Raw genomic sequence first — 72089 nt, 5'->3', positions numbered from 1 at the left:
TTCTCCGCACATCATTTCCGATGGTTAAACTCTTTGAAGTCCCAGATCATGCCACCGCCAATGCGTACTCTTCCTCCGGTGTCCAACATAGTGGAGGATCTTCTTCCGTATCTGAAACTGCCTTCCTTTTCCTTTTCCCTTTTCCTTTCTCTCTTCCTTTCCGACTGCCTCCCGCTTGTGTTTTAGGAAAAGTTTTTGGTAGTGGTTGTGTGGTTGTTTGTTGCATGGAAGTGAAAACACCGAAAATGTTTTGTTGAAGATTTAGGTTTTACTACATGTAAGGGGATGTAGGAAATTGCATTAGGGGTGAGTTGGAGTTGAACATGTTCATATAACTTTCGTATTGTACGAACCCCATTGGAATGGATGTGTTTGTGTTTAGAGATAGGGTGTTAGGCTTTTGCTCCATATTGGTTCAAAGGAAAAGTGGTTTTTTTTAAGTTGAAAATAGAATGAATATGAGAGAAGATTGTGTGGTTAAAATTATGTTTGTATGTGTATTTATATTTAAAATAAAAAATAAGTTTATTTTATTTTATTTTAGATATTGACCGTTCGTCAACGGTCAAAAAGTGACCGTTCTACGCGTTATGAATCGTTATAGGGGCAACGAAGGGTAAAGAAATGGCTCGTAACGGACAAAAACGAAATGGAGGGGGCGGTGTTTAGCCGTGACCACGGCGTTAAGCCCGTGCCACGTCAAACTACGGATCATGGTGATAGCCTTGGAAATGTAGGTTTCACATTGAAAGATGAAAATAAAGAAGTGAGACTCTATAGGTGGTGTGGTGTGTTTGGGGAACCATAAACAGCAATGTACACTACCAAAATTTCCAAAAATAGCAGTGTGCTTTACCAAAATTCTTGATTACAATACAGCAATGTACACTACCAAAATTAAGGCATGAATTATCCAAGTTTTTTGTTTACTCTATATTGGAATGAAGGAAATCAATAGAAATTACTTAATATTAATGAAAAAAATACATGTTAGGAAGGAACAAAAAAGAAAGGGTGATCTCGGTTTCTTCTAATTATAAAACTTTGTTTCAATTAAATTTTGCATTTTAATTAGGTCATCCAATCAATCAATTTACAAAACATAGCATATCATATTTAAGTAAGAATTCCACCCATCGATTTGATTAAAACAAGTGCATATATAGGAAATTTATATAGAAAACAAAAGTATTCCAGAGAAGGTTAGGGAGGATAATGCATGAATCTCAACAAAAATAAAACCAATAGTATTAGCATATATATATATATATATATATATATATATATATATATATATATATATATATATATATATATATATATATATATATATATATATATATATATATATATATATATATATATATATATATATATATATTATGATGATGATATTGAAGTTCTACAATTAAGAAATTATCCAAAATATATATTAAAAAGTTTAACCATCATTGTGCAAGCAACAAGTTTAACATATCAAAATTGTATCACAAATCTAGGAAAGTGATTATAAGCTTTACTTGTTTGCTTGGATAAACTCCCAGTATTCTTTCTTCATTTTGACCCCGGATACACTCCTGCATAATATCTCAATTCCATTGTTAGAGTGAAAAGAGTTTCTAAAATAGGAAATTAAGAAGGAAAAGAATTAAAAGATTTGGCAACCTGATCATTTCTTTATGCTTGAAGAACTGGACACATGGCGTACCCATGATGTTTGCTGCCTCAGCAACTTCTTGATCTTCTTCTATATCAATCTCAACATAATGGACATTCTCCTCAAATTCATCTATCACCTGTTTCATTTTCATTCATTAACCAATTATTAATGGATTTTAGCCAAAGTTTCTTTCTTTCAAGTTAAAAAGATGAAATAACATTAATTAATGAATGAATGACCTTGCTGAGGATCGGCTTCAATGTCCTACATGGACCACATGAGGGTGCTGTGTATAACACACAAATCAGCCGTGGACTTTCATGATACAATTTACGCACTGCATACTGTTATTTAAAAAAATAATAATAAGAAAAAATATATTGTGAAAATAAGGGTATAAATGTCAAATACCTGTCCCTTGTGCTTTGTAAGTGTAATGTCAAATCCTTCTTTTTCATCACTTGTTGTGACCTCTTTTTCAGCTTCTTCACCATGGTGCTGCAAGTAAATTGCAAGCTTATGACACATTTTATGCATATATATAATAGGAATATGAAAAAAAAAAAAAAAAAAAAAAAGGTGAAATAAATACCTGATGAAATTCAACAAGAAGATTATTGGTGACAAGATATCTCTCCACTGACAGAGCAGCAATGCACCCTGATCCAGCTGCAGTTATGGCTTGCCTCCATTCATGATCCTATATATATAAAAAATATATATATATTGGATATAAATCGTAAAGTATAAAAAAGGATAAGGTTGAATTGGTCATTATCAAATTAAATTACCTGAACATCTCCTGCAACAAACACTCCTTCAGTTGAAGTCTTTGCAGTGCCTTCTTCAACCAAAATATATCCAGTGTCATCAAGTTTGACTTGACCTTCCAGCAATTGACTGTTTGGAGAATGACCAATTCCATAAAACAATCCTTTGACCTCTAATACTGATTCCACTCCTGTATCAAGTCTTTTGGTCAAAACACCAGACATCTGCCCTTTACTATTGCTCACAACATCAACTGTTTCTGTGTTGTAATGCACCGTGATATTTGGATTATCAAAAACTCTGAAACATTCGCCATAATCAACCTGTTATACAAAGAAGAAAGAATCCCAGTCTTTTAACTACTTCCATGAAGACATGGATATGATATGATCATATATTTTCTAACCTGTCCTGCATAGCTCGTGATGCCTTTAATTGATCCCTGCGCACAAGTAAATGTACATGTCTTGCATATTTAGTCAAATATATTGCTTCCTCAGTTGCTGTATCACCTCCTCCAACAACAGCAAGAACTTGACCCTTAAAAATTGGTGAAGCTCCATCACAGATTGCACAGGCACTAATTCCCCTACTCCAGAACTCATCTTCACGAGGTAATTTAAGCCTTTTGGCAGTCGCCCCTGTGGCCACTATGATACTATTACACTTTACTATGCGATCACTACTTTGTACAGTGAAAGGACTGGTGTTCACATCAACAAATTCAACATCTTCTTGAAAAAGCTCTGCTCCCCAACGCTCAGCTTGACTACGCATCCTATCCATCAAGTCTGGACCAGTGATTCCTTCTGGAAACCCTGGAAAGTTCTCGACTTCTGTGGTGGTCATCAATTGTCCACCAGGAACACCGCCTATTTGATATCCCTCAAACATAACAGGCTTCAAATTGGCACGACCTGCGTAGATTGCTGCTGTGTAACCAGCAGGTCCTGAACCAATAATCACCAAATTTTCAACACCTGAAAGCATTCCATGGAATACTGGTTAGACTCTCAACGTTTCCCTCAGATCAATGCAAACCACATCCTCTTTCTACTTCGCTTTGTTGATTTTGAGGTTTAAACATACACATGGATACATACGTAAATGATTTTAAAAATAATAAGTTAAAACCTGGAGAAGTAGGTTGATCAGCCGAGTAAGCCTTAACGGTTACTGATAACGGCAGCGGCGGATGAGAACGGTGGTAATATGGGAACTGGCCACCGATTGCAGCGACCGAGTCATACCGAAGAGTGCTAGTGCCTTGGCTGTTCAATCCAAAAAAGATTCGGTTCGCGTTTGTTGAGGGACTGGACCTAGTACAGGTCGGTCGGCTGCCGAGACTATTTTTTCCGACGGCAATGCCGATTCCGACGCTGTTGGCCACCTGCGCAGTTGTAGCCATCAGGTTCGAATCGGACGATACCCCAACTAACCCAAATGTCAATTGACGGACACCTGAACGTTTTGACAAGCCACAACGGAAATATGTTGGGTTTGGGAAAACGGACAACGAACAATGTTAACAAAACTTTGGAATTTCGATAGCTTGTTAATTTAAAGAAAACACTCAGGTTAATTGGGTTTAATATTGGGCTAAGGTTGAAATTAGGCAATGAATTATTGAATTTGTGTTTATTTACATATTAAACTCATTTTTAAGTTATAAATACTCATTGAATTTATTAATTTTATTCAAAATAGTTAATATATTATCATCGGTCGTAAATACCATTTGAATCAATAACAAAATATTACTAACTATTAAAAAATTTAGTTATTATATGAACATAAATTTACTATTTAGTGTCTAGTATCAACGTTAACTCTTATTTTTTGTTGGTCTTGTTTTAGAGTTTTTTATACATTGCAAATCACATTGTAAAGAAGCAGGCATGTATATTTAACAATGATAAACATAAGTACACAATATATTAACAATTTAATTGTTAAGATGTAAAATTAAGGTTTAAAAATGTGTGGCAGTGTGAATAATGAATTATTTTGTGTAGGTTGGCTATGGCATAATTGATGATGAATCATTAATACTAATTATATATATATTAAATTTGTTTTCCCTTAGCTATAATATTCTTGATGTAATTTTGACATATTTAGTCCACATGTTTACATATGTGTTAAAAATGTCAAAAGTGGTTTGCTTCTTTTATTGAATTATAGTTTTACTATTCTCTATGTACTCATCCATATCACCGTCACTGCTTTATCTCTCTATTCTTATTACACTCTCGATTCTTATTGAACCATGGTCACCGCCTCACTATCCTATAATCCACAGCCTTCATCTCGATCCTTCCTCAACCCTCTTCGTCTCCACCGCTTCTCCCTTTTTCTTCACTACCCATTCATCTTCACCATTTGATTCGTTCATCGACATCCTGTTGCGTGCTCGCAAATCCTCTTCATCGACATCTAACCACTGATATCAACACCACCTCTGACTCCTTTCATCTTCTTTGGTTGCAGCAGTTTTACTTTACCCATCGTCTTCCATAGAACAGTTGCTTCATTGAGATGTTGGACGAGATCGACAGGGAAGAGGGGGATGCAACAACGCACGTCAGCGGTGCTGCTGCTGGCAGATTCCTCCTCCGCATTCTTCTTCACACATCACCGCTCCATCTTACTACACATCAAGAAGCTTTCATCGGTTCCAAAACCCACCGTCTCTGTCTAAAAGCATCAACATAGAAGAAGAATTGTTCCTCCTCCGCTTCTCCTCTAAGGTCTGCTTCCCATATATGGTCATCTTTTTTTGCTTTCCCCTCTTTCATGCTTTCCAGATATTTCTCCTTTCTGATGCCTGATATTGATCTCCACCTTTCTCCTTTCGATTCTTCACAGCTTCTAATGATATTTGGAATTTACGTCTTCCCTATTCAATTGAAGCTTCAAACAGGTTTAAGGTTGTTTGTAGGCGACGTAACAACATCCTGATGAGCCCTAATTGTTTTCTGGTTTCGATTTTGGAATCAACAATTAATTATTGACAACAACAATATCATTCAGGTCAGGAACATTCTGATGGGTTTTTGGTCATAAGACATCCTATGTGCTCATACAAACCCTAAAGCTCGGATCTAGGTTTCTCTATTGTACATACTTTGAATCCAAGACTTGAACCCTAATTCTAGCATATGGAAATCAGAATTCACATGTAAATAGGTTTAAGAGCATACCTTGATTGTTATGTAGCAATAACAATCCAATTCCTCCTTGAATTGACCTTGGAAAGCAGAGAGTCACAAGTGTCACTCCTCTAATGGCTTACAAACACCATAAGCAAGTGGAGAAGGTATATGGAGAGAGGAGGGAGGTTAGAATTCGTATTTGGGACCTCTTGGGAAGGGATCCCCGAATTCATAACCCTAGGGGTGTTTATATAGGTGTAGAGATAGAGTTTCAGTCATTATCCTTATCTAGTTGATTATCCATTAAGCAACCAATAAGATAATCCTTGAATCCTTATCATACTCGAATTCTAAGGCTTTTCAACCTTAAATTCGTTCACCATACTTATAAGATAATTCTTACCTTATTTTGTAACTATCACATAATTACAATTCAGCCCCTCAAGTTTAATTAATTACACTTGATCACAAAATTAATTCTTAATTAATTATTGACCAATATTAATTAAACAAATATGATTTCTCCTTTAATATATTATTCTTATAACATATTAATAAATCATATTATCCTCTCTTTCTATTTATTTCTCCAATCAAGTTGCTTTGGTGAAGGCAACCCAAAAGGACCATGCACCATTGGGTCAAGTACATACCAAACTAGTTATGGACTTAGACACTAATCCAACAGTCTCCCACTTGGATAAGTCTAATAACTATTCTGCGTATGACTTCGGATCCCGATCTGCAATCGTAGCTTTCCAAAGCCGCTGTCAACTCTGATCATATCAAATACGCGTGTCCTTAGATAAGGGATCATATATTCCTCCATTCTAGATATCATATGAGATATGATTTTAAATCATTCTCTTTGTACTAAATCTCGATTTCTGATTTATGACGACTGACTAATTGAACAAATCAAATTAGCCCTAGCCCGGCCGAGCATTTACGTTTGTCATCACTAAACCATCGAGGGGCCCAAAGATATCGCTTTTATTCTACTTTGAATAAAAGGAACGGATAAACTTTGATACAATGCTTGCTTGCACTCACGCACCGAATTACACACAACAATACGTTTTATAACACCAAGTTACTGGTGCGTTTACATATTATCAATGTGCAACCGATTTGCAAGATACAACTCACACATCTCGGTTTCAAGAATATAAGATGTTATCGTCTCACCAATCACTCGTGATACAATCCATGGAGTGATCCAAGCGAGCGTGGGTCTAATCCAATGCTCAAATCATATTCATAAGCACTCATGAACGTTGCAGCAAACATTTGCTTATGTCTAATACTCTTTTAGACAATCCACACACCAATTCACGACAGTCTTCATTCATACCTACTTCCAACATATGAACGACTGTGGCCCGTTTGAATAATTCGATTATTCTTAATAAATTCAATTATTCTGGAAGTCAAAACATGCAAAGTGAAACACAAGAATAATACTAATCCCATATGGCCTCAAACCTTTGAGTATAAATAAAACACCTTTTATTTATCACCATATTGATTACTCATTATTTGTCGTTTCGGGTAATCAACTTCTTACTTGAATTCCAACACTTGTCTCATGCTCCTAGCATGCACACAATGTTTACCTATGGTTCTTACTTTGTGAAATAGATCACATTGAACACATTTCCAATCCTCCAAATCACAACTCCAAATCCGTTTTTCATAAGTCAAAGAATATCAAATTCTTGCTACTTATAGAATATGCTAGATTCTAACATTCTTTGCAACTATCCTTTCGTAATGTCACTGCACCAAAGTCACAAAGACTATTGCCAATGATATTACAAAGTCCTCTATCGGAGATTGTTACAAGACAATTCCATAGGCGTGATGTCTCTCACTCAAAGTACATTCTTTGAACATCCTTTTGCATAGAAGTTTCTAATCTAATCATAGATTTCTCAATATTCAATTCCCAATATGGACATATTTCCATATGTTCCATATGACAACTCATTCTTAATAGATTCTTATCTATTCGTAATGATGTCGATATGGTCCATCCAATATGGAAACATTTCCATATTTTCCAATACTATACTTCCAACTACTCACAAGCGACCAATTCTCGTCGAACTTTGGATTGTCCTTTTATAGTTGTTTAATTATTTTAGTCAAAACCAATTCTAGTCCCTTTTCCCTCTAAATGCGCTAGACATTTGGAAAATTTTAGAATGGTCAAACATTAAAGCATTTGCAATCGATCCTTTACCCGAAGCGTATGGGACACGACGCATAATGTTTTATTTGCTATGTTCTCAAAATTCGAATTGTGAAGAGGGATGTCGTAATCATAATCGAAATTTTAAGAACACACTTTGTACCTTTGACTAAATTTTATTAACATTTCTCAACCTAAACCTTTAGATTTGAAATGAAGCATAATATTCTCTCCCTTAATTATAGCAAAACAACCTTTCAACTCTTACAACTTTGCAAAGTATGACTCTTGTTTTCTATAATTAATATTGCTAACCTTGCAATACTTTCCTTAATAATCATACAATCATAACTTTTATGCTCCCACTATCTTGATGATTATTATAACACATAACACTTATGCTCCCACTAGCTTCGACATGTATTCTTAAACATCTTAACTTCCAGAAAGACAATACCTATTGAATTTCTTGAGTCCATGTTTCTAATACATAGTGCTTTGATAATCTTTTATCAAGGTTTCTTGAACTTATACACATTTGCCTTCGATAGTCCATATGTGTGTCTAAACAATTAAGACTAATTGCCAAACCTCACAATTCAAATTATGGAAAGGGATGCCGTAACCATAATTGAATTCGAGAATGCAATTTTACAATCACTATCTTCTTAAAATCTTTCTTAGTGAAAGCATTTTCTCACAATCATTTTCATGAAGGAGGAAATCTTATGACACTTAGATTTAAATAGTGTATATGTTCCTATCCATCTGAATTTGTCAAAACCAACGTTTTACGACAAATTCAAACTCATATGGATCGAACTTTCTTAATATTGATTTCTTGCCTCATGGTAGCACAGCTGCCCACCACGTCTTCCAAGTAGTTAAGCATCTCACCCTTTCTTATCAATGTACCTTTCATTGATTAAGGTGCCTTGCCTTTTATGCATTCAAGATGAGAACTCATAGAACTCATATGCATAATTAACTCAATTGGAACAGCACATAATCAAAATAATGTCAATACGATAGGTTGTCAACCTCAACTCGTGTGCTAGTGATGATCGATAAGGTTTATTTGATTTGTTCTTGAAACCTTTCAAGACTATTAAGACTCCCACTGACTCCTTGACATATATGATTCTCTTGTCAAAAAAAACATTTCTTGACAAACAAATATTCAAGAGTTAGTGTAGTTTTTATCAAAACACTTCATAAATTGGTCCTAGTTGGTCTTTGTCTTATCCAAGACATCACAATCTTACCACATTTAATGAAAGTTACAAACCTTCTTAATACTTATCACTCATTGTCACAATCTTAACTTTAAGATTTATCATTGGAACGAAGTATGATTGACTTCTTGATTTAACCATTTCTTCAATTCTTGATTCCTCTTCTTAGACATACAATTGTATTAAGACTCACTTAGAGGATCAATTGAGATATGGTTCTTAATCATTAAGACCTATCATAAAGCATAAAAGGTACTCTCCCATCTTCTTAGAATGGAGAAACTTTTATCTTTCTGCCTACTTGATTCTTCTTATTCGTTCTGCTATTGATCTAAACCCTTTAATCAATTCAAAATTACACTTAATCTTGTAAGTATAATCATATTTACTAAATCTTTAGTAAATCATGACGAATATAATTGTTACTCTTATGGTGGTCTTGATCAACACGCAACTTTGTGTACTCGATCTTCTAGTCCTTCACTTGACAGTTTGTCAACGAATTGGTCTAATTTCCAAATATGAAATTTCTCATTCATCGTGCAACCAAGTTGCATGATTCCAAATTTCTGTCCAATTGAAACTTGGGCGATGAGAAAACTCTCCCTATTTGGTAAATTCTTGACTTTTCCATAAACACCATAAATAAGAATCATATCCATTTGTTGTAGAAATATGCAAACACCAATTTTCATAACGATTTCATTGCAAGGAAATAAATTAATAAGTCAAACAAAAATTTTATTTTATTTATAAAAGCAGCGGAAAACATATGTCCTTACAATGCAAAATCCATTGAAAACTATGTATTTCAAAAGAAAATTTTCTAACAACTCTATCATAACTATCTAAGATCAAAATCTAATCTTCAAGTCCATGCGATCAAGATCCATTCCTTGTGATTAGATTCATCTTGCTCTTTCACCAAGCTTCCTTTCTTTTCACCGATCCTGTAAAACATTCAAATGCAATCTTATTACATTATGTATTAAGAATTAATGAATAGGAACTTAATGGAGTTAGATAGTGGATTTTACCTGAAGCGCAGCCATACTCTTTGACTCTCCCAGCTTCTGGACTCTTCAGGCTTTTTGGGCAGACTTGTATCCAACGCCCTTTCTTTTGGCAGCAAACGTAGGTCGGTTCTCCTAGAACGTCCTCGGAAGTATGGTCGGTTGACTCTCCCAACAAATACGCTCCATTGCTTCGCCAAATCATTTCTGATTCAGTAGCAATGAGCATGTAAGTTAGGTCAATGAGGTTGTCATCATGATTCATCATATAATACTTTCTTTTGAACTCATTATATGATTATGGAAGTGACTGCAAAACCCAATTCACAGCCAACTCATTCGGGAATGACACACCCAACATTTTCAACCTATCAATGTGTGATTTCATTCCTAGAACGTGGGCACACACGGGTTTACCATCTTCATGTTTCATTTCCAATAGGGCTTTAGTGATATTGAACCTTTCAATTCTTCGATCTTGTGGGTTGGGGAGAACAATAGGAGGAGGAGGAGGAAGTGAAGTATGATTTCTCGTTCCTCGATTGAATCGTGGAATACCATCTTCATGTGGAATGCTTGTTCCACGGGATTTGGGAAGACCATAGTTGTCGAACTTTGACATCTACAAAACGGGAGAAAAACGAATTCAAGTTAGTTGATAGATTGAGTCCTTGGTAGATCACCCAAATGAAATTCCAAGGCTAGGACCCAACACAATACGCTACAACCTAGAAAAGGGATGCCGTAATCTAGTTGCAGAATATTTGAAGGTAAGTGAATGACGATTCACTAATTTCCACCATGAAAAACGAAAAAGAAATTTAAGTTTTAAATCTATGAAAACTCCTAGATCCTTTGAGATACATTGAACTTTCAATGGCATGTTTATATCTCGATATGCCCCTCTTGTTCGTGACTGGGATGCCGAGGATCACAAAGCGGGTGTGAATAACCATGCAAACCACATGGTGCCCTCACATGTTACAGTCACCTATTCGATGTGCCGGTAAACCACACACGCTCCACCAAACTATGACAAACATTGAGTCACCCTTTGCTACCTTTGCTTAGACCCATTTAGTGTGCCGGTTAACCACACACGCTCCACTAACGTCTTCGCAAGGGCACAAAGTGTAATTTCATGGAATTGCATCAATTCACTTTTGCCTAAGTAACTAAGATTGGGAATTTTATAAAACATTTAGTTACTTGATAATTCATTATACTTATAATGGAAGGTTTCGTCCTATCCTACCCGTTCGGCTAACGACCCTCCACTAGTCAAGAGTGCGGTGGGTAAGAGTGGATACCCATTCAATCGCCATTTTATAGGCAATTTCCTTAAACACCCCTTATAGACCAGCTTCGTGAATGAGGCCTACTAACGGTAAGACTGACTTTTAGTTATACATATATATAATGTTAGACTTTTAATGTTATATATAGTATAGGGTGTATTTTACACTTTTAAAAATATTAGGTGGTTCAATTTAACAATTATACTTTTAATTTACTTAAACTGTAAACCTAAACTTTTATGGATTTATTAAACCTCTTTAATTAAACACCTTAATTAGTTAATAAAACCATAAGGGTGTGATTTGAACATTTTCAAAACTATACTTGAGTTTTAGAATTTTAACATTTCTAATTAAACTTTTAATCAACCTTTAAATTCCAAAACTTGAGGGCAAGTTTTGAAACATTTCAAACCATAAGGGTTTAGAATTTAAATATGCATCAAAATTAAACTATTTAAATCAAAATTTAAATTCCAAAACTTGAGGGCAAGTTTTGAAACCTTTTTCAAAACATTAGGGTTTTAACTATTTAAATTTCAAAACAACAAAACTTTTGGGGTTCAAATTTAAACTATAAAACCTAAAGGGCCAAATATGAAAATTTTCACAACAACAAGGATCAAATAACAAATAATTCAAATTAACATTTAATCACATAATTATCCATATTTGATGATTTCTTGCAAAATAATTTATCAATTTACTTAAAATAATTAATCAATTATCTTATAAGGAAACAATTATCCTATTAATTGATAAATATCTTCAATTAGATTAAAAATATAGTCAAATATATCACATAATCGGATTAATATAAATCTAACATGATAAGGTAATTATCCATAAGCAAAAACAGCAAGAAATCCCGAAGTACCCTCCTTCTGACGAGTTGACTCGTCGAGTCAGCCTTGGACTCGTCGAGTCACCTTGGACTCGGCGAGTTCAGCCATGGACTCGGCGAGTCCAGCCTCCAGAATGCAAAAAATCGAATTTTCCAGTTACAACAAGCATCAATACAATAGAAACCAATCATGGCTCTGATACCACTGATGGGTTTTTGGTCATAAGACATCCTATGTGCTCATACAAACCCTAAAGCTCGGATCTAGGTTTCTCTATTGTACATACTTTGAATCCAAGACTTGAACCCTAATTCTAGCATATGGAAATCAGAATTCACATGTAAATAGGTTTAAGAGCATACCTTGATTGTTATGTAGCAATAACAATCCAATTCCTCCTTGAATTGACCTTGGAAAGCAGAGAGTCACAAGTGTCACTCCTCTAATGGCTTACAAACACCATAAGCAAGTGGAGAAGGTATATGGAGAGAGGAGGGAGGTTAGAATTCGTATTTGGGACCTCTTGGGAAGGGATCCCCGAATTCATAACCCTAGGGGTGTTTATATAGGTGTAGAGATAGGGTTTCAGTCATTATCCTTATCTAGTTGATTATCCATTAAGCAACCAATAAGATAATCCTTGAATCCTTATCATACTCGAATTCTAAGGCTTTTCAACCTTAAATTCGTTCACCATACTTATAAGATAATTCTTACCTTATTTTGTAACTATCACATAATTACAATTCAGCCCCTCAAGTTTAATTAATTACACTTGATCACAAAATTAATTCTTAATTAATTATTGACCAATATTAATTAAACAAATATGATTTCTCCTTTAATATATTATTCTTATAACATATTAATAAATCATATTATCCTCTCTTTCTATTTATTTCTCCAATCAAGTTGCTTTGGTGAAGGCAACCCAAAAGGACCATGCACCATTGGGTCAAGTACATACCAAACTAGTTATGGACTTAGACACTAATCCAACACATTCTTCTTTTGAATTTATTTGATTATCCATGGCGTCGTCTACACTTCCCTATGTTTTGTGCTTGACGTCTGCGACTTCCGACTTCCTCCTGATGTCATCGTTCATTTTTTATTTGGGTATGTGTTTTGTGCTTTGTAATTGATTTTGGAGTGGATGTGTTTTCTGATTTGTAAATGAGACTGATACTGAAGACTAAAACCGGAGTTACATCTGCGTCGCCATCTACCCATCAATCCACAGTCAGTCCCAAGTGAATCTTATGTACGACCTGCACACGGAAACCTAGCTTTCTTTTTGTGTCAATTATGCTTTTTATCGATTGATATTCTACTCATCTGATTTGGGTTTTTTTTCCTGTTGCTAATAATTTCGATCCTATTATGAATTTCTTCCTCTATTGGCTGAAGAAGAAGAGAATGAAGGAGGTGCTCCAACGATTTACAAACGAATAGGTTTCAGTTGCGCCCCAATACTCTGGTCTGTATTTCTGGAGGGTTATCCAAGCTTCAAATGATGACAACCCAATAGTTAAAAGACGAAGACAGGGCAAACCCGATTCTCCAATTTCAAGTCAAAGGTAACCCTAATTTATCCAATTTCAAATCCAAGCCAAAGAGTAACCTAGATTTGATTCGGTAGTTCTAACTTTTCAGATTTCTCGCTGTAAGTTACACATTTCCCATTCATCATTTTCGTTTCTTTACTTAATTCAATGCTTTTCAATTCTCATTTAAACATACTGACACGTCATGGTTATAATTGTTTGCTACCCCTGCTTATTTCAAAAGAATTATGCAGATACAGCTGAGTCAACTACTTAATAAAAATCATGAATATCTATCAGTGTGTTGTATTAAATGATTAAACCATCACATTATTTTGTGACAAAATGGTTGTTGATTTTTTATGACCTTTGATTTCCCATTTCCCTCACTACTTATCACTTACATGAATCTTTTGCTATTGTTTTATGATAGCTTCATTTTATTTACTTCTTTTTATAGTTTATTTTAGTACATTTCATTCGCATTTTAGTTAACTTCCATGCATATTTTCCCTTTTGTTATTTTTATGACCATTTCGGGGTAGTTTCTAGTTTCTTGAGCATTATTGCAGATTTTCTTGGAAACTAGCGGGGCGGCACTCTTGGGAGGCGATTGAGCTTGAAAGGAATTGGGGATTTCGTGCTTGATGGCTATGAAGGTGACTCATGGGGTAGACTTGTCAATTGCTTGAAGGCTTGGAAGAATTGAGCTTTAAATTTGAAAGACGCGGGAGAATTCTTGAGTGTGCAAGATCAATATTTGGGAGTTTGCGGAAGTTTAGAGTGACGTGGATGGACAAATTGGGCTTTAATTGAAGAAATATTGAAGAAAAATGGGCTAGGAGTTGATTGGATTCGAACTGGGCCAATGGATTAGCTGTGGGGGCCCAAAACTTGAAGAAGCCCAAAATTACACGTCAGAGCCCGTGGCCCGCGTAAGATTCCCCGCGGCCCGCGTGGTTTCCTAACAAGGGCAATTTCGGGATTTTGCTAAGAGCTCTATTTTGGGAAGTTTGGTGTGCCTCTTTAGCCTTATCTTGAAGGTCCGATTTGGAGACTTTCTCTCTGGAGTTTGGAGCACTTTTGGAGGCCAAGAACACTTGAAGAATATCTTCTTTTCATCTCTTGAATCTTGTCAAATGTTTGGTACAATCTTATCTAACTTTGTTCATTTGAGTTTAGCCATGCTTGGCTAAACAAATCTTGGTTGACTTTTTGTTGAATCTTTTGAACTTTTGTTGGATGTGGAAGAATCCATGAACTTGTTCTTAAATCTTTATGGAATTGTTTTGTGTTTTATCATATAATCACTACTAGTATGTTTTTATTCATGAGTTTAAATATGTTTGTGGTGATTAGTTGGCTAATTTCTTGATTAAGTAAATGATCCTCAAATTAGCAAGCAACAAATGATTTTTGTGTTGTTTTTGCTTCACACAATCATAAAAACATTTCCTCCAACATGGTGGTGAAAGCATTTGACCCCTCTTGAATTTGGTGACTTTTTGGTTCTTAATGCTAGTTGAATTTCACTAATTACATGCTATTTGGAATTAGTGACTTTGACTAAGGAAATTGTTATGAGCTTCTCTAGCCATTTCAACAAATAAGAAAAGTCTAGGTAATCTCAAGCTCCTTGGATTGCTATAGCCAAATTAAGGATTTAAGTCAAAGTATTGCATCATTGGATTCTAATGATATGTTCATCAAAAGTCAAAGTGAGAAAACTTTAAGTCAACCATCTCTCCCTTATTGATTTTACATCAAACTCTTATTTTTGTTGCATTTGTCTATTTAAATCATAGTTAATTCTAGTTTGTTTCAAGTATTTCAAAACATCAAAACCCCCCATTTTATTTTTATTGTCATTTTACAAGTATTTTTACAAAGAGATTTTTCATAGAGTTATAAATTGAACCAATCTCCGTGGATTCGATCCCTTTACCACTATACACTATTTTAGTTTGTAATATTTAGAGTTATTATTTGTGTTGGCCTCGACAACCACCAAATTTTTGGCGCCGTTGCCGGGGATTGGTTTTGATTTAATCAGTTTGTTTCTCTATGCCTAGATCTCATTGTGCATGTACTCTAGTTTAAAACTCAAAAATTCAAGAAAAAAGTGTGGTTCGGGAATGAACATTCCTAGCATTGAAGATAAACTTTCTAATCTAGATCAGTTAGTTATGATGATTGAAAGTGACCAAAGTGTGCAGCCCACACCTCTTCTTTGTGATTTTTGTGCCCAAAATGGACATCAATCCGACATGTGTCCATATTTACAAGGAGAATGGGAAGAAGTGCAAGAGAAGGGAAGCTACTACTGGTCAAACCAATGGAGTTATGATCAACCTCAACATGATCAATGGTGGGACAACAACCAAGCTTGGGGATACAACCAATACCAAAGCTCATACCAAGGTTGGAAAAGTGACCAATACCAACAACCTCCACAGTTCCAACATCCATATCCTCCACCTTCTCAACAACCTAAAATGCCAAGCATGTCCTTAGAGGACATTGTGAAGAGCATTGCCACATCTACTCAAAATTTCCAGGAAACAACGCAAGCTAGCCTCAAAAGCTTAGAGAAACAAATAACACAACTTTCTCAAACAATAAGTATAATGGAAGCTCAAGACAAAGTACCATCTGAAGAGAGCTCATGTCATAGCACATGTGCCATTCCTTTGAAAGATGAGAAAATTTTTGATGGCTCAAGAGTGTTATGTGAAGAAGAGGAAGAAGGAGCAGATGTGGAAGAGGCTATCAAGGAGGAAGAAGAAATTGAGAAAGATGTCAATGAAACTATAGAGGACATGTTGGGGGTTAACAAAAGAGAGGTTGAGCCACCCACTACCATTGAGAAACTAACTCCATTGGTAGATGAACCACAAGAGCCGGGAATGATAAATATGTCGGACCCTTTAAAGGATACATATGTCAAGAATGAAGACGCCCAACCGGTCACCAACTTGACCACCATGTCAAAGATGGAAGAGTTGGTCACCTTACTAAACAAGTACAATAAAGAATATGGTTGGATGCTTTCTATTATCAAAGGTCTAAGTCCGGTATGGTTCTCCCGTAAAAAGAAAGTCAAATACAAGAAAAGAGTCCCAATGGAGGTGTGGAAACTAAAAAATGTCGACACGGGGCAAATTTTCAATGTTAATGGACATCGGTTGAAACCTTTCTATGAAGGTTTTGATTCAAATGTCCAAGATGTCGTCCATTTGGATGCCCCAAAGTGTTAAATTGAAGTTTGGAGGCGTCTCGCCAAAGACGTTAAAGAAGGGCATTTTTGGGAAGCATTGTGCTTTCGTCTTTTATAAACCGAATAAAATGATTTTGAAAATTTTTTGTGTTGAAAATGTTTATTTTTGAAAAATTTTAAGCTTTATTCTCACCTTTGGTCCAAACCTTTTATTGTGTTTTTGAAACCGGGACTTCGCGGGAATCATTTAGACCAAAAATCAAGTTTTTTGAAAAATTTCAAATTTTAAGGTGCAGGAAGTCACGCGGCCCGCGTAAGGTCATGTGCGGCTTATGTGCGGCCCATTCCTTGCCCGCGTAAAACAATCACCTCTAGCCCTGTTCAGCTCACGCGGCCAGCATGCGGGTTCCACGCGGCCCGCGGGGCTGGTTTCAACACTTAGTATTTTTTGAGCTTCAGTTCACGCGGCCTTTACGCGGTCCGCGTGTTTTGACCCAAAATTCTTCTGGACCTTCTGTGAACTCAAGAGGAAACCAAGAATGTTACACGCGGCCTCTACGCGGCCCGCGCCCCGCCCGCGCTCCACACAAAAACTCGATTTCCCGGAGATCTACCGGTCGGAATCCCGCGAGACCACCACCATTATTCACCATTTTTCCTCCTCTACAAAACCTTATGCTCTACCCAACCCTCCGATTTAGGTCATTTCCGCCCTTTCCTTAAGCATTGAGGACAATGCTTGTTCTTAAGCTTGGGGTGGGGCATTTCCCTTTTCTTTTACTTTTTTTTTCTTTTTTTCATGCATTTTTAGCTAAGTTGCATAACATTTTAGTATTAAGCTAATTTTCTGTCACACCCCAAAACCGGAACGGCGGAAACGTTCTGGGGTGGATGACGTCATGTCAAGTATCACAACACATGCATTAATAGTAATAATTTTACATGGTTACATTACAATACATCGAAGTAAAACAAGTAAATATAAGTAAGTACGGCATGGCACTAAGTTATCTTCATCAGCTGCTCCGGGGATGTACCTGTCTAATGCTAACCTGAGAATACAAGTTATTTGAAAAGCGAGTATCAGCATTTTTACAAATGCTGGTGAGTTCATAAGCATTTAGTGATGTTTTTAATCAAATAACTTTATAAAGTAGTAGTCTAAGTGTTTACTGTGCATTACAGTTCTTTCCAGAAAATCCTATATTTTCTTTAATAAAAGCAGCCTTCTACCAAGACTGGTCAGTGTTATGTGGTAAAAAGTAGTTTTCCCTTAATTGCTATCATTATCAAAATACTGAATTTGATTATTAAAGAAAGCAAACGACATCAGGGAAACGACATATGCCTCAGCAGTGAGGACTGCTGACTAAGGCAAGGAATCATAGACTCCAGGATAGTATCGAATGAACGACACGCCTGGTTCAGTCTAACAAATAGAGACACAGACCCCAGAAGGTACCAAATGGAAGGTACAGCTGGTAAGATCTAACACAGTGAATACATACCGCAGACAATATCAGATGAAAGATACGTCTAGCGAGGTCTATAACAGCGAACGCAGTGAATACAGTGGATTCTGTGAATACAATGGATACAGACCCCAGACAGCATCAAATGAAAGATACGTCTTGTAAGTTCAAAACAGAGGAAACAGACCCCAGACAATATCAAATGAAAGATACGTCTTGTAAGGTCAAAACAGTGTGACTCTGAAACTGAGTTACCAGCATACAGTGTAAATTGCTGACGAAATACCGTTACCTTAAAGCCAATGAATTATAAGGTAACCCGGGATACTCGTAACCATACTGACTAGAGTACCAGACGCCCTACAAGCGTCTATAAGATGTGACATTTGTCACCCGTTGGCTTGGTAGGCCGGGACTGTAGCTAGCAGTCTGGGTGCGGGGTTGTCAATCTCGTATAGATCTATACACACAATGTCCACTCTCCCTACAGGAGACTTTGGTTACCAACTAGACGACGGAGAAGGCCGTGTCCTGAAGATGCATCCCAAATAGTGGGTTTCTAATGAAAGTGTTGAACTAGAGGTAGAGACTTCCCAATAGTGGGTTTCTAATGTAAGTGTAGACTAGAGGTAGAGACTCTTAACTGAATTGACTGAAGTAACCCGTATGCCTAAGCTTGTATACATATTATATAACTAATGAATCAAATGACCTACGGATGGACATCCGATCCAACCAGACCACATCTCAACGAAGAAAAGGAAATAGGGCGGACAAGCCTTCCTAAGTCCTTCAATCATTATTTATATGCCTCTATACAAGCATCGACATACATCTAACTACGCTTGAGTGTGTATCAAGTAGAAGTGATTCTTGTGAAGTAGGAGTGTCTAACAAGTGAACTAGGAGTGGTCGCAAGTGAAGTATAAGTGTCAAATAAGTATAAGCGTATCGTGAAGTAGAGACTACAATAAGTGAAGTAAGAGCGTATCGAGTATAAGTGAAGTAGAGTCAATTTCAAGTATAAGCGAAGTAGAATCGTATCACTAAGTAAGAGTGTGAATAAGTATAAACGTCATCAGGTATAAGTGACTTCAAGTATAAGTGGAAGCGTTACAGAGTAGGAGTATAAAATAAGTATAAGCGAAGCAGCAATATTTAACAAGTAAAGTATTCATGAAAACCTTGGAAAAACCTTATTACTCAGAAAAATCGCATTTGTATTCTTTGGTAAAATAAGTGTGAAAACCTTTAGAAATCTTTGGGAATCTTTCATAAATCAGTTTGAAAATGAAACTTTGATAAAGCAATAAAAGTAAGAACTTGAACAAGTGAAAACCCTTTTTGAAAGCCATTTATAGCGTCCTACTCGGTAAAACAGTGTACAGTGCAGTAAAATCTGGTGCATGCGGGTTATCAATCACATGTGATTGATATGATAACTGGCATGTTTAACTTGTATTCCCCCCCCCCCCTATAAAACATGTTAAAACATTTAAAAGGTTCATTCAGGGGTATGAACTCACCTGGTGTAAGTAGGTCCGACGAAGGTGCCGTTTGGGCGTTCGGTGTCACGCAAGGACTTGAACATACAAAATGACCTATTTAACATATGATAACATATGTTCACATACAATTAGTATATTTAATACTAATTAAACAAATATACACGCTCACAGGAGCGGAAAACACTTTGGCTAAGTGTTTGGGTGGCCCGGGTAGCGTTTAAGGGTGTGTATGGCTAAGGAATGGAGCTTACTATCCAAGAGTACACCCCCAATGTTGATTTTACGGCCCAGGGACATCTCACCATGAGTTTACGGCCTTAAACTCATGGTGATGGGTTCTAGGGTGTTTAAGACTTCTACTTGCATCATGAAATTATTCTAAGCACTTTTCCTAAAAGGCATGAGTGGGTTTGAGACTTCTAAGGGTACTTTATAGGAGTTTACGGCCTAGAGACACTCCTATGGGAGTTTACGGCCATAAACTCTCAATCCTTGAGTTAAGTGAAGTTTTAAGCCCCTATTACCTTTCTAGCAATTTCTAATGAAGTGTGATGCCATTTTGGGGGATTAAAGCTAACATTTGGATGTGTTTTGGGGAGTTTACGGCCTAGACACTAGCTTGGTCCGTAAACTCCTTTTTACCCTCCATTTCATGTGTTTAAGTCCCTAAATCCTTCCTAGCATTTTGTAGAAATAGTCTAAGGTCATTTAGGGGGCAAAAACCAACATTTTGGCTTGGTTTGGGGAGTTTACGGCCTTGGTATAGACCTGGGCCGTAAACTCCTTTTTCTCCTTTAATTTGATGTGTTTAAGTGATCAAAACCCCAATTACTAAGTCCCTAAATTATGTGTTAAGCCCTAGTGTGGTTTGGGAGTGTTTTGGAGGCATTTAGACAAGATTTTGAGGAGTTTACGGCCTAAGCTTGTGCTTGGGCCGTAAACTCTCTTTTACCCCCTAAATTGATTGTTTTAAATGTGCAAACACTCCTAGGCTAATTCCTCTATTTATTTCCAAGCCTATAAGGACAAGTTTGGGTCATTTTGGCCTTGTTTTAGGTGTTTACGGCCTAAGAAAGAGCTTAGGCCGTAAACTCCTTTTCCATTGCTTCTAAGTCCGATTTTTGGGCTATAAACATGAATCAATATGTTTAGAATAGGCTAGGGTAAGCGGACTTACAATTTGGAAGCGTTTGGTTGCGGATTCGGGGCGAAAACGGGTCTAGAGAGAGAGTGTAAAAAGTCTCCAATGGACTCCACTCACCCTTATATAGGGTTCCGAGTCGGGATTCAGTGGAATTTTACCCGATACTGCCGTTAAACGGGGCTTTTGGTCGCACCTGATTTAGTGGTCGTAATAATAAAACTTAACATTTTCCAAATAAATGGAAATGTGTGTCCTGTGTTTTTATTTCCTTTTATCACGACTTAACGGCATGTTAAATGTAACCAAATGGAATGTTTATTAACTTGATGCCCTCTAATTAACGGAACTTTTATACAGTGGAATATTCCGTTAACGGTAACGGGGAAATGTAACGGGACAACTTGGGTTGTCACATTTTCATTCATTTTTTTTATTTAAAATTCCAAAAAGATTTTATTTTCTTCTTTTTCACCTTTTATATTTTTGCATAACATTTAGCCTAAGGCATTAGCATTCATGCATTTTTTTTTGTTGTCTGTTTATTCTCACCTCTCTTGGATGCCATGGAACAGGTTCACAGTTATTGTATCATTATTGGTCAAGGATCTTGTTGCCATCTCACCCATCGAACCGGGATCAGATGCTGGTAGCTTAAAGGGATAAGTGATCATGGTCAGGTAGTTTCATGAAAAATTATGCATACAATACTAACAACTGTAGGATATACTATAGCAATGGATGTTCTTAGCCTTGCGGTCACTACCGCCGAGAGGATCACACTTGATCATGTTTGAACTGTTAGGATGAAGCATTGGTGCTTGTCCCCGAGTAGAATCCATCTCCGGTCTCTTTACATCACCATATCTTTTTGCGATTTTCTTAGAATTTTAGAGAGTCTTTTAGTCCACATTTGGAAATTTTCATTATCTTTGAAAAACCACAAGTTTGAAAAGGAGCTTAGATTACATCTTTATGCTCCACACATGGTCATTTTCACACTTAGGCCATTCGGATTATATCATTACCCTTTCGGTTCCACTTACACACCTTTGGGAACCAAATTTTGAGTCAAAGGGTTTCTTGTTAAAAATTTTGATAGTTAATACATTACCTTCAAGTATTAAAAAAAAAAAAAAAAACAAACAAAAAGAAGCATGCAATTTTTCAGTTGCAACTATCTTAGATAGGTGGTCGGTTCAATTATTGAACAAATTTCCCAACATCTTGGTCACCCGGCGTTTGATATTCATTTGTATAGGTCTGTTTTATTGTATATAGATCGAATTGTTCTTTTTTCGCAAATTGGTGATGTTAGGGAGACTGTCGAGTAGGATACTACGGGAGGTTTGGGCCAACACTAAGTGAATTGATTCCTACAACGGTGCCCGAGCGATTAAACCAAGTTACACATGAGAGAAACCGGCAGATGTGAGATCAGAGTGTGCACTTAAAGAAGAGCTCCACCCGAGCCCATCCAGTTGCTTTCTCCCTACTACAGATGTTCTTCATTGTATGCATGTTCCATTAAGACTACGACTGACCATCCCTCCTTATTCACCTAGAGGAGTTGTCCTGGCTGTGGTTTATGGTCCCATTTTCATCGGATGAAAAAGTTGTGAGACAGCAGCGAGATCAATTCTGACCATGTTGACTAACATCGAACAGGTTCCATGGTTTTATCCATTCTTTTTATTTCTAGGGTAGTTCATCCCAAGTTTATTTAGTCTTGTCTTACTTGAGGACAAGTAAGGTTAAGCTTGGGGTGATTTGATAGTTTCATTTTAATTACTTCTTTTTATAGTTTATTTTAGTACATTTCATTCGCATTTTAGTTAACTTCCATGCATATTTTCCCTTTTGTTATTTTTATGACCATTTCGGGGTACATTCTAGTTTCTTGAGCATTATTGCAGATTTTCTTGGAAACTAGCGGGGTGGCACTCTTGGGAGGCGATTGAGCTTGAAAGGAATTGGGGATTTCGTGCTTGATGGATATGAAGGTGACTCATGGGGTAGACTTGTCAATTGCTTGAAGGCTTGGAAGAATTGAGCTTTATATTTGAAAGACGCGTGAAAATTCTTGAGTGTGCAAGATCAATATTTGGGAGTTTGCGGAAGTTTAGAGTGATGTGGATGGACAAATTGGGCTTTAATTGAAGAAATATTGAAGAAAAATGGGCTAGGAGTTGATTGGATTCGAACTGGGCCAATGGATTAGCTGTGGGGGCCCAAAACTTGAAGAAGCCCAAAATTACACGTCAGAGCCCGTGGCCCGCGTAAGATTCCCCGCGGCCCGCGTGGTTTCCTAACAAGGGCAATTTCGGGATTTTGCTAAGAGCTCTATTTTGGGAAGTTTGGTGTGCCTCTTTAGCCTTATCTTGAAGGTCCGATTTGGAGACTTTCTCTCTGGAGTTTGGAGCACTTTTGGAGGCCAAGAACACTTGAAGAATATCTTCTTTTCATCTCTTGAATCTTGTCAAATGTTTGGTACAATCTTATCTAACTTTGTTCATTTGAGTTTAGCCATGCTTGGCTAAACAAATCTTGGTTGACTTTTTGTTGAATCTTTTGAACTTTTGTTGGATGTTGAAGAATCCATGAACTTGTTCTTAAATCTTTATGGAATTGTTTTGTGTTTTATCATATTATCACTACTAGTATGTTTTTATTCATGAGTTTAAATATGTTTGTGGTGATTAGTTGGCTAATTTCTTGATTAAGTAAATGATCCTCAAATTAGCAAGCAACAAATGATTTTTGTGTTGTTTTTGCTTCACACAATCATAAAAACATTTCCTCCAACATGGTGGTGAAAGCATTTGACCCCTCTTGGATTTGGTGACTTTTTGGTTCTTAATGCTAGTTGAATTTCACTAATTACATGCTATTTGGAATTAGTGACTTTGACTAAGGAAATTGTTATGAGCTTCTCTAGCCATTTCAACAATTAAGAAAAGTCTAGGTAATCTCAAGCTCCTTGGATTGCTATAGCCAAATTAAGGATTTAAGTCAAAGTATTGCACCATTGGATTCTAATGATATGTTCATCAAAAGTCAAAGTGAGGAAACTTTAAGTCAACCATCTCTCCCTTATTGATTTTACATCAAACTCTTACTTTTGTTGCATTTGTCTATTTAAATCATAGTTAATTCTAGTTTGTTTCAAGTATTTCAAAACATCAAAACCCCCCATTTTATTTTTATTGTCATTTTACAAGTATTTTTACAAAGAGATTTTTCATAGAGTTATAAATTGAACCAATCTCCGTGGATTCGATCCCTTTACCACTATACACTATTTTAGTGTGTAATATTTAGGGTTATTATTTGTGTTGGCCTCGACAACCACCATTTTACTGAGCAAAAGAGGGGTCTGATGATCTTATTAATTTTATTGTGTTTTTTTAGATTTGATAATTGGTTGTATTTGGTGACTCATATCACCATCTGAGAATGTTGACTCAAAACCATTTCAATAGGCAGCTTTTATGCCTGAGGTTACTAAAACAGTCGACAATGACTAAGTTGCCCATCCATATTGCCAACAAAGAGGACAAACAGATGTAAATGCTTCTTTTGGATTACCAACACTTGGAAAATAAAGCAGCTGAAACAAAAATAATGTTGCCAAGATTAAAGTCATGGTATGTAGCCCACATCGTTATCAAACATACTATCTATTATGATTATAGTTATAGTTTGAAATGAGAAAGATTCAAAAGTAATTGATTGTCAGAAGAATATTCCCGTTATGTGATCTGAATGGTTTATATATATATATATATATATATATATATATATATATATATATATATATATATATATATATATATATATATATATCTGATTATGCATATTAAAATTATTTTTCAGAATCAAAAGAAGTTTATTGAGTTTATGTTTATTTCAGGTGCGCAAATGACCAATGAATAAGAAGGACCTTTGTCATTTGGAGGATGATGTGAGTGTATCTGAAAATAGTCTAACTGTCCATGAGACCAAGGTTAAGGTTCGGATATACGAGTGTTAAGATGGAATTATATAAATCTTCATGTGTGATATAGAAACTAACATTTGACTTTTTTTTGAAGGTTGACCTCATTGCTTATGTTGAAAAACATGAGCTTTGTTTTGATGTTGTTCTTGAACAAAAAGTAACCAATGATGAGGTAATTTGTTGACAGATTGATTTAATTTTTTAATTTTAATTTTTTTATAACCCTAAAAGTAAAAGCTTTCATTCAAATGTTCTAATTGGATTTTGCTACTCAAGGTTTAATTTGCGTTTTTTTTGTTAAACATGTGTATGAAATGGGGTATTTATTTCCCTAGAAACTATAAATATTACATCTATATCCTTTTAAACGTTAAAATTATGTATATATCCGTATGAAATCAAAAAGATGTAAATGCCCTTTTTTATGTTCTACATGAACGAATCCCACTTCATCATTTTGAAATGTATGCTTAGAATTGAGTCTGTAATACTTCACTTTTATCTCTTTTCATTTTTATAGATTTTGCCCTGTTACGGGATACTATTATCAACCTGTCCTTTTGATCAGTTAAAGCCATAGGCACATGCATATTGTTGAACTCAAATTCAATGGAATTGCAGGAACTTGCTTTTGCTTCATCATTATTTGTATTAGATAGGCTTGAGTGTTGTTTATTCAAGTACAAGCAATCTGTTATTTCTGCATTAAATTTTAGTTAAATATAATAAATAACAACCTACTTTCATAACTATGTCTATTGTTTCATCCTCCTGTTGTAATATAATACTTCAACATTGATTCCAATCCACATGTACCATTCCGACCCACTCAACACCATTTCCGACCAGCGCAACGCACTGGAACGCATCTAGTTTTAGAATTATGATTTGTCAAAAGTCAGACTTCCATATCAATTAGACGGTTAAAAAGCAAAACAAATGTATAATTTTTTAGGTTCAATTAACTAAATGGCATAGCAGTAAGGAGTGATCCTCTCATAGGAGAGGTCATGGGTTCAAGTAGGGATGAGCATAGGCGGGTACCTGCCTCATTTGGCGAGAACCGGAACCGGCGGTTCCGAGAAAGTTAGAACCGGAATCGGAACCGCTCTAGGCAGTTCTTAAATTTTTGGAACCAGTCGCGGGTAACCGGTTACATTAACTTTGTTAACTTTTGTCGATAAAACCGCAACTTAGTTCGATCCAAATCGTATCAATTCGGACCAAAGAGGGACAGAATCGAACCAATATATTTTAAACTGGTCTAGGTAACACACATATTTATATGAAATACTTATATATATATATATATATATATATATATATATATATATATATATATATATATATATAAACCGGTTTTGGCGGGTACCCAACGGGTAGCGGTTCCGAAAAAATGAGAATTGGAACCGGAACCGCTTAAGGCAGTTCCAGTTCCAGAACCGGCAGTTCCGAGGCGGTTCCGATTCCAAAAGAGGGTACCCGGTTTCGATGCTCATCCCTAGGTTCAAGTCTCGATGGAAATATAGGTGCTTATTTAGGAAGAGGTTAGTTAGTTTGCTTTTTCCAAAAAAAAATTAACTAATTTATTATATTATATATTAGTAAACATTTGTACTTCTTTTACAGAATTTGTGAATCATCGATTCCATACGATGATAAATTAAATATCTTCCCACGTTTTGTTTTTACTTTTCTTTCTACCTATTTAAGATGATGACACGTGTATAAATTTAACATATCAATCAATTTTAAATTAAATTAAATGACACTTGTCACTAAAGATGTTATTTGGGCTGGAACCGAACTAAACCAACCCGAACCCAAATAAATCGAGAACCGAATAAGGGTAATTGTATGAACTGAAAACGGAACCAAATAAGCAATACGGGTTCGGTTCGGTTCCGGCCCGAATAACCCAAATAACATGTACAATATTATTAAGGACCTATTATAACCGAAAAGAATCGGATAAACCGTATTATAATTGTATAATCTGAATAACCCGAATAACCCAAATAATATTTACAATGTGATTATAAATATTGTATTTTGTATGACTTTTGTAACTTATGATTTCATAACAAATCTTTTAAATAAACAAATTTGTTAATTAAAAATAGGGAAATCTTCAGAAAAGTCCCAATATTTACGGAAAAATTACACTTTAGTCCCAAGATTTTTTTTTGAACGAAAAAGTCCCGAAAACCGGCAAAAATTTGCAGTTTGATCCTTTTTGACCGGTTGAAACCGACACCTAATTAATTTGGGACTATTTCGTAAACTGATCCAAAATATTGGTGATGCTTTTAGCATTTAAATCGTGAATGTCTGCTTGTATATTTTTACTTTGTATATAGTCATTTCATATTTGTTATTATTGTTTTCAATTAAGAATATTAATACTTAACAATTTGAAAGAAGTTGCATATTAATAGTTTAAGGTAGTAGGGTTTCTCACTTTGTATATAAAATTGTTTAAGGTAGAAGAATTATTTTCCAAATCCAACAAACCCACTACAAACATCTGCATAGGTAACCCATATCAAAATTCAAAAGTATTAATTACAATATTTTGTTTAATAAAAAGTAATAGAAATAATTCAAAAGTATTAATCAAAATTCAAAAGTATTAATCCAAAAAACATGTCTTATTACTTTTTATTAAACAAGATATTGCAATTAATATTTTTGAATTTTGATATGGGCTACCTATGTAGATGTTTGTAGTGGATCTCTTGGATTTGAAAAATAATCCTTCTACCTTAAATGTTTTTATATACAAAGTGAGAAATCCTTCTAGATTAAACTATTTATAAACAATTTTACAAATATGCAACTTCTTTTAAATTGTTAAGTATTATTATTCTGAATTGAAAACAATAACAACAAATGTGAAATGACCATATACAAAGTAAAAATATACAAGCAAACATTCATGATTTCAATGCTAAAAGCATCAACACCTCCTCCACCTCCACCCTTAAACAATGCCATTAATATTATTATTTTTTTCATTTAAATGCATTTATATGTATTAGTAACTAAATTAATAATAACAAGTTCAAAAAATAGTATTCTTATTTTTATTTAATAATAATAATAATAATAATAATAATAATAATGGTTCTGTTTGTAGAAAAATCCTAATATTTTTGTTTACAGAAAAGTCTTAATATTTTTTGTTTATAGAAAAGTCTCAATATTTTGGATTAGTTTACGAAACAGTCCCAAATTAATTTGGTACCGGTTTCAACCGGTCAAAAATGGTCAAACTGTAAATTTTTGTCGGTTTTCGAGACTTTTTCGTTCAAAAAAAAAATCTTGGGACTAAAGTGTAACTTTTCCGCAAATATTAGGACTTTTATGAAGATTTCCCTTAAAAATAATACGAAGTATATATAATTGTTTCAAAGGTGCAAAAAGAGTTAGAATTTGTGTTTGTACACATCACATATTTCTCCAAAAAAACGATGTGTCATCGGTTTTGTTGATGTCGATACTATGTCGTCGGTTTTCACCTTGAATTTCTCGAGAAATCCAACCATAGCTCTACAAATGTTGAAATCTTCTTTTGCGGGAGTCAAACCATCCTGTAGGATCTATTATAATAAAGTAAATGTTACTATTTAAAAAAAATATTTAATACCCCTTATTTAGGAGTTTGTTTCTCATTTAATATACAACCAAATAATGCATTTAAATAGTATAAAATGTAGTTTAAATTGTGAACTACAAGCTAGAAAAAAAATCGGTCTAATTGGACAAATACGAAGACGTTATGACACTTCAAAGTTGGCTAAAAATTTACAAACATGCTAAAACAGAAAAACTCAGCTTTAATACCCCATGTTTAGATACATGTATCTCACTGAATATACAACCAAATAACGTGTTTAAATAGTGTAAATTGTAGTTTAAATTGTGAACTACAAGCAGAAAAAAAATCGAGCTAATCAGACAAATAACGAAGATGTTATAACACTTCATAGTTGGCTAAAAATTTGTAAACATGCTGAAACAGAATAAAACTTGTGACTTTTCAAATTCGGTTTGGTCCTTTTGGCCCGAATAAGCCCTTATTCGGGTAATCCGGACCGAATAACCCAAAAACCAAATAAGTCTTATATGAATACCCAAAAACCGAATCGAATTGTTTATTCGAGCCTAATTCGGTTCGATTCGGTTCGGGTTTCAATTCGGTTTGGGTTTTGGGTCAAATGTACATTCCTACTTGTCACCATCTAAAATAGGTAGAAATATAGTATACACAAAAAGTAAAAGGCTATTTAATTTCTCTTCGATGATATTAAAGTTATGTTATTTTAAACGAACTTTCTTAGCAATATATTGTATTTATTTCTGAGAAATTAAATATTCTCCTAAAATTTCTTCCTACCATTATTCTATCCATGTCAAATAATGACATTTGTCATATATTTAAGAGAAAATGACAAAAATAGCCATTTACACTAATGGCATTACAAAAATAGCAAAAAAAATCGAAATTACAAAATTAGCCAACGATTTCGCAGATGGAGATGCCCCATCTGCGAAATGAGCTTCTCATCTGCGAAAGTACAAGCACCTAAAGCACAACTGTGCTTTAGGTGCTTGTACTTTCGCAGGTGGTTTTAATTTTTTTTTTTAATATTTTTGTTGTATATATAGGGGTAATTTCGCAGATGGAATAGGTACATCTGCGAAATACTCTCACTCTATCTGCGAAATCGTAGTATTTTTTGTATAATTTTTTTTTTTAAGTCTAACTATGAAATTATAATTTTTGTATAATTTCTACAAAACTTTTTATATAGCAACATGATTTCGTAGTCAAACCAATTCATTTCATAGTCAAACTTAAAAAAAAAAAAAAAAAAAAAAAAAATTATACAAAAAATACCACGATTTCGCAGATAGAGTGAGAGTATTTCGCAGATGGACCTATTCCATCTGCGAAATTACCCCTATATATACAGCAAAAATATTAAAAAAAAAAAAAATTAAAACCACCTGTGAAAGTACAAGCATCTATAGCACAGCTGTGCTTTAGGTGCTTGTACTTTCGCAGATGAGAAACTCATTTCGCAGATGGGGCATCTCCATCTGCGAAATCGTTGGTTATTTTTGTAATTTTGATTTTTTTTGGCTATTTTTGTAATGTCATTAGTGTAAATAACTATTTTTGTAAATTTCACTATATTTAATTTTCCTTAAGAATATTTTAATCTAATTGCTACCATTTAACATTGGTAGAAAGATAAATAAAAGAAAATTATAGAAGGATATTTAATTATTGATGCCCAAAAAATATCCGGATCTCGTTGTATATATCTTGGCATTGTTGGATGAAAGAAATCCAGAGGAATTAATCAACCTTTAGAATATATCTTCCGCGTTTTTTCTTTTAAAAAAAAACAAACAAACAAAAAAAATCAAAGAACTAAAACCTTTTGGAGAAATAGTGTTGTGAACGTTTAGCTTTGACGTTGACAAGGGATGGTTCATGATTGGGTGGGGTCTCGACATGGAACCAAAGTTCGAAACTATTACTTAATTTTCTATATTTTTGTTAAAAAGAAAAAAAAGACAAGTTTGTATAGTTGTCATAGTTATGAAGCTACTATGTTTATTACCTTTTGAAAAAAAAATAAAAAAATCAAATCAAAATTAAAAATAAAAAATAAAATTTTTATATAAGTTTTGTTTGTAAGTTTTATAATAATTTTTCATTTGATAAAATTATAAAAGTAATTTATTTTAGTTTGTGAACTAACTAATAAGTTAGTTTTTGATAAATTATTTTGAGATAGTTTTTGATAACATTAAAAAGCTTTTTCAAAAATATTTTAAATATGTCTTTAATTATATTTAGTAATCTTTTAGTTATATATCTAAATGTTTTTCAGCTAGTCTCACAAATAGGAAGAGTCTTCCAATAAGTGTAATATCCTAAAAGAGTATTGAAAACAAGATCAAAATTATATATATTCAACAATGTAATTTTCAACAATAAACACTTTGTATACGTGTTATTAGATTCTCAACCTTGCTTGTACACAAATTGTGGGCCTTGGCAGTAAGACTCATAGCTATATTATTTACCAATTACCATCATAGAAGAGAAGACTTCTGTTTACCATCTTTTTAAATCATTATATATTTATAAAGTTTGTATTTTTTTTTGAACCACATTCATTTGAAACTCTCATGCATTTTTTTCTTTAACCACATTCATTTGAAACTCCCATGACTTTTCAATTTCTTTCTAATAATTATTATAAGTTGGTTAATAAGGTTAAATAAATATCAAACCTAAAGTGTAATCATATATAAACTAATTTTCAATATTAAAAACATATATTTTCTTCTACTTATAAAGTTTGTTTTTCACTTTTAACATATTATACTTAATTTATTAGGTCTAATATATTGTATGTAAACCATTATTATTTTAAATTAAGCTACAACTTTTGATCAATTTATATAAAATACTTAAATTGTTAATTTGAATATAACCTTACAAGATCAACTTAAATATAACATTTAGTTCAACTTAAACCACCGAAAAAATATTTTATAAATAGTTAAAAGTGATAAATTGTAGTGTATTTCTAATAATTATTATAAATTGGTTAATAAGGTTAAATAAGTATCAAACCTAAAGTGTAATAAAAAATAAACTAAATTTCAATATTAAAATAATATTTTTACTTCTACTTATAAAGTTATGTCTTTAACTTTTAACATATTATACTTAATTTATTAGATTTAATTTGTTGTTGTATGTAAACCATTATCAGTTTAATGCTACAAGTTTTGAACTGTATGGACAAAATACTTAAATTGTTAATTTAAATATAACATTACAGGATCAACTTCAATATAAATTTCAGATCCACTTAAAAAAACCCAAAGAATATTTTGTGAATAGTGAAAAGTGATAAATTGTAGCGCTAAATATAAAAACTAATTTGTAATATCAATTAACTATAATATTTCCTAAAGATATTTTTATAATCGTTAAAAGTTTTGAAATAAGTAGTTTAAAATAACTTATAATAACAATAGTTAAAAATAACTCTATATAAATGATTATATTGTTACCCTTAAAAAACGTTTGATGTTTTAAATAATTACACTGATAAAAATTAAAACGTTAAGCAAATAAATTTTAAAAATGAATTAACAATAACAACTATAAATAATATTAAATCATATATTATATTTAATTTTATTCATGAGTAACCCGCATGTAGAGGTCATTCAAAAGTTTGAGATTATGCAGTTTTAATAGATGTATATATTATCATATAATTCAAAATAATCGATATACTATATCAAATTAGCATACGAATTATTATAACAAATTTAATAACGACACTATTGTTATATTTAAAAAAAAAACATATATTTGTAAATATTTCAACTATATAGATGCTTTTGCGCAACGCACGGACATTCGCCTAGTTATAATAAATATACAAATCGTATATATTCAACAAAGTGACAAAAAACCGACATTAAAATAATGCATATGTCCATATTTCAATTATTTAAGTGTAGCATTAATGCATTATAGCAAATAATCAACTTTGTATGCCAACAGCCTCAATCATAAGTATACGAATAAATATCATCTTTAAGCGTCATTATCAATCGGTCCATGACTAACATTTTTAAAACAAAACAGTTCCTTAATTATAACTAGATGAAAAATGTAAGAAAAAATTTCAAATCATAATACAAAATCCACCCAAAGTTATAAAAAAAATAAAATAAAAATAAAAACAAAACAAATAGTTATTTGTCGTGTTTCATCATATATCCAAATTAAATTTTCTGTTTTGTGTTTCTAATAAATTCTCAATATATATAAAAATGGTTTTCCATTAAATGTTTGTAAGATATTCAACATCTATCACATTTGTAAATTAAGATGACATCATTAATCCTTTGACACCTTAATCTAATCACTAACTTCTAGTTCGAGAACATCGTTTGCTTATTATCGAATCTTGCAATGTCAAGTTATTTATTTGTCTAACTAGGTGTAAAACCCGTGTAATACACGGGTTGATTAAAAAAAAGATCAAATATCAAAATGTAAATAGTAAATATTTTTTAAAATAAAATTTTAAAATAAGGAATAAAAAACATATTAATTGCATTTTATTATCACATTTACTATATTTAATACTTTATATATATACATGTAAATATTATGTGACTTTAATTTTAAAAATTGAAAAATCTAGAAATTGACATGTGCATTTTATTTTATTTTTAAAATATCACAAAATGACAAGTGTCAAAACTTATGAGAGATTGACATGTGACAAAATTGATCTTCATTTATTATAGTAGATATAATTAATAAGTTGTTTAAAAAAATCTATGATAAGTTATCAAGATTTTTTGATGGAATTCTCCTCACCCACCGACGATGCATCACGAGACCTATACCATTAGGACACTTCTTTGTACAATTTTACCTCTCTATTATTATTCATTTATTCACAGTCAAACATAAACCGAAAGGACCCGAAAGGCCAAAACGCCCAGAACCCATACAGAAATTAATCTTCATGGGGTTTAGAGGGGGTAAAAGTGGGCAGCTGTACAGGGCCCAATTTTTTTCATCATATATTTTTATTTAAAAATACAAAATTATAATAAAGATAAGGGTCTTTTTTTTCTTGTTCGTACTGGGCCTGTAAGAATATTTCATTTTTCAGGACCGGCCCTGTTAATCTTCAAATCTTTTTATATAATCACCAACGTGAAAAAACATATTAACCTTCACACCCTCCTATTTTCACTTTTTCTTTAATAAGCTCTCTTTTTCCCCTTTCTCCAAAACCGATACAAAAAATAAAATAAAACAGAAAATAAAAAGTAGTAATTTTATTACATATTCAAATATAACAACTTTTTAATTAAAATACACGTAAAATATCAAGTTTTGTCTTCCAAAAATAATGATAAGTCTCTAAAGAGCAAATCTAAGTTGAGATTATATTTCGGATTTTAAACAAGTTACGACAAATCTCACCAACTCTTAAGATTATATCATAAATTTAACGAATCATAGTCTTAATATTGCATAAATAAAGTATATATATATATATATATATATATATATATATATATATATATATATATATATATATATATATATATATATATATAGGTAGAGGTTCATTTAAGATCATCTATATTTTGTGAGACATAGGGACCAAGTCTTAGCCTTTCATCAAATTTGATCTTGTGGCTTATAAAAATACAGATGAACACTAATTAATCTAACAGATTAGTTAATTAGGGGCAGATTAGTCACTAAGTTAAATATAACATCACTACCAGATCTGATATACAGTTAGCGTCATTTTCAAGAACATCTTCATCTACTTCGATTCTTCTACCAAGATTATCGCTCCTATGTGATCAGCATTCTTTAATCTTCTCATGTAATGGATCTTCAATCTCCTTAAATCTTCATTTATTTCAACCATATCATCCTCTGATTTTTTAGTTTGATTGATCAAAGAATGATTGTATCCTATCTAAATCATAGCTTCTAAATTCATGATTTTTGTGTTTTTCGAGTTCGTCTTCTTCATTCTTCTACATATGTAATTGATAATCAGATTGATTGGGGTTGATTTTCATCTATCGACATTTGGGGATGATCATCAGATAGATGTTATTTTCAACAATATACTTCATCAAATCACATATATCACCATCAAAATCTAATCGATTTTTAGCACCATAATCATCCATTTTCAACAAAAAGGTTAGTTTTTCTTCATTAACCTTTTATTTCAGCAATTCTTCATCAAATCACATTTGTTTAGCTGTTTTAGATATATTTTGAGCACTTTCAAGATTCGATTTCTATTTAACAGATTAATGATTTTACAATTTGTCAATGTTTGACTTTGAGCACTTTTAAGGTTTATAGTGTTTTTTAAACACAAATTTACTTAATTTTCACCTGATCACCTAATTAATAAAACAAAATAACACCTAAAATCAAATTATATTGAAAATACCTGCAATCTGAATATGATTTAGTTGAATGATCCATAATCTATGATTAATGTCTGATTTATAGTGTTTTTTGATGCTAAAACTCGAATAAAAGGCTAGGGTTCTTCAATTATGTGGTTTTATCAGCACTAGGGTTTTTTTAATACCGATTCATCACTTTCCTGAATGATTAGTGTGGTTATTAAGGGTTCCTGGGGAAAACTATGGAATGAAGATTGACGAATGAAGAGTTACATACACAAATTTATGTATTAGAAATATCCATACATGTAAGCAAAACTTCTATACTTCATAATACTAGATTAAAATCGCACATAGAGAGTATAGTATTATATGTTACCTGGAATGTATTGGGATACAAAACTGGTCTCGGATCAAGTAATATGAGTCGATTTTGCCGATTGATTGTGTAAATTGAAATCAGAAACAAGTTTATAGCAAAATGAAATCTATAGAACAATATTCGATTTGTTTTCGAGTGAAATAATTGATGAGCTCAATCTAGAATCAAAATAACGAGCTTGAACTTTGTTGATTTAGGATTAATCTGAATCAAAAACAAATTTGTAATAGGGAAGGGTTTTCTTGATGAAAGGGTTTTAGATGAAAGAATTTTAACGGATGAAAATTTGTATGAAAACAATCTTCGAATTTTAACTAAGTTATGTTTCTACCCCTCTGTTTATTATAGTTAATTACAAATTTTGGATTATTTCCGCAACTGCCACCGCCTCCTTTAATTTTTTTTATTAAATCTAAACCTTTGATCAATTTAGAAGAGTGGTCAAGATCTTGTCCCCATGTCTCACAAAATATTATGGTCTCATATGAACTTAACCCTATATATATATATATATATATATATATATATATATATATATATATATATATATATATATATATATAGGCAGAGGTTCATTTGAGACCACCTATATTTTGTGAGACATGGGGACCAAATCTTAGCCTTTGATCAAAACTGATCTTGTGGTTCATAAGAAAAACAGATTAACACTAATTAATCTAACTGATTAGTTAATTAGGGGTAAATTAGTCACTAGGTTAAATTCAGATATGATATATTGTTAGCGTCATCTTCACGTCATCAAGAAATCAACTCGTCTGCTTCGATTCTTCTACCAAGATATTCGATGGATCAACATTCCTTGTTCTTCAATTCAGTAAGGTCGATCTTCTATCTCTAATCTTATATTCTTTCAACCGGTAATTGATTTGAGTTTGACATTGATCGAATAATGCTAAATCATAGCTTTTAAAGTCGTAATTTCTTACTTTGTTTTTCGAGTTCATGTTCTTCATTCTTCTACATCTACAATTGATAATTTGGGTGACTTTGGTCAATCATGTTCTACATTCTTCTACATCTACAATTTTTGTGATTTACGAGTTCATCTGCTTCGATTCATCTACCAAGACATTAATCGTAACAGGAAGTCACCCCCCTTTGTTGATTGATGAGCAACCAAGTTTTACTAATCCTTCATAGAAAGTTGCCCCCCCCCCCTTCATTTAATGGAATCGTAACTAAAAGTATGATATTCAACAACTTCAAGCTTCAATTTAAGTTTAGATCAACAATTTTTAGCCATTCATCAACATTAGTAATCAATCATCAAGTGATATCGATTTCCATCTAATTGATGCTTCGAGATTTACTCTCAAATTAGGTGTTTTATCAATTTAACTTCATCTTAAATCTATTATCATTTCAAGTATTTGATTTCAGCCATCGATTATCAATTTCAAGCTTTTGGTTTTTTCTGTGCATTCGAGCACATATTAAATGAAGATAAGCTAGAAAAAACAATGTATCTTCGAGTTATTTTTTGCTCATTCTATAAATTAATGAGGTATGTACAAAACTATTATTGTTCTTGAGCCAATTCTCTTACATTATACATGTACTCTACCTGTTTGATGAAAGTCCTGAATGAATAAAGAGTTTGATGTAGAGTCTAACAGATCACTCCTTCCTTCCCACCCTTAAACTTTGTTACTATTTAATGATATTAACCCCAAATTCCAAGATGATTTTTCTTAACTTAATGATGACTGGTGTACTTATTCTTTTTGTCAGTGATTGAAGGATATAAAACTGTCATTGATGCAAATGTTCAGTGCAAATGTTAAAAGAAGCATATCATCCATATCTTACCACCATTAATTAATGATGAGAACTTCAAGAAGTATATTGACATGTTGGTTTCAATGGTGCTTGGTCCATAAAGAGTTAAAGGGGCTTAGAAGTTGATGGATGATGAGGACTTGGTTCATCTTTAGAATTGAAATTTGTAATGAGGATGTTGGTTTAATTTACTCCTTGCACTATCTTTATTTCTTTCTTAATGAAATTATGCTCTACATTTGTGTAACTTTAAACATTGTTATTGCAGTAGATATATATCCTTATACCCATCAAACCCCGTTCACAGTGTAAAGTGGTACATACAGTTATGAAATTAGCTAAAACTTTCATGTTTTCTATCATTACAACTTTTTAGGTAAGTCTTGAATGGAACTGTAGAGAATGTGGCTTGATAATAATTTCTTGGAGAGTCTCATTCTATGTAGTGGGATGTTGTAAATTTGCTTATATTTTTTTGTTTGGTTTCAAGTGATGTATTTGAGGTAATTGAAAAAAACGATAATACTATATTCTATGTTTTTACTTTTACATTGGTATTTACAAATAAACTGTGCATTATTTTAATTTTCTTACATATATATTGTTATATTCTGGTTCGATATTTGATGTTCATATAATCATTTAGTGTTACATTATATTTAGAATGTTCTACATATACAAACAGTCTATAGCATTATTCTATAAGAATATTAAGTTGTAACTTAAATATAGACAACCTAATTAAATTATTATGCTAGAATGTTACGTATATTCATAATATTGAATATAATATTAGAATCTTATGTCATATAAGTTCATTTTAAATGTTATTAACACAATTTAGAATATTACACTTTCATATCAGAATATTCCATACAATTTCATAATATTAGAATATTTTACATATAACTTAGATTATCCTAGAACATTATGCATATTATTCTACAAGAATAGACAAAGTATAAAATTATTCTATTAGAATATTCTATATATACGCATTAATGACATCTTATTAACAGTACATGTAAATTTAAACGAAATCATAATACTTAGAATAATCAACTTAAAACAAATCACCTTTTGCAAATCAGAGTATTCTAATTATAATATTATACTTCTATTCATGTTAGTACTCAACCTATAACATTATTCTACAAGAATATTCTATATGTACATTCAACGTGTATATTGTTCTTTTAGAATATTCTACGTCTATACATGTTAGTATCCAACCTATAACATTATTTTTTATGAATACTGTAACGACCGAAAAATTCTAACCAATTTAAATTTTTCAAAAACAACCTGATTCCATTAAAGTTATTACAAAAAGGTTTTCAATACAATTTATTTAAAGTATTCCCAGAATCACTTCACGACAAAAACATGAGGAGCGGTACGATCACGCCTTCGCCTTGCCACGGTCTCCTGAAGAACCTTAAAAACATAAAATCACAACTGTAATCCCGAAAACTTAGTGAGATATCCCCAAAATACCAACCACATATACCATATACGCATAACATGTCATATCATATCCGATCACAGAACAACCATGCACTTCGGGTCTACTGTGTGACTGGTCCGCCGTACCGGCCAACAGTCCACCTAGTCCACCCTCCGAGTCTAGCCATACACACCGAGTCTGCAGTGTGATTGGTCCGCCCGCACCGGGCCTTCAATCCACCTGGTCCACTCTCTGAATCTAACCACATACATCGAGTCTGCAGTGTGATTGGTCCGCCTGCACCGGGCCTTCAATCCACCTAGTCCACTCTCTGAGTCTACAGTATGACTGGTCCGCCCGCACCGGGCCTTCAATCAGCCTGGTCCACTCTCCGAGCCTCGGCACGTCTGGTCCGCCCTCTTGGGGCCTACAGCCTATCCGGACCGCTCGTTGGGCCTTCGGTACAACCGGTCCGCCCTAGGTATCTTGGCCTACAGCACAAAACAGGACCCGCCTCAACCCAACTCCAGTCCAAACAACCATGTGCACATAAACATACAATCATATAACAATTCACAGTCAACAAACCGATCAAACAGATCACATAACATATCATCATCCTAACCAGGATACCGACCTAACCGGTCACTAGCATAGCATCACCCTACATCTCAGGATACCGATCTCAACCAGGTCTCTAACATATACCATCCTAGCTACCAGGATGCAAACATATCAAATCAATAACATAACAACAAATACCCGGATCTCAATCCGATAAGGGCCAGCCTTGGTGCCTTAGACCCTGTAGATATAGTGAGGATAACTCACATCGAAACTGCCGACTGAACAGATAACCCAAGCTGCTCCGATCACTGATACGATCTCCACCACTGGACAACCACCAAGGCACTGAACTCAAAACAATATCCAACAATTACCAAAATTCCCCTGGAAACCACTGGTCAACCCTTGGTCAAATTCAACCCCTGACTGACTCTACTCGCCGAGTCAACCTGATAACTCGCCGAGTCCCCATGCTCAGAAATTCCCCAATTCGCGACTCAACTTGCCGAGTCACCCCGAGACTCGCCGAGTTCAACAACTCTGAGTCCACTCACACACAACTCACCGAGTCATCCCCTTGACTCACCGATTCACGGCTCAACCAGAAAAGATTGGGACTCTTCGACAAGACTCGTCGAGTCCACGAACAGACTCGTCGAGTCTAAGGCTATCTTCAACCTACTCGCCGAGTTGTTCTTCCAACTCGTCGAGTTCCAGGCCATCTTCATCCAACTCGCCGAGTTGTTCTTCCAACTCGTCGAGTTCCAGCCTATCTTCAAGCAACTCTCCGAGTCTACCCATGTAACTCGTCGAGTACCACCGGGTCTGAATCCATACAGAGGCTTTCCAAGCCATGCAAATGGTCCAAACCAAAGATCTACCCTTCCTAAGGCCATCCATCACGTAAAGTGGCAAACTTTACATGAATCCAAGGAGATCTAGGCACTTACACTCTAGGGCTAGGGTTTGGGACAAAATAGCTCCTTCAAACACTCATCAACAGGGACTTTTATGCATTCAAGCCTTTCTCCATTCCAGATCTGAGGTAGCAACCTCAGATCTAACCTCTAACTCCAATACACCAAAAGATATGATCTCTAACACCCCCAAAAATGATGAATCTAGACAATAGCAACTCAAACAATGAAATAATACCTCAAAAGGAAGCTCCAAGAGAATATTAATCTGGATCCTTGCAAAGCCCTTTGATCCAAGTCTCTTCTCCTTCAAGATTTCTTCAACAACCACTTCTCCAAGCTCCAATTCACTCAACAATGGGGTTTCCTAGGGCTTCTGGAACTCAAGGGATGATAAGGAGGCTGGGGAGGAGACATAATGTTCTTTATATAGGGCTCAACCTCTGGATTTAGGGTTTTCTCCACTCAGCACCAACTCGCCGAGTCCACCCATGCTACTCGCCGAGTTGGTCACTTAACACGCGACTAGAGTCGCGACCCTACTCGCCGAGTCCACTCGTGGACTCGCCGAGTCGCTCCTTCCCATTTTACTCTTTTAGCCCTTCAACTTTACTCTTGCTATTCCGGGGGTGTTACAAATATAATTTATTAAACGATATTATAATAATTAGAGTAATTAAGTTAAAAATAAATCATAATAAGTATAATATCAAGTAATTAAATGAAACAAGAATATTCATAATAATCAACTTCAAACAAATCAACTTTTACAAATTAGAATATTCTAATTTTAATATTATAGTTCTATACATGTTACCACTCAAACTATAACATTATTTTGTAAAAGTATTTTATACGTACATATAACATATTTTATTCTTTCAGAATATTCTAATTTTATACATGTTAGCAGTTAGTCTAAAATATTATTATGTAGGAACAATCTATATGGACAACTGTAACGACCCGTTCCCGGTATGATGATTCCTTGGTATTTATTTTGAAGTTTTGTAAAGGGACTCGGCGAGTTCATAGTCTGACTCGCCGAGTAGGGACGGGATTTCGAGCACGTGTTAGTTGGCGACTCGGCGAGTCCATATTCTGGACTCGGCGAGTCTGTCCGTCTGGGAGAAACCCTAAATCCCCGGGTTGCCCACTATTTAAGCCACCTTATAGCCCCCAATCTCGCCTCCTTCACCCTCAAAAGCTGTGAGAAAACCCTAATTCGTTCTTGAGTGATTCTAAGTGATTTTGTGTGCTAATTGTGAAGGCTTGAAGGAGGAGAAGAAGAAAGGAGCAAGGAGAAGGATTGTAGAGCAGAGATTCAAGGGAAAGCAAGAGCTCTTTGAGGTATTCTTCAGATTTCCTTCCCTTTTATGCTTTAAGACCCTTTCTAGATCTTGTTTATGCTTTTCTAAAGCCTTATGTTGATATGGAAGCTCTCTTATGCCGAGATAACCTTAGATCTGTTCATTAAGGAGTTGTAGAGCCCAGATCTATTGCCTTTATGGAGCTATTTTGCATATTAACCCTAGATCTACCCCTTTTAAGCATCTTTTAGCCTTTATTCCCTTGTTCATGTGTTTGTACACGTAAAGTTGGAAACTTTACGTGGTAAATCAGCTTATTGGACTCAGATCTATCATTTGTATGTGTTGGATTCGAGCAGAATCGGGTGTAGAATAGTTGCATGGCGGTGACTCGGCGAGTCGGAAGAACGACTCGGCGAGTCGAGTCGCGAGTCCCCGATTTCTTCCTTTTTCGCGGTGTCGAGTGGGACCAGTGAGTAGTGGAGTGGACTCAGCGAGTTTGAGGGTAGACTCAGTAATGGAGGGACTCGGCGAGTTGTTCATACAACTCGACGAGTCCAAGGCAATCTTCTTAAGTTCAAGAACAACTCGTCGAGTTGTTCATATGACTCGGCGAGTCGGATGAAGATTGTCTGAGTTCTTGGATCGAATGAGTACTCGTCGAGTCGATGCCATACTCGACGAGTAGCAGCGAGTAGGGTCGAGGAGTGAGAGCAGGGACTCGGCGAGTTGGCGGCCCAACTCGGCGAGTCAGGTCAACTGTGGGTTGACTTTGACCGAAAGTTGACTTTGTCCGAGGGTTGACTTTGACCTAGGGTAAAAGAGTCATTTTACCCAGTGCAGTATTTAGTATTTGATTGAGTGTGTTTATGGACTTGTAGCCGGGGAGATACCGGAGCAACAGCAGTTAGCTCCCAGAGCCATACACTCAGCAGCCAGTTCACGAGGTGAGTTTCCTTTCAGTAGGAGCGGGTCTACGGCCACAATGCCGGCCCGTTTAATTATCAGTAGTTCCGGACCTTGGTCTGATGCAGTAGTTAGTGTGCTTGATGTCTTTGTGATACAAGCTTGTTTGTGTTATGTGTTCCGGACTCTGTTCCGATGCAGTATGCAGTTTATGTGTTTATAATAGTTGTTATGTTTTATGCTATGCCATGATCAGTCAGTTCCGGACTTCGGTCCGATGCAGTCAGTTCCGGACTTCGGTCCGATGCAGTCAGTTCCGGACTTCGGTCCGATGCAGTTAGTTCCGGACTCTGGTCCGATGCAGGGGACAAGGTCCCGGTCAGTTCCGGACTTCGGTCCGATGCAGTGGGCAAGGCCCGGTATGTGTTTTATATATGTATTGTTTGGTATGTGGTAGCTTGGGGGAGCTCACTAAGCTTCGTGCTTACAGTTTCAGTTTTGGTTTCAGGTACTTCCGCTAGCAGAGGGAAGAGCTCGGGATGATGGCATCGCACACACCACAGCTTCAGCTTTTATCCTGGGAGTTGATTTATTTCTTGATTTTTATATGACATGGATATAATACCGTTTTCCGCACAGTGTTTATTATTATTATGAGATACATTATGTATGGTTTATGATATGACACTCAGTTTATGGTTTTTGGATATGTTGAAAAACGAAATTTTTGGGTCGTATTTTAGGGTCGTTTCAACAACATATATATTATTTATTTTAGAACAATATACATGTACATTAGGACTAATCATATTTCCAACCATTCCATTAAGCAGTTACCATATTACTAAACATAGAATTAAGCAGTCATCATATAATCAACAATACCAACTGATTTACAAAACATTAAGCAATCATTAATATCTAATTTATTAAAAAAACATAACAAAAGAAAATGTTTTCATGCTACATAACCATATTTTCAAACTTTCAAATTTGCAACAATTCTATTTTTCACTCATTTCCGGTGCATCTCTTGCTTCAATTCTTTATTTCATCAACCTACATCAACAAAATCAAAATTATTGACTTGGTCGCCATCTTCATCTTTCAGCCATTTCCATGTTCCTTGTTTCTGAGTTTCTTTAACTCCAACCCGCTCTTTTTCATTTTCTTGCTTATTGGTACTTGAAAACATAGTACCTGAAAATAAGTCATTGAACTTCTTTGTCATACTTTTGTTCTATTGTCATTTGGAAACATAGATACATAATTAGAAATAATTTCTTCCATATTCTCTTTTCTAACTAAAACTATTTTGAACACATTGTCAAGCATTTTTCAAATTCCTGAAAAGTAAATATAACTTAGAATATCAAATGAAATTAGAATACACAGAAAAAATAATCATTTATGAAGTAACGTATAATTTATCATATCAAAATACATAGAATATCAAGAAATGAACCATAAGCATGTTACATTATAATACATAGAATTATGAAAAATAACAACATACTTTAACTTTGATACAAATATAGACAATATAATATAACTATATTCTGTTTTTCTAACTAATTAATTTTATTATATAGTATATGAAAATTATGATAAAGTTCCAACTGTTGCAACATTCTAAAACATGCAAAACTAGAATACCTATAATTTCCTAGAAATATCATCTATGAACCATAAGCATGTCATATCAAAATACAATTTATCTTATCAGAATACATAGATTATCAAGAATGAACCATACGCATGTAATATTAGAATACATAGAGTTATGTAAAATAGCAACATACTTTAACTTTGATTGTAACGACCCAATTTTCATGTCCAAAAATTTCGTTTTAAAAACATTCCTTTTAGAAAATATTAAAAGTTAAAACATTGTCTAAAAGCTAATTCATACATTCCATCAAAATATCAGAGTACAAATCCCAGTGAAGCTCGTAAATGCGGAAACCGGAGAGTGTGTGTGTGACGTGCCGCTACCGCGCCGGCTCCTTTCCCCTAGCTGAGGAGGTACCTGAAACCAAAACCGAAACTGTAAGCACAAAGCTTAGTGAGTTCCCCCCATAATACCACATACCATGCAACATATAACAACCACTGTTCAGCTAGGAGTTACGGGCCTTGCCCACACTCGGGAAGATACGGGCCCTGCCGACACTTCGCTAGCCGGGAGATACGGGCCTCGCCCACACTTGTGAAGATACGGGCCCTGCCCACACTTCGCTATCTGGGAGATACGGGCCTAGCCCACACTCCAACCTCGGAGAGATACGGGCCCTGCCCACACTCAACCGCTAACCCATAACATACAAGTATCACGCAGACAACAAGTATAAGCAATTCCATCATATTAACACATATATCATACTTGACTAAACCCAGAGATACGGGCTTGGCCCACACTCTAGTACTAGCATCTCGTCTACACGGGTCGGCCTTGGTGCCTTAGACCCGTTCCTACTAGAAAGGAAACTCACCTCGAAATAGCTGCTGGTCTGGGTGGGAATTGATCACCTACTACTACTGCTGCTGCTCCGGAAACCCTCCGACTGCAATTCCCACGACATACTCAATCAAACACTGCTCACTGACTTTTGGGTAAAATGACCATTTTACCCCTGACCTTGCCCTAAGTCAAAGTCAGAGTCAACTTTCAGTTGACCTCGACTCGCCGAGTTGGCTTTCCAACTCGCCGAGTCCCTACGCAAACGACTGCCCTGAATCCTGGTCCTACTCGTCGAGTTAGGCGACGACTCGACGGGTTCACCTTCTTAACCAATATTCAAGTCCTTCATCCTACTCGCCGAGTTGTATGAACAACTCGCCGAGTTCATCTTCATCCAATGAACACTTATGCGAAGACTCGCCGAGTTGTATGAACAACTCGTCGAGTCTGTTCTTGATCTAAGGAGATTGCCTTGAACTCGCCGAGTCAGGGCATTGACTCGCCGAGTACCTCCATGGATGAGTTAAGCTTCCGACCCACTGAGCCACACCCCGTGACTCACTGGTCACTCGACACTACGAAAAGGGGACAACTCGGAGACTCGCGAACAGACTCGCCGAGTCATATGAACGACTCGCCGAGTCGTTGCCATGCACCTTCTGAATACACGGATTTGCTCGATTCCAGTCCATGCCATTCATAGATCTGGACCTCTAGGACACGATTCACACGTAAAGTTTCCAACTTTACGTGTGGATATTCACCAATATGGATTTTAGGGCTCAAAATGTCTCAAAAGGGTAGATCTAGGACTAACAAGCAACATGGGGCCAAAAAAGCTAACAGATCTGAGCCCCTGGAGCTCAATCTTGCCTAGATCCAAAGGCCAAACGCCTTATTACAACATAAAATGCACATACAAACTTGGGGATTAGACCAAGAAGGACCCAAATGAAGTTTTAAGCATAGAATCAAGGGGAAAACAGGTTATACCTCAAAGGAACTGCTGGAAGAACACAAATAATGCTTGGATGGCTTCTCTTCTTCTGGATCTACTTCCTTCCTCTTTCAAAGCCTTCAAACACACACACACTAACCTCAAACTCTCAAGGAATAGCTTAGAACGAGAGATACAGGGATTTAAGGGTCAATGGGGGCCGACTTGGGGCTGATAAGTCCTTTAAATAGGGTGCAAACCCCTGAAACTTAGGGTTTCATCCAACAGCTGTGACTCGCCGAGTCCAGGATATGGACTCGCCGAGTCACCAACTTAAACGTGTCCCGGGTCCCGCATCCACTCGGCGAGTCGGACCTATGACTCGTCGAGTCCAAGGCTAAAAGAAAGGAAATACTCATATAACATTACGTACCAGGAACCGGGTGCTACATTGATACTAATATAGACAATGTTTTATAACTATATTTGGTTTTTTAACGAATCAATTTTATTATATATTATACAAAATTTATAATAAAGTTCAAATTGTTGCAACATTCCAAAACATGTAAAATCATAATACCTAGAATTTCCTAGAATATAATCTATGAACAATAAGCATGCCATATCATAATGCCTAGAATTACAAAAAATAGCAACATGATTTACTCTTGCTATTAATATAAACATTGTACTTTACTTTTTACCCATTATAACAACATACTTTTATTGGTTAACCAATATAATAAATATATAGAACCTCTATAAAATGATCACATGTGTTACATTAATGTTAACACAAAAATTCCATAAGATTGGCATTATAAAGTATAAACTTGTATTATATATTATAAAAAATGATAAACAATTAGACTTCAATGTGTAAAAAATCCTATATCATCTAAATAAAATCAACAAAAAATCAAGTTATGAAGTACATATGGTTTATCTTATCAAAATACCTAGCATATCAATTATGAAACCATAAGATTGTTATATCATAATACTTAAAATTACATAAAATAGTAACATACTTTACTCTTGCTACTAATATAGACATTGTACTTTACTTTTTAGCCATTATGGCAATAGACTTTTATTTATTAACCAATATAACCAATATGTAACTTGAATCTTTGTAAAATGATCACATGTGTTCAATTACATATTGTTATTATCAGTAAAAATATTAGTTGAATTCTCCACCTGTGATTTATCCCAAGTTAACTAGGTACTCACATTCAATATGAGAATGACATGAGGAATGCACAAAATGATGGTGGTCAAAGTCGTTATAATGGAATTTCTCCATTCCTTTGTTTCTTCAGATATTTCCATCTTGAGATTACGTATGGTATGTGTGTAAAGCTTTGAAAAATACATGCAACACAATATTTCAAGATTTTTGTTATCCATAAAACCTATGCTCCTAAGTGAATATTCCACCAACCCTTGTTGCAGTAATCAATTTCATTGATACAGTAAAACAATTTCATTTATTAGAACAAATATAATAACACTAGTATTATTTCAACAACAAAATTCAAACTTTAATACAAAATACTATGTTTTTACAAGTGATTCAAACTTAATCCATGGATTCATAGAAAAGAGAATTGTATAAAAAAACAAACTAAAAGACATATTAGTTTTATCTTACCAGATTGTGTTGATCAATCCGTTTTTGATGATCCTAATCATAATCGCTAGCTTCATAATCAGAATCAAAATCCAAAATCTAAACCGAAAGGTAAATTTGATTTTTTTGAATCAGGTGAAGATTTTTAAATCAATTTCATAGGGCTTTTCTCGAGAGATTTGGGAAGGTGATTTTTATCGGAAACAAATGTATTCTCGATCGAGCTTAGGTATATACGAGCTTAGGTTTTTCTTTAGAGATCGGGTTTTTATCAAGATATTTGGGAAACAAAATGTAATCTTGAACAACATTTGGATCGGAAATCGCTTCAGATCGACGAAACCACGATGTATTATGGAAGATTTGTCGAACAAAACGGAATCGGGAGGGATGTTTTTAGCATTTTTTCGTGAAGAGTTCTTGGGGAGGAAGATGAATTTCAAGTAGAATGAGAATAAGGAGCTCGAATCAGAATATCAAATTAGATTTATAACTAATCTGAAACAAATTTGTGAAGGAAGTAGAAGATGTCGATGATCGAGATTTGGATCAAATGGGTTTTAGTGTTCGCATCGGGTTTTTAGGAAGAACACCGAGTGTTTTTTGTGGGCTGAATGGAAAAGAACCTAAAATTCCATTCCTTCCCCTCCGTGTCTTATTCTAATCCCAAAATTCCATTTATTTACAAAAATGCCACTGCCTGCTTTATGTTCCTTATGGTTTAATCTGATTTAACATTAGCCTTTGATTATTCAAAATGAGTGGTCAAGATTTGGTCTCCCTGTCTCACAAAATATAGTGGTCTCACAGTAACATATATATATATATATATATATATATATATATATATATATATATATATATATATATATCCAAAGTAGGGAATTTTCCATTATGGCGTTGCATATCTAATGGCCATCTCTAGAATCCCAAATGCACCGGCTCGCCATTACCCTTAATGTCACTACAAGCCATGCTAAATCTCTTAGTTGCATAGAAATTGAATTTGTTAAGTCTAGCTACGACTTAGTGAGTTTGTGTTTGATTAAGCATAATGATTTTTGTCGTTTATATAATACGAGTTAGCCATGCATTTCATATAAACCAAGTGATACAAAACTATATTGGCGTAGCTATAAAAGAGTCAACATTCGTTTCGTGTCCTAACTCTACTTATTTTATTTTTGTATAGTGTAACATCCCGAATCCAGGGTTGCTAGTTCAGGGTTTAAAATGTAAATGTATAAGGGCAACTCGACGAGTCCATGGGTGGACTCGGCGAGTAGAGTCGCGACTATGGTCGCGTGTTAAGGGGCCAACTCGGCGAGTCGGCGGCTGGACTCGGTGAGTTGGTGCTGGGTCAAGAAAACCCTAATTCTCGGGATTGAGCCCTATATAAAGAACATAACATCCATTCCCCCAGCCTCTTTACTCTCTCTTAAGTCCAGAAACCCTAGTTGCCATGTGTGAGAGGATCAAAGTGCATTTGGAGGCTTGAAGAAGTGATTATTGAGGAAATCTTGAAGGTTAGGAGGCTTGGAACAAGGGGTTTTGCTTAGATTCGGGTTTCATTGCTGTTGGGGCTTCTTTTCTTGAGGTATTATCTCATTCTTGGGCTGTATTCTTATAGATGCATCATTTTGGGGTTTATAGGGAAACATATCTTGTGATGTATCGGAGTTTAGAGGTTAGATCTGAGGTTGCTACCTCAAATCTGGAATGGAGAAAGGCTTGAATGCATAAAAGTCCCTGTTGATGAGTGTTTGAAGGAGCTATTTGTCCCAAACCCTAGCCCTAGAGTGTAAAAGGCCTAGATCTCTTTGGATTCACGTAAAGCTTGCCGCTTTACGTGATGGATGGGTTGTAGGAGGCTAGATCTACGTTTTGGATCAATTGCATGGCCTGGAATGCTTCTGTATGGATTCAGACCGGTGGTACTCGGCGAGTCACATGGGTAGACTCGACGAGTTGCTTGAAGATGGCCTGGAACTCGACGAGTTGGAAGAACAACTCGGTGAGTAGGTTGAAGATGGCCTTAGACTCGACGAGTTTGTTCTTGGACTCGGCGAGTCTTGTCGAAGAGTCCCAATCTTTTCTGGTTGAGCCATGAATCAGTGAGTCAAGGGATGACTCGGTGAGTTGTGTGTCTCAGCGAGTCTCGGGGTGACTCGTCGAGTTGAGTCGCGGATTGGGGGAATTCTGAGCATGGAGACTCGGCGAGTCATCGGGTTGACTCGGCGAGTAGAGTCAGTCAGGGGTTGACTTTGACTTTGACCAAGGGTTGACCAGTGATTTCCAGGGGCATTTTGGTAATTGTTGGATATTGTTTTGAGTTCAGTGCCTTGGTGGTTGTCCAATGGTGGAGGTCGTATCAGTAATCGGAGCAGCTTGGGTTATCTGTTCAGTCGGCAGTTTCGAGGTGAGTTATCCTCACTATATCAACAGGGTCTAAGGCACCAAGGCCGGCCCTTTATTGGATTGAGATCCGGGTATTTGTTGTTATGTTAATGCTTTGATATGTTGCATCCTGGTAGCTAGGATGGTATGTGTTAGAGACCTGATTGAGATCGGTATTCTGAGATGTAGGGTGATGCTATGCTAGTGACCGGTTAGGTCGGTATCCTGGTTAGGATGATGATATGTTATGTGATCTGTTTGATTGGCTTGTTGACTGTGAATAGTTATATGTTTGTATGTTTATGTGCATATGGTTGTTTGGACTAGAGATGGGTTGAGGCGGGTCCTGCTTTGTGCTGTAGGCCAAGATACCCAGGGCGGACCGGTTGTCCCGAAGGCCCAGCGAGCGGTCCGGATAGGCTGTAGGCCCCAAGAGGGCGGCCCAGACGTGCCGAGGCTCGGAGAGTGGACCAGGCCGACTGAAGGTCCGGTGCGGGCGGACCAGTCATACTGTAGAATCAGAGAGTGGACCAGGTGGATTGAAGACCCGGTGAGGGCGGACCAATCACACTGCAGACTCGAGGTTTATGGCTAGACTTAGAGGGTGGACCAGGTGGACTGTTGGCCGGTGCGGCGGACCAGTCACACAGTAGACCCGAAGTGCATGGCTGTTCTGTGATTGAATATGTTATGGCATGTTATGCGTGTATGGTATATGTGGTTGGTATTTTGGGGATATCTCACTAAGCTTTATGTTTTTCAGGTTCTTCAGGAGACCGTGGCAAGGCGAAGGCGTGATCGTACCGCTCCTCGTGTTTATGTTGTGATGAGATTCTGGGAATACTTAAAATAAATTGTATTGAAAACCGTTTTGTAATAACTTTAATGGAATCGGGTTGTTTTTGAAAATTTTAAATTGGTTGAAATTTTTGGTCGTTACATATAGTGTCATGCCAACACATTTTACTTAAATGGAGTGAATACCTTATACAAGCTTGTTTTTAAACGAGGTGAGCGGATGTACCCCTACCTCATGCGAATCAAGTAGTCATTGACAAGCAATGTCCCGAAAGAGTGTGCAACTTCCCTCGATGATGGCTAAAGCTTATAATGATTGCGTCTCAACAAACATTTGGCTCACTAATGGACATGTATAAAGAGCTAACAATTTTACCTCTTATATGGGATTTTCGAATATTATGCCCATGGTATCTAAGCATGGTCAGTTAGATTGGGGTTTGGTGGGTTGTCCTAAGGTGGTGGATTGAATGAGGATATGATGCCAAGATGTTACGATGTAACTGGGAGACATAGAATTTTATTCAAGTTTTCTAGTAGATTTTTCTCACATTTTTTTAGTTTTTTATTATTTTATTGGCTTATGTTTTTACTACTAAGGTTTGGTTTATAAATTTTTTTATGGATGTTATCTTAATCAATTTCGAATTACACTGTTATAGAAAGAAGTTTATTTTCTTTTCCTTTAAAAATTTCCCTTACAATTCGCTTTTAGAGGGTCTTGAATTTTATTATAGAATATTCACATTGAACTTTTGTTTTTACTTTGTGTGTTTTATAAATGTGCTTGGCCATTCAATTGAATCGTTGGCACGTCACAAATTAAACTAAGGGAAAATGACTTATAAACCCAACGAAGTTTTCAAACCGTTCAAAAAACCCAATTATGTTTTGTCTTTTCATGAAAACCCAACGAACTAACATTTTGTCTAAAAAAACCCAACTAACTTACACTTTGTTTACTTCTCATTTAGGGTCAACTGGCTAATAAAAGTCAACGAATGACATGGCTTATGACGTGTAATTAAATATCAGAAAATGACTTGTAAGACCAACGAAGTTTCAAATTCGTTCATAAAACCGCAATCATGTTGTGTTTGTTGAAAAAAACCCAAACGAACTTACGCTTTTGTTCAATTCTCATTAGAGGCAACCAGATTCATTATGTATACAACTAGTTGGCAAATGACATGACATTATATTTAATAACATGAAATAAACAGATTAGAATTACGCTTTATATATCAATTTAGGGTTTCGAGAAGAGAAAAATAAACGATGTCTGTGTTCGAACTCTTGTAATAGCTACTTCTTATTCTTCCTCTCAATCGTTGATGTCCAACTCAATATCTACAAAGAAGATATTTGATGATGAAAACCCTTGTGGATGTGGACGCTCTTCTTGGATTTGGACATCTAGAATGGACGATCATCCAGAAAAAAAAAAAGTTTAGGGTTAAATCGATATATAAAGGGCAATTCTAATCTCTTTATTTCATGTCATTAAATATAATGTTATGTCATTTGCCAACTAGTTGTATACGAAATGAATCTGGTTGCCTCTAATGAGAATTGAACAAAAGTATAAGTTCATTGGGTTTTTTTTTCAACCAACAAAACATGATTGGGGTTTTGTGAACAGTTTTGAAATTTTGTTGGTCTTACAAGTTATTTTCTGATATTTAATTACACGTCATAAGCCATGTCATTCGTTGACTTTCATTAGCCGGTTGACCATAAATTAGAAGTGTAAATTAGTTGGGCTTTTTAGACAAAATATTAAGTTAGTTGGGTGTTCTTGAACAGACAAAACATAATTGGGGTTTTTTGAACGGTTTGAAAACTTCTTTGGGTTTATAATTCATTTTCACATGAAACTAAAATCATATAAGTTGCTATATATTTTAGATATAGGAGTTGTTATTAAACATAAAATCTCAATTTTTCCTTGTCATATTCATTGTTTTACTTTTATTAGACAAAACTTCAAAAATGGTCCCTGTGGTTTTCGAAAATATCAAGTTTAATCTCTAAGTTCAAAAAACCTTACAGATGGTCCCTGTGGTTTCAAAACTTTTAACAAACAGTCCCTTAGCCACATAAAAAGACTAATATGCCCTTTCTATTTCTTTTTAGAATTAATTTTACCTAATCCTATTTTAAAAAAAAAGACAAAATAAATAATTCATTGGGCCCACATGCTCTCTCTCTCTCTCTCTCTCTCTCTCTCTCTCTCTCTCTCTAAACATAAAAAACACACATCATCTTCTTCATATGTTTTGGGTATTTGGAGGAACGAACAAATCGGAAGTGATGAGAAGTTCCGATGGTGGTCATTCAAATCGTGAGGAGAGACGGAGTCGTCGATCTCCAGCGACCCTCTGAGGCTTTAACTTGCATCATCTCCGGTTGAGAGCTAAGGGAACAGGTCTCCGTCTTCGTCTGTTTGGAGAAGCTAAAATCATGAATGGAAGGCTACGATCAGGAAGCTCCGATGGTGGAGTGTGGTTCTATGGTAGTTAAACAGTCACAAGGGGGGAAAAGGCGGGGGCGTCTATAATGGTTGAAGAGGGAAGAGTAGTCGGTTTTTCCGATGAGCTCCTTCTCGGCTGATAGCTCACTCATCGGAGTTGTGGCTTCAAATCACCAACAATAGACGGAGAGAGGAGGTGTTGGAGGTGACGGAGAACCAAGTGAGGATGGCTGAGGAGTTGTAATAGCTCGCTAGTTTATCGGTTCTTCTTCCTCTCACTTTATCGAAGCCAAAATTGAGGACCACTGCAAACGAGGAAATGTTTTGAGTTGTTGATCGATAGGGAAGAATGATGGAGGAAGGAGAGAAACTGAAACAAGGTCGGCAACCTTGGTTCGTCGGATTCTTTCCTCACGAACACCCCCACCTGCTGTTGTTTTCCATTCTTTCTTTTCCCTTCTCGATCAGACGAGGATCGAAGAACCTCCCTCGATTTCTGCCTTCGCTCGATTTCTGCTGGTGTTATTGCTTTTAGGATTGATTGTCAGAGCAGGAGAGGGAAAAGGGGGGTTGTTGGTTGACAAACGGTGGCCAACGTTGGTGATTCACATTTGATACAGGTGGTTCTATGGCGGAGTAGGGGTGGAGCAGTGGTGATGTTTAAATATCAAGCTGTTGGGGCTAAGAACTGATGTAAATGAAGTGCCCGTTTTTTTATCAGTCAAATTAAGTGTGTTGGGGATTGAATAGAAGAAGATGACAAAGACTTTCAAGAGAGAGAGAGAGAGAGGTGGGCCCAATAAATTATTTATTTTGTTTTTCTATTTTTTTAAAATAGGATTAGGTAAAATTAATTCTAAAAAGAAATAGAAAGGGCATATTAGTCTTTTTATGTGGTTAAGGGAATGTTTGTTAAAAGTTTTGAAACCACAGAGACCATCTGTGAGGTTTTTTGAACTTAGGGATTAAACTTGATATTTTCGAAAACTACAGGGATCATTTATGAAGTTTTGTCTTTTTATTATAAAAAGTTGAAATATAATGATAACAAAAAAGTTGTGTAACAACTATTCACATGTTTTTACATAAAAGTACTAAATAAAATTTAATGTGCATTGCATCTTTTGCCCGCTCTCAACACATTGTCAATAACTACCCGTGCAACAGTTGGACCTACGACCCGCTGTTTAATGGAAATTGAATTTTAGTATTTTACCTTGTACTAAATTTGGTAAGTTGACACTTACTATCCTTTGTCGGTATTTCATGCCAAAATGAGAAAAGAATCATGAAGATAACACAAACTCTATTCCACAGACACCAACACATTCAAATCACATAAACACACACGGAGGGGATCAGAAAGAACTACCCAATTCTACAAAACAGAGGAGTATCGGAATCTAGAGAAAATGGTATTGACCGGAAAAATCAGGAAGAAAAATGACGGCGGCGGGGGCGGCGGTGGTGGTGGTGAGGGATGGGGAATGGATATATTCCTTGTTTTCTTCCCTGAAGAACATCAACAAGATTTAAACTCCTCCACACCTTCATCGTCATTATCACCATTCAGATTTCCCACAGTTAATACCCTTTTCAAACGCATGAATTCCAGTCATATTCTCAGAAGAGCTCAATCCACCATCTCCATTTGTGCTCTGCTCATCTTCTTGATGCTCCTTCTCTTCACTCTCTCAACTTTCGAACCCAACAACAACTTCATATCATCTCGTCTTCCCAACTCTCACACTACACCCAGATCAAATTCACGTGCATTACAAGGATTGGGCACTCTGTATACACGAGGAACAATCGCCATGAACAACCTCCTTCTCTGCCACGTTACAGAGTCTGTGACAACAAAAGATCTTAAATTGTTCTTGAGAGCATTTCACAGGTCTGGTTTAGCTTCAAATTCCGATCTTGTATTTATATTCCCATCGATTTCAACTCCGCAGTCTTTTGACGATGTGATTCTGGAAGAGAACGACTTCTTCCTGAAAATCATGGGAAGGTACAAAGCAGAACTGTGCAACGGTAGTAAAGTTTTGGGTTTTCCGGCGAGCTTCGACCTCACCCAGTTCGTGAAATCCGGCAAGAAGGTAAGGGAGAAAGGAGAGCCAATCTGGGGTGGAAAATTGAAGACCAATAATTCGAGTTTACATGATTGTGGTGAAACTGATCATATTGAGTCAACTCGGATAAGTTATGGATCGGTTGTAGGCTTTGGTGTCGGCGAGCTTGATCCGGAAAACTCGTTATCCGGGTTCGTAGACCACGTTCCGATGAGTCTCCGAAGATGGGCGTCTTATCCAATGATATTGGGGCGGGTTCGCCGGAGTTATAAGCACGTGATGCTGGTTGACGTAAAGAAAGTTTTACTACTCGGAGACCCGTTCAACCGAGTAAAAAATCAGAGTCCCGAGTCAGTCTTCTTGTCATCAACACCGCCACCATTACCACCTCTCTCAGCCAGACACCGCCCTAAGAACTCAGAGAATACCCATCAAAAAACAAATACAATCAACACTGCCGTCATAATGGGTGGAGTTCGTGGAGTCCGACGGTTGTCCGCCGCAATGCTGACGGAGATTGTCAGAGCTACCACAAGCAAGCCACACAATAAAAGAAAGAACTCAGTCACCGAGTCAGGTATGCTCAGTCGTCTCGCCATGAACGAGTTTACCCTCAAGACCATTCGTCTGGTGACGTCATCCGAGTCAATACGAGAAGCTAAGTCACTCACTGAGTCGGCAATGACAAATCGGACGATTTTATGGCGTGAAAATAACGACACGGATATAATTGAGTCAGTTATTATGAAGCACATTTGTTCATTTCCCATAGATTCCACTGTCTACACGGATTGTTGACTATTTTGGTGAATAGAGACTATATGAAAAGGTACAAATTATTTTTTCTAACATTTAGCATATATACATTAAAAATGTTATATATTATATTATTTGTTATTTGTAATATATATAATATCAGAAATCTTATTCTTGGCCCGTGAAATAATGATTTTGCCAGCAAAACATTAACGTCCCCTTGCATTGATTGGCTGGTTGCTCGTTGGTGCATGCTTTGTTACGCCTCTTGTAAATTGTAATACTCTTCCTTTTTCACAAATTTGATAGAATATTTTACTATTTAATACGTAGTATTATTTTACTCTTTATCATATTATCATTCATTTATAAGATTATATATAAATGTTCTTAATAAGTTGAATAAATATTTATTTTAAATAATAAACATAGACATAGAACAAAATGTGCATTAACATATAATTAAATAAAGGGGCTAATATCATAAATTAGTAAAAACTATTTTTCTAATAAAAGACAAATGTTTTAAAAACCTATTGTTCAAAGGTAAACTGTTAGAATTTTTTGTTTATAAAATATCATTATTTAAATCAAATAAACTCCATAAAGCTAAAAAAAAATAAACTTAATAAAGTGAATGAATTTAAATAACTTTTATTATTAATATACATATATGAGTGTGGGTGGATGGAATATATATGTAAAGTTAATTAACTTGACTCCGAAATAAATGATATGAATGAGTAGAAGCACGTGGAACAACTTTCTTTTCTTGTTGGGGTTGTGCTTCTGCTTCTGCATTAAGTTTAATTTTAGCCTTTCTCGTGCTTCTATGAAGCTGCCTCTTTCTCGCTTTTACGCGTACATTTTTTTAACTATTCTCCCTAATAAATGAAAATAATTTTGATACATGTCATTTTTTCATTAATTTGGACACATGTCATTTTTTGGTAATTTTGAATAATTTTCTTTTTCATTTGTTATTTTCTCATTGTTTATCTTTTCTTAATTAACACATCATATTTATAACTCAATTAATAATTGCCTTAATTAAAAATAACAATTAAATTACAATATTACAACTCATATACCATTGAATATGTTTCCTTTTAAATTCAAAATTTAAATTTTAAATTTCAAAATTAAATAAATTTTTGTTTAAACCTTCATATTTAATTTTTTTTTTTTGTTTTATCCAACCCGTATAACATACGGGTTTCACAACTAGTAACTTAATATTAGAAAAACTATATTTCTATCGCTAACATTAGCTATATCTTTTTCCAATAATAAACAAAGTGGTAATATGTTGTTGCATACATAAATTTACGAATGAAGTAAAGAGATATAAGTAATTTCTTTTAACAAATAACAAACCAAATATTTGGCACCATTCCCACAAAGGAGCTGATCCGTACACAATAATTTTTCTCCATACACAACAATTGGTGTTTTAAAATGTTGTATTGTACAACTATATAATGAATGAATTGTTTTTATAAAGATATATGGTATCATATGTGAACTAAAACACTGAAGACAATATGTATTGGAAAAGGTTAAGGCAAAAGTGTAAGGAAATAAAAATATAGTGGCAAAAGTATGAATAGTGAAAAGTTAAAAGTGACAAAACATATGAATTGAAAAAGGTCAACGCAAAAATGTAAAGAAATAAAAGTAAAGTGCCAAAACTATGTATTTGAAAAAGATAATGTTAAAAATATCCATGTGCTTTAATATATATATAACTAGTTTATAACCCGTGGGAACCACGGTTAGAAAATTAATTAAACTTTCTAAGTAAAAACTCAAAATTATTAATTAATAATTTTAAATAACTTATTAATTAAAAGATATTTTTTTAGTTATATATATATATATATATATATATATATATATATATATATATATATATATATATATATATATATATATAATTATAATCGTTTATTCAAATAAATACATAAAATATATCATCTTATAATTTGTATAAATTTCATTTTATTATAATTTGTATAAATTTTATTTTATTTTTATTCTAATATTATTAATTTAATGTAATTAAAATGTGATTTAAATTTTGAATTTTGAAATTTGAAATTTGAAATGAAGATTGTATAGGGAGAGGAGATATGTATCACTTACTATAATGAAATAAAATGAGTTAATTTGGAGATTCGAATTTTATGGTTTACACCTTATTTGCGTTTTGTGGTTTTTATTGTTTCATCTATTTAAAAAAAACACAATTATTCAAATTCTAAATTGTTTTAGAAAATTGGAAAGGTTTAAGAGTCCACTATATAGAAGTTTCCTACGTGGTCCACTACAAAAGAATAGTCAAAAGAGTGCATGCGTAAATCGTAATACCACAAAAGAAACTGTTCCTATTTTCTTTTTCTTTTTTTATCATCAAGCGTAGAAAAATAAAACTGCTACACAATAAGAAAAACTTCAATTGTAGTCAAAAGGTTTTAAAAAATTCCTTTAATTTTATACATTTTGCTTTACCATTTTGGTCCTTTGTTATATATTCCCTCGTTAAGAGATGCTTGATCGGGATATAGGGTAAGTCAGAGTTTTCATCATGTTGCTGATTTGACGAAAAATTCGGATTTAGTCATTTCATGGAATTTGAATGTTTTCCGTCTTTTGAAGAGGGTTTTTTAACACCTACTATTTAAAAAAGACGTTAACTTTTTTTTTTTTGTAAAAATGGCGGTTTTACCATCTATTTTTAATTTTAAAAGTTTGGGCTTGTAAAGTGGTGAAAGGGCCATGGGTGGGATGCGACCCACCTAATGATTAATGAATTCAAAATTATAAATTTTAATGAAAATGTAATAAAATTAAATAAAATAAAATAAAAAGTTTTATGATCTTTAGGACTCTTCTACAATACTATAGATACAATCTTTCTAGTCATTCCATTATCTGTTACTCCCCCTCCCCCCCTAATCAGCTTTTATGCAATGTAATACGTTTCTCATTGTCAATTTTATTTACAGGTTTTTGTGCGTTTTGGTTTTTCCCACAAAGGTTTCCATCCATATTCTTGGTTTTTTGGTTTATGATTTCATGCTTGTAGTGATCGTCATGATATAACTATGTAACAACTTAACATTCCTTATAATCCAATTTTACATAAAACACATCAAGATTGATGAAATAAAAACATATGGTCTCAAATCATATGAAAATATAAGTTAGGTTTTATGTGATAGTAATGGATGTGACTTGAGAGGTTTTGTTTTTGCATATGGTATGAAGTAATGGGTCGGTGGTACTTTAGACACCAACATGATGTTTGCCTAAGTGGGTACTGGGTAGACAACGACAGTTTTATTCTTATATTTCAACAAACAATATTCATCGGTTTCAACAGTGGAAAAAAGGAAATAATACTACATAGGTACATTGTAAATGTCATAATAAATTAAGTCGGTATTTCCTGCTTCACTCATCGAGTCATTTTTATCAAGTGAAAAATGTCCTCCATATCAAATGTTTAACCCATTATTATGTTTGCCAAGTCAAAAAAAAAAAAAAAAAAAGATTCATGTGTAAATCCTGTTATTAAGTTGTGTCAAAATGGCAAAAGTACATAAGACAAATAGAAAGGACATACATGATATGATAAATATCAAACAACAAACTTTTTTAACCCTTAATATCTGAATTCAAAATACAAACAATCACATGACATGACATCACATTTACAGTCTTACTTTTTTTCTCCAACAATAAATAGCAAGTAATCCCACAAACAAACTCAAACCCAGATTACATTACATACCCAATCAAATCTAACATCCAGCAATCAAACCATATAATCATAACATCAAAAGAGAGGCAAAAAAATCACTCTTTACTCAAGGCCATTATATCACTAACTCCTCCTATAACCACCAGCATCATAACTGATAACAACACCAACACAATCAAAAACTAAGAATTGAAAGAATCATATTCATCACTGTTTTCAATTCCTAGAACAAATCCACCTTCTTCTTCAGCATATCCTGCTTCCATTTTGGTATCTTGTAGAACGCCTCTTTTGCCATTCCAAACACACCCTCAAACTCTTCACCTGACAGATAAGCCTAAACCAAAAAACCAACAATGTTACTTATTCCCGAAATAGACTTTACAGTTGTGTGAAATTACAAAACTAACCTCTCTTCTCTTAAAGTCGATACCAGTTACCGGGTTCTCGGATTTAGCCCTCAATTGTTCATAACTGAAAGTGCTTTGACTGTCTACACTCTCACATTCGTTTTCATCATTCTTTGGTGCTGAATCTTCTCCTCCTCCATTGGTTTCTTGAACTGCTGGTTCAGATGTTTCCATGGTAACTTCTGAACCTTCATTACTCTCCAAACCATCAGAACCTTCTTCAGCCTTGGTGGCTGAGCCGCCTTCAGATGGTGGACTTCTGGTGGGCCTGACAGGTGAACCATCAGATGCACCCTTCTTTTCAGCTGTAAGAACAGAAGATAAAGCAGCAACAGCAGCTGCTCTCTGTGAACCCCGACTCGGTACCTTTGGTGAAGCTGATGATGATTTGGCGCTTGTCGGAGATGATTTGAAAGCAGAGTTTAATGCTGCTAATGCTGAAGCTCTTTGAGTGGGCCCACTTTGACCCCCGTTTGACCTATCTTGACCCTGTGATAGATAAAATACCAAAAACAATCCTTAAACAAAACCATAAACAACAAGCAGGATGAGTTCCAACTTTACCTCAGAAGCAGAAGCATGGCCTCCCCCAAATCCAAACAGTAGCAAAATCTTCTTCTGGAATGAGTTCCCATGAGCCTAGGAAGAAGGTAAGAAATACTAGTATTTTAAATTAATTGTTTATTAGATAAAAAAAAAAAATTACTATGATAATGGAAAAATAAGGACACGGACATTAGCTTTTGCAGAGTCCCATGAGAAGAATGTTGTGAAGAAGGTAGGTTCGTTTCCTTCTGTAACTCTGTATAAGGGTACACATGGAGATAATCCATCAAGAGATGAAGCCAAGTCGATGTATTTCTGGCCAATTTCAAACGCATTTTGCTTTTCTTTGGAGTCAACGGATTGACCAACCCATATGAACACCTCCGCGTGTGTGTCTAAGATGAGCACATCTTCTGTCAACAGATCGTCTTGTGAAAAATTGTAGATCTCCTCAATCTGGAAGAAACCGTGATTTAGATCTTCATTTTGAAACGAGTGTTGTATAGGAAATGAAAAGCTGAGAATTCACCTCAAACTTTCCTTTATGGAAAGAGAATGAAAATAAATGGGGATCTCTGACGGATTCCTGCGCTGCTTTTTTACTGGTGTAGCCTTGTTTCCCTCCAAGGGCAAACCAGAAAGTTGAGTTTTCAGTTCCTTCTTTAGCAAATTTCACAGTGGCGCCAGGCTGGACAAGAAGACGAAATAAAGTTAAAAGTCAACCAAAAACAAGATTCAAACTTATCATCAAAAACTTCATATCGTACCTTCAAAAATTCAGCGATTTTTGCAGCTATGCTGTGCTGCTCAACACTACTCTGGTTTCCATGCCAGGTGAACAATGAAGAACCGGATTGAAGAAGAAAGCATTCATAAGTATTCAATGAGGTCGCCACCTGAAACAAACATATTTCATTAGCCCTAATTTTAACAAGTCGCACGCAATAACTTAAAAGGGGCTCACAATCATACCGCATCTACTTGAACGGCTTTATTATTATGGGGTGAAGTTCCCGATATCTGAATTAGGGCTACACCATCTGAAGTGTAGGTTTCATCATTCAATCCTTTGTCTGCAATGGAGTTCTTGTATCCAGAGCTCAATCCACCCTGATAACACAACATTTTCCATCTGAATCTAATATCACAGCAAAATCAAAATATTTGAAAAAACTATAAATGTTACCTACCTTTAACACAACCATAGGCTGAAAGATGGCGACAAACTGTGGAGGCTCTTTCCCTTGAAATACACGACCCTGAACTGGTCTTCCCTTGAGTGAATTGAACATTGTGGTAGCCAATCGAGCAGCTATGTTTTGGTCCTCCTGATGTTATTACAAGATTTGCTTCTTGTTATTGTCACTTCAACACACGTACACAGATGGAGGAAGAAGAAGAAGAAGAAATGAATTGAATTGAATGTTTTCAAGGGTTACCTCGATGCTATCTTTGCCAATCCAACAGCACAAATAGTAATCTTCTTTCTTTTCATTAGAATGGTAAGTGTAAAGAACAATGTAGCAATCTCCACTGTAGAATTTGCCAATGTCTTCTTTGGGTACTGTGGTTTTAGCATTGCCACTAATCCTCCACACCTCAATTTTCCCATTTTCTTCAAGCAAAGGTGGGACTTCTTCGGTTGCAGTAGAACTTTTAGCCAACCCTTTCAGCCCAACTCCTTGTTGCTTTAACAAAGCTAGTAATATACAAAAATAACACCATAACTACAACTAGTGTTATAGTAATAGATTGTGAACAAAGAATATGTTTATTTTATTTACCTGCTACTTTTCCTCTACTTTCTTCAGGAGCAGAAGGTGCTGAACCAGATGGCCATGAGTCAAAGTTTGACTTGAACGAATGTGTCTCGTACCCTTGAATAAGTCGAGTTACACGGGTTGCTTTGGGCCGATTTTGGCTCACAATAAACTCCTAAAAATGTTTCAAATAATATGAGAATACTAATATATAAATTTAAAAAACAAAAAAAAGTAATTGAATTTAAAGATTTAGATTTACCTCAGCAGCTTGCATGGCAGTTTTTCTTTCCTCCACTTGTGTTACCCTTCCAACCCACACAAACACCTCTGCACCACAATCCAGCAGATAACATTTGTTGTTTTCCAATAAAGATTTGGAAAGTTCACCATCTACATCCTTAATTTGACCTTCACTTATGCTGCAAAAAAAAGACGATTAAAAATAAGCATCATTTATGCCATTTAATCCATTCATCATATATATTATAATTATACCAATAAAGTTTTGGAGAAGTCTTTTCTGGAATTATATCATCTTCACTTGCAACCTTTTTGCCAATTGGAGCAAACCCACCAAAAATAACCCAAAATTCACCAGAGTCCCCTTCCGCTTGTAGCTTTCCATCATCTGAAAATGTTTTTCATTTACTAACAACATATGACATAAAAAGAACATATGTTAATTTAATAATCATGTATGTTGACTTACCAACAATTGCAACATCACATGTCCCTTCATGATATTTCTCTTTCAAAAACTGAATAACTTCCAATGCTTTCGCCCTTTCTTGTATATTCGAATTCGCCCCATTGAATTGAAAGATTTTATCTTTAGTGTCCAAGATAAACACATCATCATGGTTCAATGTGGATCGAGAGAAAGGAACCTGAATAAACAACCATCATCAAAATCAAATAAATAAATATATTATATCTAAGGGTAGTTTGGTAATTTTACAGACCTGTTTCAATCTGACAACACGTTTTCCTTTACAAGTGTACAATCGTGTCTGAAACTCTTCTTCTTCAACCTCTTTAAAACCAGATGCAACACCTCCCTCGAGTGGTATAATACATGGTTTAAAATATGATAAAAATTTATCAGATTCATGACCTTGAAGTTCCCTATATTGAACTGCACGACCACCTAGACATGCATCAAGTTCAACCGTTTTTATTGCTGCAGTTCCAGCTTCATCCTGATTTATTTATTTCATAAATTAACACCAATTAACAAAACATTATATTATTCAAAAAATAGCAGCCTGTACTTATAACTTATAACTTATAACTTACCTGGCTAGTATCTTTTCCCAACCAGAAATGTATGTCATAATTGTAAGCACCTCCCTTCCCAGAAGTAGTCTACAAATATATGAGTGTGTAAAAAAGAAGTAATTTTTTGAGATAAATATATATATAAGGAAAATAAAAAGAGTTTTGGATATTATTATTATTATTATTAGCACCTGCAATACAATGTATGAATCGCCAGAGTAGAATTTTCCATAATTGGACTTTGGCAAAGGTACTGGCTGAAAGTTTTCGATTCTCCATATTTCAGTCCCTCTATAAGGTGTTAAGTGAACATTTAATAAAAATTAAAAAATTAAATTAAAAAAAAAAAATCTTTTATATGGTTTAAAAGAAAGAAATTGAAGAAGGATACACTCTTTGACCAACTCCTTGAAATGCAGGTTCAAGAGTTTTTGCAGAGCCAGACATGATGTAAAGTTGTTGATTGTATCTTCTTCTTTAAACAAAGACAGAGTCTTGTGATGCAATCTTTATAAATAAATCACTCCAAAGATCTAAGGAAAAATAGAAAAATCATTAGCATACTTGTAAAATGAAGGATTGACAACTCTGAATTGATGAAAAAAAGTATTTCTTTCATTTAGTATAAGTAGCTATGTGCTCGTGTGTTTGCTCGGGTAATGATGGTTTAAAAACCATAATATATGGAATGTTGAGTTTTCATATCCAATTCAAAATGATGTTTCTTACAACAATATACTTTTAAGGAAATTGTATGCCGATTCTAGAGACTACTGTTTATTATTTGTTGTAATGGAGTAGATAATTATGTAAAAAAATTTACATTGAATTGAGTTAAATTTAGACTAATATATAATGCCAAAATGTAATGTTAATAAAAATGTTTCACTATCGACTCATAACAGGAAAAGAAATGGATGATAACCGGTCTGGAATATTTAAAACTTAAACAAATCTGTTTGGTTTCAAAACTTTATAAGGATTTATCAAAATAATCAAAGAAACATTGTTTAAATAATAACAAAATGATGATTAAGGGAAAAATATTTATGTAAGCGCCTAACAAGAAATTAGAAAAAGAAATTATCATTATCAACCGTGTACTTGATTTTAATGTCTATAAATCGCATACAACTATGATAATATATTACTATTTTAAGCACTGTGTAGATTCGACATCAGAAATATAAATATCATGCGCAAGATCATGTCATCATTTCTCCCATGTTTAAGCATGAATACTAAGATTTGTAACTTATAATTTGATATACAGAAAAGTAAACATCCTTTTGCATTATGTGATTAAATACCACAAGGTCATTTGATTTGAATATATACAATGTAATTAATTTTAGATTATGTAAGCTATGAGAACTAAAAATTTAAACCATTATTCTCTCTCTACACATTGTTCTTTCATATTAAATGTCCAACAATTATCTTAAAATATCAATTGCATAATATCAATAAGATGCAGCATCATACTTGATAGCTCGAACAAGAGTAAAGTAACTAAAGAATGTAAGTTTCAAAAAGCATCATTAACAAGCTAACACATAAGCCATGTATTGTCACATTCGATATCAAAATCCCCAAATGTTCTTGAATTTGTCGAACCCTACACAAGATTTCTTGATATTGGGCATGTTTAACACTCGATTCCTATAAAAAAAGGTCGGGGTAAATTATCCAAAAAGTTTCAGGCTTGATAACCAGTCTAACTCTATCTGCAACAAATTTTCCCTGATTCCATGGAATTACTATTCGAAAACTTATCCTCCAGAAATCAAGAACGAGTCCAAAGCACGGTCAACACCATAATCCATCTGAAGCAAAAATATGATTTCGAAATGTATGTACCAACTTTATACCCTAGAAGACATAGTGCATTGAAAACATAGCTCCATAATAAAATACTAATTCTCTAGCACCTATCGATAGATCCAACCAATTATGTTAATCAACCATCGAAAATCTTAAGCACCGATATCGAGAAGAAGAAAACTCACTAGATCAAAACAACAGAGAAATCATTCCCCCAATTCGAACTATAATCCATGCCAAAGAGACCCTCAAACTGTTAATTCAAGTTGAGGATCATCAATTTAAGATCCAAACAATAGGAAAATAAGTTGATGGCAAAATTAAGTACACGAAGCGAGAGATCTAAGTAACTGGAGTGAAAATCTAGGGCGAAATCAGTTGGTCAAGTAATCGATTACAGCAAACATACCTGTGTTCAGATCTCGACTGCTTCGGGCTTCAAAAAGAGTATCAGGAACTGGGTTTTAGAGAGAATGAAACGGCAGAAGGACAGAAAGACGAAAACGGAGCTGGCAAAGTATTATAGAGAGAGAAAGAGGAAGGAGTGCAAAAAAGAAAGTTAATAATTGGTTTTATGGGTTGGTTTTCTGAATTTTTATTTTCTTTAATTCTTGACGTGGGGGTGGGGGCTTTTTCTCTCTCCAACTTTTTGAGGATTTGAGATTTGAAGAAAAGCTTCAAGTTCTTGGGTATGAATACATCAATGGCGATTGAAAGGGCGTATATACGAGGAACAATTATGAAGCCTGTTGAAAAGAAAATTAAAAAAAAAGTTGAATTTGAGGCAAAAATCCGGTGACAGTGGCACCGGCCTTGCCGCCTTTTCGTTCCATTTTCTTATCTTTTTCTTGCTTTTTGCTTCCGTAATCTTATTTTCTTTACTTGTCAAAATAAATGAAATATGTTTGTGTGGTCCGAAATAAGTTTCCATTATTTTAGTTCAAAATATTTATTTGTCCTTTTAAATATAAAACCATAGTTCAAATTAGAAATTAAATATTTGTGAAAATACAAGAATTTTTCAAATAAAAGTTTCAATTAAAACATAACGTACGTTACGTTTCACAATTTGTTTCAAAAAGATAAACACTAGTAAGGATTCTCTTGTATGTTTGAAGGTGTTGGCTCAAGGAGAAGAATCACTAGTGCTTTGACGATAGATATTGATAGGCACCCAAAAAGACCGTTCATAGATGGTGGCGATGGTCTCTCTCTCTCTCTTTCTAGGTATTTGGGTGGTGCGGTGTCCTTTCATTCAAGTGATTATGTAACATCCGTTTTCCTGATTTGATCAGTTGAAGACTTAAGAATTTCAAAGATAAGGTTTCGGGAAAAACCTTATGTCACGACGTGGCCACTTCATCTAGATGATGACACGTTTGAGCATTGACCACAATATGGTCGAGTATTCACCACGACGTGGTGACAACATATTAATAAAGGGTTTTTTCCATTAAAAAAAAACCTTATATTTTGATTTTTTTTTTCTTTTTAGACCTAAAACTTTTAGTTTTTCCGAAAAAGACCCAAAGTTTACTGGAAACTTGTTATTTCGGACCCTAACAGGTCACCAACAGGTAAACTAACTGATTTTTTTCATAAAAGACCATACATTTTGTATTTTTTTCCAGTTTAGACCTAAAATGTGTTTTTTTTTCATATTAATCTCAAATGCTATTGTTTTTGCTTTATCAAGTTGTCTCCATGAAATGTTATGTGCTCATTAAAAGCCGTATTTCATTGGATTTGGATGATCATTTCGATTCTCTGTTGGAGTTATGTCATTTGTCTAAAGTTTTTACGGTTCGAAGAATCAAGAATTCGAACCCTTCTCGCTATGGTCCTAAGTAACATCTATGAACTAGATTTGTACATTTCTCATTAACTAGACATATTGGGGATTAAGACTCAATAATAAAATATTTAAAAATGCATCATTTATAACAACTTTCTAGAAAACACTTATCGATGAAGTAGTGATGTTGTTAATGTAATATAATTTAATTAAAACTTCATTTTAAAATGAATTAGACGAGGTAAGAATAGAAATTAAAGAATAGAGAGAGTACCATTTTAGAAACATCATGATATGATTAAAACAGGTAAATCACTTACACTCTTCGAGTGAGTGCCGACATAAGAAAGAGAGAAGATGATGACTTAATTTCCAAAATCTTTTATTAACAAAACTAGTCTACCTCTTTAATAAAATAATCAACTATAGCCACGTGTCACTTTTTTAAACCCATTAAATGCCACATGTCATTCTCATGACATATGACTCCTCAATATTTATTTTCGGCTTATATTCATCATCTCAATCTCAATTTGGATACAAGTCATATCCCGAAAAATCAGCTAACAAATTTGAATTTCATTTATATTAGTCATTGAAAAAAAGTAGAATTCTAATTTCAAATTTAAACAAAGTTAGAGTAATTTGGAACTAAAAACCTTACGCTAACTTTGTTTAAATTTGAAATTAGGATTCTACATTTTTTTGAATGACTAATATAAATGAAATTCAAATTTGTTAGCTGATTTTTCGGGATATGAATTGTATCCAAATTGAGATTGAGATGATGAATATGATCTGAAAATAAAAATTGAGGGATCATATAAGAATGACATGTGCCATTTAATGGGTTTAGAAAAGTGACATGTGGCTATAAAGGATTCTTTTATCAGAGAGGTAGACTAGTTTTGTTAAAAAAAGGTTTTGGAAAATTAAGTCATCATATTCTCTCTTTCTTCTGTCGGCATTCACTCGAAGAGTGTAGGTGATTTACCTGTTTTGAACATATCATGATGTTTCTGAAAGGGTACTCTCTCTATTCTTTAATTTCTATTCTTACCTCATCTAATTTATTTTAAAATGAAGTTTTAATTAAGTTATATTACATTAACAACGTCACTACTTCATCGATAAATGTTTTCTAGAGAGTTGTTATAAATGATGCATTTTTAAATCTTGAGTAAATTACGCGAATGGTCCCTGTGGTTTAGTGTAAATTACACGCTTGGTCCCTAACTTATTTTTCTAACTCGGACTGTCCTCAACTTTTAATTATGTAACCCGCTTAGTCCTTATTCTCACATTCCGTCAATTGTTTTCGTTAGACACCCCACGTGCCTTGCACGTTGGGGGTATAAAAGTCTTTTCACATATCCAATGTTATACCGCCAAGAAAAAAAAGGACGTATCGTTGATCAACGTGATCAGACACAAGCTTCACAGACAAAACCTTTGAAAACCCTTTGAAAACCCTTGATCGAAAGAACCCTACATTTGAAAACGACGATGGCGCCTTGGAGGATACGTGCTACCATGGACGAGATTGATGTTGCTCGTAGATATGGTAAGTGTTTACTCCCTCAATCAGTTAGTAACTTAAAAAGAAAAATGTGACTAACCAATCTTTCCGTGAATATACAGTCGGACATCCGACGATATTCTCTGTCCGATTACACCATGGTGGACAGTTTACAAAGTTCCCTGGAAGAAAGTACATCATAGGCAAGCAAAATTATGTTGATTTACTAGACATTGACACCTTTTCCATTCACGACATTGACGATATTATGGAGGAACTTGGGCATATTGATTCAGACGAAACACTACTCTATTATCATTTCCTGAGACCATTTGGCGATTTTGATTTTGGGTTATTTGCTTTGGGTTCAGATCAGGATGTTCATCATCTGGGTACGTATGTTGCTAACCATAAGCTAATAGATGTATATATTGAGCATGGGAAAACAAATTTACATACTTATTCTATGTCCCCCAACCCTAGTAAGGTTAAAATCGTTGAAATTAAAGAGCCACCAGCTTGCTCCAAACAGTTGTTTTTGGAGTGGAATGACTCTCCAATTGAGCATGAGAGTGTTCCAGACCTAACAGAAGTTGAGAATGATAGTCATTTGGACAAAGAACCATCTTTGGTCGACCATGTTGAATTTGAAATGAATGTAGAGAATGAGGATGATTATGATGGTAGTGGACACAACAATGGCAGTGGAAATGATGAGTTTGATGATGATAGTGAGAGTGAAGATAGTGATTTTTTTATTGATGAGGACAATCTCATACACGATGTTGATGTGGATATGAAAGATTTCCATATGAACATTGACAAGGATGTAGAATGGGTTGGAGGTTCTTCTGAAAGTAATGTACCTGAAGATACACAACAAGGTGACTTAGAAGTGATCAACACAGAGGTTTTGTTGTCTGGGTCTTCATCAGATGAGGCAAATGATGGTAAGCGAAGGAAAACTATTAGGGCCATACAGAGGGCTTATGAAAATGATGTAGTTTTGGTTAGTGAGCCCTTCTATATTTTTCAAACTTTCAGTTCATCTAAGGACTTTAAGACACAAGTGAAACTACATTCCATAAGGACAAGAAGGGAAATACAATTAGAGAAAATGATAAGAATAGGGTTAGGTTTGTGTGTAAGGGCACTATACCAAATATTGTTACTAATGAAGAAGAGAAATGCCCATGGGTTATATATTGTAGTAAGTGGAAGCGTGACATAGATTGGATGGTTAAGACATACACGAAGGAGCATCGATGTCTACAAACAAGGAAAGTCAAAGCATGTGACTATAAGTTCCTTTCAGAGCATATAGTACAAGTTATTGAGACAAACCCAAAGATTCCTATTAGGGCTTTACGAGAGCAACTCCAACGTGAGTACCAGATGGACATTTCGCATATGAAAACTTTTAGGGCAAAGCAGCAAGCTTTAAAGCATGTTCAAGGAGATTATGCCAGCCAATACAGGTTGTTAAGGGACTATGTTTTAGAGGTACAAGCACGTAACCCAGATACTACGGTTAAAATTGATGTTGAAAGTGAAGCGAATCCAACTGTTGAGACAAGAACATTCAGGCGTATCTATGTTTGCATTGGAGCTTTGAAGCGAGGTTTTGCAGCGGGAAGAAGGGACTTTCTTGGACTTGATGGAGCCTTCGTGAAAGGTCCATATCAAGGCCAAGTTTTGTCTGCTGTGGTAAGATCTTCTTATTTCTTTTTGTATTGTATGTTCTTTATTTTAAGTAGTGTTAACTGACCAATGTTTTCTGGTAATTTATGTTTCTTATCAAAGGCATTGGATGGTAATAATGGGATATATCCATTAGCCTATGCTGTGGTTGAATCAGAAACATTGAATTCTTGGACTTGGTTTTTAAGTAATTTGGGTGATGACTTAGGTTTGGGAACAAATTCCAATTTCACGTTTATGAGTGACAGACAAAAGGTATTGGAACCTATCCAAACTACGTTTTATAGTTTTATACTATTGATGCAGTTATACTAACATACAAACATGTTACTATTGCTAGGGTTTGTTGCCTGCGATTGCAACACTATTTCCATGTGCAGAGCATCGATATTGTCTTCGTCACATACACGACAACATGAAAAAGAACTGGAGGGGAAAGGTGTTCAAGGATCTTCTTTGGGAATGTGCCACGACCTCTAATGTACAACACTTTCATCAAGCAATGGAAAAACTAAAGAAGCTTAACAATGATGCTTATGAGTGGCTGAAACAAATACCTCCTCAAAGTTGGGCTCGCTCCCACTTTACTGGTATAATGACTTTCGATCTCTACTTAATAATTTTAAAAGAAGGTAAATTGAATACTGACATAGAAGTTGTTTATGTTTAGGGAGAGCACATTGTGATGCTCTAACTAATAACCTGTGTGAAGCATTCAACAGCAAGATAGAAGATGGTCGTGATGCACCAATTATTAACTGCATTGAGTTCATCAGAGAGTACATTATGAAGAAGATAGTCAAAGTTGACAAGGAAATTCAGAAAGTTGTAGGTCCTTTGACTCCTACAGCTACAACAATATTGGATAAGATAAAGAGTAAGGCAGAACAGTATGTTGCAACATTTTGTGGTGCTGGAAAATATCAAGTTGTTGGACCATGGCAAGATCAGTGTATTGTGGATGTAGGTCAACAAAGTTGCACGTGCAAAAGGTGGGAATTAACAGGAATTCCGTGCAAACATGGTGTGGCTGCTATTTGGGACATGGGGAGGAATGACAAAGATATGGGAATCCCAAAATCATTTGTGCATCCATGTTACTGGTTATCAAGCTGGAAAGAGATGTATTCTTTTAAGGTTAGTCCAATCAATGGAAGGTCCATGTGGGAGAAGTCAGCTATACCAACAACTCTGTTGCCTCCAAAACATCGTGTTCCCATAGGAAGACCAAAGAAGAAGAGAACAATATCAAATGTGGAAAAGGAGGACTTTGTTAGAGGAAACACAACATCGAGGGCCCATAGATCAGTAACATGTACGAAGTGTAACAATGTTGGTCACAATGCAAGAACCTGCAAAGGGCAAAGACCAATTGTTGATGGGGGTGGTGGACAATCACAAGTCAAAGGAAAAGGGAAAGGGAAGGCAACCACTTGATGGTTTGTAATAGGGCTAGTCTTTTGTTACTTTAAATATGAATGGATTGTGTTATGTTACTGCTTGTAATAGGGCTAATGTTTTGGTACATTATTTATGAATAGTTTGTAAT

The 72089-nt window shown here is 34.8% G+C and overlaps 3 protein-coding genes across 4 annotated transcripts; 1 reads left to right on the top strand and 2 right to left on the bottom strand.

Annotated features, from left to right (window-relative positions):
• Positions 1-1408: 1408 nt before the first annotated feature.
• On the bottom strand, positions 1409-3962 carry LOC111885612 (thioredoxin reductase NTRC). Its single transcript, XM_023881856.3, has 8 exons — positions 3566-3962; positions 2838-3411; positions 2452-2731; positions 2253-2360; positions 2072-2158; positions 1900-2004; positions 1666-1796; positions 1409-1577 (listed from the first exon to the last, which is right to left on the bottom strand). Exons 1-8 carry the CDS (start codon positions 3837-3839, stop codon positions 1517-1519), a joined length of 1620 nt encoding a protein of 539 aa, XP_023737624.1. The 5' UTR covers positions 3840-3962; the 3' UTR covers positions 1409-1516.
• Positions 3963-54279: 50317 nt separating this feature from the next.
• LOC111885619 (uncharacterized) lies at positions 54280-59071 on the top strand. Of its 2 annotated transcripts, none has more exons than XM_023881861.3 (2): positions 54280-56011; positions 58947-59071. In XM_023881861.3, the coding sequence occupies exon 1, from the start codon at positions 54520-54522 to the stop codon at positions 55978-55980; it is 1461 nt and encodes a 486-aa protein (XP_023737629.1). In that variant the 5' UTR covers positions 54280-54519; the 3' UTR covers positions 55981-56011; positions 58947-59071. The 2 variants fall into 2 exon arrangements, with proteins under 2 accessions (XP_023737629.1, XP_023737628.1); XM_023881860.3 differs by lacking the exon at positions 58947-59071 and adding an exon at positions 56141-56259.
• A 508-nt stretch (positions 59072-59579) lies between these two features.
• LOC111885617 (villin-3) lies at positions 59580-66362 on the bottom strand. Its single transcript, XM_023881859.3, has 18 exons — positions 65935-66362; positions 64093-64234; positions 63893-63992; positions 63720-63788; positions 63386-63622; positions 63133-63310; positions 62919-63051; positions 62683-62842; positions 62445-62595; positions 62100-62359; positions 61851-61988; positions 61633-61770; positions 61428-61556; positions 61190-61348; positions 60850-61116; positions 60679-60753; positions 60115-60603; positions 59580-60041 (listed from the first exon to the last, which is right to left on the bottom strand). Exons 2-18 carry the CDS (start codon positions 64146-64148, stop codon positions 59928-59930), a joined length of 2853 nt encoding a protein of 950 aa, XP_023737627.1. The 5' UTR covers positions 64149-64234; positions 65935-66362; the 3' UTR covers positions 59580-59927.
• Positions 66363-72089: the final 5727 nt, after the last annotated feature.

The sequence above is a fragment of the Lactuca sativa genome, chromosome 8 (genome assembly GCF_002870075.4).
Source record: "Lactuca sativa cultivar Salinas chromosome 8, Lsat_Salinas_v11, whole genome shotgun sequence".
Lineage (NCBI taxonomy): Eukaryota > Viridiplantae > Streptophyta > Magnoliopsida > Asterales > Asteraceae > Lactuca > Lactuca sativa.
Note: the sequence above shows the minus strand (reverse complement) of the source record. Positions and strands in the feature narration are given on the sequence as shown.

Excerpts from the sequence above, each read along its gene's own strand:
- LOC111885612 (XM_023881856.3), bottom strand. The coding sequence starts at position 3,839 with ATGGCTACAACTGCGCAGGTGGCCAACAGCGTCGGAATCGGCATTGCC. Across the intron at positions 2,732-2,837 it reads TCACGAGCTATGCAGGACAG|AGTTTTTGATAATCCAAATA; the intron begins GTTAGAAAATAT and ends CGAATGTTTCAG. Across the intron at positions 2,361-2,451 it reads TTGTTGCAGGAGATGTTCAG|GATCATGAATGGAGGCAAGC; the intron begins GTAATTTAATTT and ends TTATATATATAG.
- LOC111885619 (XM_023881861.3), top strand. The coding sequence starts at position 54,520 with ATGGTATTGACCGGAAAAATCAGGAAGAAAAATGACGGCGGCGGGGGC.
- LOC111885617 (XM_023881859.3), bottom strand. The coding sequence starts at position 64,148 with ATGTCTGGCTCTGCAAAAACTCTTGAACCTGCATTTCAAGGAGTTGGT. Across the intron at positions 62,360-62,444 it reads AAGTAGAGGAAAAGTAGCAG|CTTTGTTAAAGCAACAAGGA; the intron begins GTAAATAAAATA and ends GTATATTACTAG. Across the intron at positions 61,117-61,189 it reads TCCATAAAGGAAAGTTTGAG|ATTGAGGAGATCTACAATTT; the intron begins GTGAATTCTCAG and ends GGTTTCTTCCAG.